The following is a 58823-nucleotide window of genomic DNA, read 5'->3' as shown; positions in this document are numbered from 1 at the left end:
CTTTCCCACCTTCCCCTCACTCCAGAACATCTCCCCGCTACTCAACGGGGAACTTACTGTCAACTGGTCCAGGTGGTTCTCCAACTGGTACAGAGTCCCAGAGCCAACTGGCACTGACCACCCCACCAGCATCTTTTCTCTCCTGGCTGTCGTGATGTGCCTTACGGCACATTTGCTACAACTGTTGCCAGGGCAACAAATGGAAGACCAGCACTGTCCAGCGGTAGGATCAGTCCCTAAGAGTTGTCATTTCTCACAATATGGATGAAACAGATGCTTGGCTCGTAAATTTTTTTTTTCAACCACTTTTCTCTGTTTTTTTGCATAAAGCTGTTCTTTGCAGAAATGAAAACATACATTCAGCTGTTCAGGGAAATTTATCCCAGGAAAAAAGGATTGCAAATGGTCTCAATTTGTTTTGGTTTATTTAAGGATTTAAGAAGAACAATACAAGGCAGCAAATAAAAGAGCTCTCAGGTATATCAAATCCAGGAATACAGAATTGCTAGCATCAGAAAGACCTTCTTCTGTTGCTTGCTGCCATTCTGCAAAGGTTTCAGACACAGGAAGCGATGCGGCCACAGCCTCCCTTCCCAGGTGTCCACTTGGAATTTATAAATGAGACAGCGGTCAAATGACATCAGATGTAATCAGTAAAACGACAATACAGAAACATGTGGTGCAACTCCCAAGCCGATCCTGTTGAAAATCTGGCTTTTGGGTTCAGATGTGCAAATTTGTCAGCTGGCTCAGCAACCAAAACAAACAGTCCATGAGTCGGCAAATTTCCTTTTTGAGGTTTTCATTCCGGGAGCGTTTAAGGTTACAAAAAGAGCTTTGTGCCGTTTATATAAAATCAAATGCACACATGAGATCTGAATAAAACAGAGAGAACAAATTCTATCCAGGGGTTACAAGTTGGCTCAAGGAGTTCTTATTTCCAACCGTTATTAATTATCCAGTGGAACTCAAGGACAGAGGGTGCAAGTTAGACAAAGACATGAGCATGGTTTTAATCAGGAAAGGAGCATTTGTGCCAGAATGAAGTGTTTTTTATTAATTTGGAGATTATGGATGTGGCTCCACATGCAAGCTTAGTACACAGAAGTGGTGCAGTCCCCGTTCCAATGTTTTTTTAGCTGATATGGATGTGAGACAACTATGGTGAGTCATCAGCATTATTGCATCATCTTCCACATGAACATCCTCATACGTTCATGGCCCAGTCTTATCCCAGCTTTGTGCTGATGGAACTCGAGCCCCATCAGGCCCAGGCCATTGCTTCAACAGCTCACAGGCTGGGACTGCCGATGCAAATGGCTGGCAGCTCCACGTGCATTTCAGCTGAGTGCTGAGCCCCCATTGGCACAGGTAAGTTGGCAGAGGGAACATTCTGTGGGAAAATCAGGGCAGAGGCATCAAGAGTGAGTTGGGACAGATAGTAGCAGTGGTGCTGATCTCCTATGCCCCCTGGCCCAGGACTGTCATGTACTCTTGGACCTACTCAGATTTACACCAGCAAAAAAGCTGGTGTGAATCTGGGTGTGCTTATTAGGGACCATAGTGCTGCCAAGTAGGTATTAAAGTTCTTTACTTACCTCTCTGCCACCCTCTGGTCCCCAGCTGGCCCACAGCATGCAGCAGTGGCTGCATCAGTGTTGCTTACACTCTGGGCCAGACTTGGATAAGATTGGCTGTAAGGCTGCAATCCTATATACACTTTCCTGGGAGTAAGTCCCATTGGGCACAAGGAAACTACTTGCATATGATTGCCAAGTCTTGAGAGGGTCTTCTTGCTTGTTCTGCCTTTGAAATGCTCTCTCCAGGGATGCTTGTCTGGCACCAGTTCTCAAGTCTTTTTGGTGCTAGACAACCCGCTTTTTATAAAGGGCTCGATCCTGAACGCGCCTTAGGCCAGTGCAAGACCCTTGTGCCAGCCAAAGAGTATCACAAAAGTGCCATAAGGTACTTCTACAATGACTCAGAAGGAGAGAGGTTGGTGCACAGACATGCACTTGTCTCCGCAGGCCCTCCCAGGCCCTGTAGAGCCGACGGAGCATTAGGTTTGCTTCAGCCTTTCCAGGCCAGCATGATGGTCAGGTGAGGATGGGGGGTGGAACTGAGGCATTCTGGGACAGGAGGAAGGCGGGAAGTGGAAAGTGGGTGGGCAAGTTCACAAGGGTGGGGCCAGGATCTGGCCCTTGTGCCAGATCCGAACCCCAGTCCCAGGCAGCCCAAAGTAGCTCTGAGATGCTCAGATCTGAGTAGTCCCATTGGTGCTGCTGTGGCATTACCAGGGGTAAGGTGAATGAATTCTCTTTGCCCTGGGCTCAGCTGGAACTGGCCCCAACCCTGCATTGGATATGGGGCAGACCAGCTGGCCTCCCCATTCCAGCATGGTTAGGTTTGGGCTTAAAATGTATTAAGTGCACATGGCATATACAGAAAACCACTTTTAACATGACAATTGCAAGAGAAAGGGATGCACTGGCGGGAAGATGAATGGCTTTTTCCTTGTGTCAACATATTGTGATTGTAGTGCTGACGACATGTCTCTGCAACATGTCTGCAACTTGAACAAATGAGTAACAGTTGCACATTTCTTGCACTAAAACAAATTGTCTGAAGAAGTCCTAAGTGCTGAATCAACCAGCAGATACTGTCTGCACTTTTGGGAGAGGGAGGAGTCTACAATTGTGAGGGCATCTTTTTATTTAAAAAAAACTGCAATCTGAAACACTCAAATTATGCCTCCGATTCCATGCTCTGTGCAACATAGGATACAGAGGTACAGTGTGCATGCATAACCCAGCATCCAAATTTCAAAGACGGGCTCTATTGTAATAACTCACGTAGGAATCCCCTCTGAGTCTTTTCAAAAGCGGCATCTCCTTCCTGCTAGCTTTCCTCATTGCAAGACAGTCTTTGTGTCACAAGTGACAGGCAAATCCTTCCTACATCTATCAAGTCAGCTGTGAAATGAAACAGGCAACTAATTACTTCCCTCAATCCATTCTAGTAATCCAACAGGGCCACCTGTCCTTCCTGTTTCACTTCAGAGGGTATTTCAGGGACAGTCTGTCTTTCCTTTGCCTTCCCTGGTTCTCAAGACTTCAGTCATGAACCAACACACCTCCATTGTCTTGAAATGGGAGGTTCACAGTTGTCCGACAGGTGCTTCCAGAAATGAGCAATGAAAGCTTTCTACCTGATCTAATTATGTATCACCCTAAAACTATAAGCTAATGCTTCATGCTAATATTAGCACCAGATGCTGTTCCAGAACCACCACTCAGAGCGCAATACCATAGTCTTTCGAGACTGAACGTTGCCTATACAGTATGAATCTTTGAATATACGGCCTCCCTGACACCACTAGCATTATTGAGTGGAACACTGTGACAAAGGATGCCCATGTTTGAATGGGTTAGGAAGTCTCTATTGAGCACCTTCCACATTTTTTTTTCACTTCAAGCTATATTTTTGCTAGCCCTGATCCAGCCTTGCTGTAGGGTGAGGGCAAGTCTTGCTGAAAGGGGAAGGTGAGAATTTCCCAAATAAACTAAAAAGCAGCAACTGTTACCCTGCACATGCCCAATCTCGTCTGATCTCGGAAGCTAAGCAGGGTCAGGCCTGGTTAGTACTTGGATGGGAGACCGCCGGGGAATACTGGGTGCTGTAGGCTTATACCATAGTCTTTCGAGACTGAAGGTTGCCAACCATTTTATTGCAGTCTAAATGCTGGGAAAATTTGATTTTCCTGCCTTTGAGGGAAGACGCCTGACTCTCCCACAACAAATGAATAAATGGACTGTTTGTTACTCATAATGGATGTCTGGACTGGAAAAACTTTGGGGAAACTGTTTGCTCAATGGCTGAAGCTATTCCTTAAATGAAAAGGCTGAGGTTGCCAATCTTTGCACACTCACTTGGGAGTAAGTCCTATTGAACTCAGGGCCAACGTAGACATGGCTTCATTCATGTCATTGCCCTGGCTTGCTTGCTTTTCTTACCTTGAAACAACATTTGAAGAGAGGGGAATCTGCATTGGGACCATGGTAGATAAGTACCAGGAATTTAACCCTACTTCAGTCCCCATCCAAATTCTCTATCTTTGCCAATTCCCACTTGCGATATTGCCCTAGAAAAAAGCTCAAGATGATACCTGTCACATGCAAGATTCTCACAGCCCAATCCTGAGCTGTCCAGGGCACCCAGACTTGGCAGCACCAAGGACGGCGGCCGCCGAATCCAGAGGCCTCCCGCGCTACCGCAATGGTAGCGCAATGGTACCGCAATGGTAGCGCCTCTGAGTAAGGTAAGTAGCAGGCTATTCACTTTACCGCCAACCAAAGAAAAAGCACTTGTGTAGGGCGTGCAGGCCACCACAAGCGCCCTGGATCCTGCAGGGCACAGCTCCACGGATCCTCCTCCCACCCCAGCACGCTTTCCACCTTCCACCACGCCTTACGGCACGTTTGCAACTGTGGTTGGCGGCACGGCTCCATGCCGCCGACCACAGGATTGGGCTCTCAATCTTCTACCAAATTTGTTTTTTTTAGTCTGCCTTTTAACAGGCAATTAATCAATTACATTGAAATAGATGGAGACATTGTGAAATCTCAAGAATCCCAAAGGAAGGTAATAATTTATTCAAGAAAGAGAAAGCTTACAATTAGATAAACACAAGTTACGTCTCTCTACAAGGAAAGACTATTTTTATATGTATTCATAGAATAAACTTGGGTATATGGGATATTCCCTATTATAGATACAACCTAGCCAAAATGTCTTTGGAAATCAACAAACGTAAAGGGCCCAATCCTATCCAACTTTCCAGCACTGATTTAGCCGTGCCAACAGGGCATGAGTTGCATCTTGCGGTGGTGGGGGGAGGAGTCACAGAGGCCCTCTCAAGATAAGGGAACATTGGTTGCTCTACCTTGGGGCTGCATCGGCACTTAATCAGTGCTAGAAAGTTGGATAGGATTGGGCTGCCTCCGACGCATCCTCGGTATCACCTGGCAGGACAAAGTTCCAAACAACACAGTCCTGGAATGTGCTGGAATCCCCAGCGTGTATACAGTGCTGAAACAGAGACGCCTGCATTGGCATGGTCATGTCTTGAGAATGGATGATGGCTGGATCCCAGAGGATCTCCTCTATGGAGAACTTGTGCAGGGAAAGCGCCCTACGGGTAGACCACAGCTGTGCTACAAGGATATCTGCAAGAAGGATCTGAAAGCCTTAGGAATGAACCTCAATAGATGGGAAACCTTGGCCTCTGAGCATTCTGCTTGGAGGCAGGCTGTGCAGCATGGCCTTTCCCGGTTTGAAGAGACACTTTGCCAGCAGACTGAGGCAAGGAGGCAAAGAAGGAAGGTCCATAGCCAGGGAGACAGACCAGGGACAGGCTGCACTTGCTCCCAGTGTGGAAGGGATTGTCACTCTTGAGTCGGCCTTTTCAGCCACACTAGACGCTGTGCCAGAACCACCATTCAGAGCGCGATACCATAGTCTTTCGAGACTGAAGGTTGCCAGCAAAAGTTTCTTACTGTGGAATATCAAGGTTTAACAGTCACACTGAATTAGTTTAACAGCTGTTTTGATATTCTTAGGTTGCTGCACCTTCATTCGCCTAGGAAGGAAAGCCATCAGAGCTTGTTTTCCATTAAAATCAGGAAATTTTGGCAGGTGCAGGTCAGTATAGAAGGGTTTAAAAAGCTGCACCTGCCAAAATTCCCTCTTCCATACAATGGTTAAAGGTACAGGCACTCTGTCCCACTTTGTATCTGTAACCCTTTTTATGGTTCAGTTCTGTCTGGTTCTTGCACTACTGGAACTCCAGTTCCAGCAGTGCAAGGCACTTTTTGGTGATGCAAAAGCCAGGTCACTTTTGCATGCTTCTGGACCTCTTCCACAAACGGGCAGAGGTGCAGCATGCTTGCTAGTGGCTCTTGGAGGCTCCAAAAGTCTCAATAAGATGGCACTGGGGACAGGAAGGGGGAGATTCGGAGGTGTTCTGGGGCAGGGATGGAGAGTGGGCTGGAAGCAGTGTATCTCAGTGGCAATTGTGCATGCCATATCTTAACCTCCATTTTATAGCTTACCCCACCCCTTTCTCTTCTCAGACATATGCCAACTGGCGTGGGTTCAAGGAGACCCATAGGTGGCCAGGAAGTCTACTTAAAGGTAAGTAAAAAAAGTTTTTTGACTTAGCTCTGGATGATCTTCTGATCTTCCCCACCATTGGATGCAGCATGTGCGCCATCAGCACATCAATGGTGGGGGATATAATTAGGCTGTTAATGTCTTTACTGAGAACCAGAGGCCCTGGCAAGTGCTTGTCTCCTCTGTGAACTGAAATACACCAGAAGCTTTTCAAGGCCTGAGCTGTTCATACAAAGTAGAACCTCCTGAAAGAATTCTCCATTGCAAACAAAGTAAGCACTTGTTCCTTCAGCTCTAGCATTCTCAGCAGCCTAAACCTCTCTAGCTCTTTTAGATGACTCCATGCATTCTTCCTTGTTTCCCCATAAACCTGGAACTCCCTTCCAGCACACTTACACAATAGGAGGATTCAGACATAACGCCAAATCATGGCATTACTACCATTACACAGGCCTACAAAATTGATGGTCAGATAAGTTATTCTTATCTTTATGATGGTTTGATATGAATTTGGGGCGCCACTTCCAAAGTGGCGTCCATTTTGCCCTATCACGTCTAGTTTTGGAGCTATAGTATAGCCTCATTAGTGAATGGTTCAAGCAGCTTCCTTACATGGAAGCCATGGTGTAGGCTTCCTCATGAGGAAGCTGCTTGAACCACTCACTAAAGAGGCTATGCCGTGTCTCCAAAACTAGACATGATAGGGCAAAACAGATGCCATTTTTGGAAACGGCACTCCAAATATACCCAGGAATTGGTGTAACGTTTAAGGAAGCAAAATGTGTGTTGACCTGTGTTATTAGCCTTGGGCTCAAGTGCTCTCCCTTTCAAACAGAAAAGGAAGAAATTCACTGTTTCCATTTCTGTTTTAAAAAACAACCTTCTATTTGTGCCTGGTCTCGTGAACAAGCTATGATATCAAACCAGGATCATGGTAGCCTAATATACCTCAACGGTCTGTTATACAAATAATGGTAAATGTCCTTATGCATACTAATCAGATCTCCTTGGGAAAAGGGTGGGTAACCGATGAAACCAATACACTCACACACACCAGGAAACAAACCTAAACATTATCTCTTTAGAATTTGCAAATGTCAGCAGGTATGCTATCCACCCATCTAGGTTTTTTGTTGCTACCAACCTATATATTAACTTGAAATAACAGCCTTATCTGCCAGACAAGAGATTAACCATCGTGATTTCACCAAAATGTAATTACAGGTCCAGCCTATTTATACACGGATTTAACTCAACACAAATGGCCCCTGCAAATGAGAAGGAATGTGCTGATCCCTGGAGAAGGGGAAAATGCACCCCTTTAAAATCACTTTAAAAAACTGAACAGTCCTTTAACAATAGCCTCCTTAATGAGAGAGAGAGAGGGCAGCTGGCTGACGATCCATCAATCCTTCTCTCCCCTTCCCCCTGAGCACATGAAAGAAAGGTAATCATTTTGCATTGGTGAAGGAAGGGGCTGAGTGAAGCTTTCAAAGGTCTTAGAGGAGGACTGGTTGATGTATTGTGTTCTTAATGACTCTTATCTTAGAGTCAAAAGATCAGCAAGGCTGTTTTTAAATCACAGGAGCAAAGAAACTTTGTTTTTTAAATTGATTTGCTATAGTGCATTTTTTGCCATCCAGGTGAGTGCTTGGAAGGGAACCCATGTGAATAATTAGTCTCAACCTGTATAAACTTAACCTCTGCAAAAAAAATGTCACCTTTGGGTGGAATGTGTTGCTTGTTGATCTGTCACTGGAACATGAGATAAGGGGTGACATCATGATGACTTTAGGATGTGAACAAAGGCTGCCAGTGAAGTCAGCAGGACAAGGTGACTTGCCTATAATAAGATGGTCTGGAATCTGGCAGAACTACAAAGGAGGAAATCTCAGCTCATTGGGTCTTTCAGTGAAGCATGAATTAAGCTGCCCAAGTCCATCATCCAAGCGCAGACAGCTCAGCAGACTTTAAGCAGTACCTGCAAACATCAGCTTGACATCATGACCGTTTCCGTGTTCCTTTTTTGGTAAAGCTATTTTCTTATTCATTGCTGTGGCAAAAAATTCTGAAAATACAGAATGTATAGAGAGCCCTAAGCAGCAGTAGCATAGCTAGAGGGGGGCAAAACAGTAACTACTGCAGGCGTTGCAATGCACAAAGTAAGCACTCCCTTCCATTCACCATTGGAGACATTCTGGGCAGCAACAGCAATGCACATGTGCTCAGTGAACCAAACAACATCTCTTATGCATTGCCACCACTGCCTGGAAAGGCTAGACAGTGAATGAGAGGGGCCACTTACACAGTACATTGCCATGCTTGCAGTACTTGCTGTTTTGCCCCCCTCTAACTCTGCCTCTGGGCTGATCCAAGACATCCCTGCACCTGAGGCTGTACACCTGTCACTACCTCCACTACTCCTACTCCTTGTGTCTGAAAAAAGGGGGAACAGACCAGAAGAGGAAGCATAGAGGAGAGTTCCCCCTCTTCCTTCTCCAATCCAGAGAGCAGGAGGAGAAAGAGGTGGTGGTGGAGGCAGGTGTTTCATCCCCTGCCAGTCCATCACCTGATGCAACTATCTCAGTCGACTTCATAAAAATCTTATGTTGCATAAATATCTCATTTGTACTTTTAAATAAACTATCAGCATTTGAGATAGATAAGGATTGGCTCAACTTTTAACAAGTAGGGCTGGCAGCTGAAATATTCAGTCCTTCAATGAGAGAAACACATTGGCTTGTCTGCTATAGCCTATTTTCTTCAAATCTGCTGGCATTAATATAGATCAACTTTCCTTGCCTTACTGTGCCTGAAAATCAGGGATTCTCACCTAGAATGCCTTTAGCTGATTGCTTGACACGCAACATGTCTCTGCAATATAAGAATTTATCATAGAGAAGTCTCTGCAGTAGAGCAACAAAGAAAGTAGGCCTTTATGTACAAGGTTTGTTTCCCCAGGTCTGGTGCAAAACCTCCTGGTGCTTCTCACACTGCACTAAATGCCTGCTCTTACCTGGCAGTGCATTAGCAGCTGCCTCTGCCACTCTTCTTCCTGTTGGACTTGAAGAGAAACAGAGTGCAAGAGGAAGTGTAGAGGACAGTATTTGTTAGAGCATCTGAGACATTCTAGTCCACAATTCTGCTTCCTCCACACTTCCTGTTCTGTTCCACTGCCCCTGTTCCTTTTCAAAGAGAAGTGGGAAGAACAGTAGCATGGTTAAGGGGGGGCAGGGTGGTACATTGCCCTGGGTACCACGCCTGGGGGGGGACCCACATCCCTAGCAGCAGACCCAAGGTGAAAAAGCAGCCTTCTAAGGCTAGGGGGGACTGCATGCAGCCTTCCCAAGCCTCATAAGGCCTACTGCAGGGACTGCTGTAGCTTTCACTATGACAAAAGTTCTGGATTGCAGAGAATGTCCTTCTCATTTTTGCTTCCTTGCCAGGGGCTGCCTAGTTGAAAATCTGCTGTGCCTGCCACAACTGAGGGAAGATGTGCACAGAGACACCCAGGGCCAGAGCAATCATTAGACCAACTGTGCAGTTGCCTAGGGTGCAGAACTCAGAGGGGTACAGTTTTATACAGATTAGATTTTTTTAACCCAGGTAAAAAATGCGACTGAAAATCTATACAGGTATAACCTAATCATCCATGGATATTTTTTTACCTTTGGTTTTATCTCAATGCAATTAGAAGGGCCCTTTCAATTAAAGGAAAAAAGTTGTTTAACACTAGCCTCCTTACTGTGAGAGAGGGTAGCCAGCTGACAATCCATCAATTGTCCAGGCACTCAGAACAGCTTTACTCCAAGGCAATCGACCAAAAGAAAGATACAGTAATCACTTTGCATTCTTTCTCAGCACTGTGCTCTGGGTGAAGAGAGGGGTTGCTGGCTCTGAGAGGAGCCTTTCTAAGTGCCTGGAGAGAGAATTAGTGATGGATTGTCTGCCTAATGACTCTATCTTTCATCACAAAGGTCAATAAGGCTGTTTTTAAATCCCTAACAAAGGGACAGTGTTTTTTAAATGGATGTGCTTTAATGCAATTTTTGCCATCCACGTGAGTTCTGGGAATGGAACCCTCGCAAATAACGAGACTCAATCTATATTTTTTATTTTTAGATAAATATCACGACATATATAAAATGGTGACAGTGTCTCTTCGTGGCTCTGTTCTCTGACAACAATTCATCTACTATGTCGATATCTCTTCCAAAGAATGGCCAGGGTTACTCCCTCTTAGCTTCTTGGACAAGGCAACAGCCTCCAGGCCACACCTCTTGCCCCCATATGTGTGCTAAATTTGTGTGTTATGACATTTTTTTTGTAAATGAGAAAGATAATCAAAGAAACAAGTTGGTCCTCCTTATTCACAGGTTTGGGACTCATGGATTTGACTTAAGGTGGATTCTGACCTGTGTTTCTGCTCCAATGGATCCAGAACCCCGCATTGGGTCTCCTGGTCGGACATGGGGCCTCTCAACTCTGTGTCGGCAAAATAGCCAGCGCGAACTTGAGTAACCCCACTGTGGGGCTTGAGCCTTTCCCTGGGACAAATGTCCCCTTCCTCCAAGAAGATGCCAGTGGCTGCCCGAAGCCCATAGGATGCAACAATTGCCATTTTGGCACCGCTTCTCCTCTGGACTCCGAGCAGCTCAGGATTGGGCTTTGAGATAGGTGCCTCAGTCAGCCTCATAGATGAGTATCCCTGTGTTTCCCTCACCACATGACAAATCTCCAAACATCTGTAATCTATAGGATCAGTTTTAAGGTATGAGCCTAACATCTCTTTTTTTTTTTTTTTTTTAACAAAAATTAACTCTGGAGGAGATTTCTTCTGCCATGTCTACATCTGTGCACTAGTGGGTGGAGTCTGCACCAATGCACAGCAAAGAACAGTAGTCAAGGATATCCTTGCTACCATCCTTGGAACCAGGTGGCAACTAGAGGATTATCTTTATCTCCATTGGGACTTCCTTCAGTGCATTGTAGCCCAGTTGCCTTTACCTCCCATGAAGTATTGACTTTGTACTGGATTTTTTTTCTGGATATTTACATTTATTTTCTTGAAAGTCATTGAAATTTATTCATCTCAAGAATAATTTTTTTTTAAAAAAACTTAAAAATAGACTGAGACTGGATGGATATGTAGGATTGTTCAAGACTGCCTTTTTCAAAAGTACTATATGTTCCTTACTCCAGCAGTTTGAGAGTGTGAGTGTTGTTCTGTTGCAATTTTAATACTACACATTTTGTTGTACTAGGCACTTTATTGACACCTTCTCTGCAACAGACACTCTATCACACTTGGCACTTTGCTGAATTGAGTAGTTCTGGAGGAATGTTAAAGTTGGATAGTATTAATTGGTATGCCATCTAGGATAGTTCTTGGGGCATTATGGATGAGTACATGGAAGCACAGTAAGGCAGGCTGTAGTTTACCTGCTTAATGTGGACAAAAGAAAAACAAGATCCAAAAAACAAGTATACTTGAGGAAAAAAGACGATCAGGGCTTGATATCAACAATGTTAATCATGGAAAGCTTAAAAAATTTTAACAGGGAAACTGAAATGAGAAGAAAGGGTCAGTAGTGACTCAGTGCTTGCGCAGGGGACCTTTCTTTCTTTTCCTAGGCAAAAATTTAAAAAGAGAAAAAGAGAAACTTTTGGAAGAACAAAAAAAAAAGATAGTGATACAGTTGGAGGAGAGAAGTTAGAAGACCGCTTGAAAATAATAATAATAATACAGGTATTTATATACCGCCTTTCTTGGTCTTTATTCAAGACTTTATTCAAGGCGGTTTACATAGGCAGGCTTATTAAATCCCCGTAGGGATTTTTACAATTTTTGAAAGAATGTTCTATCTTACAAGAACCACAACATTCAGATTTTACTTTCTTGATCTGGTCTCACATTCTGGCCTCCATCCTCCCACGCTCAGAGCAGATGGAATAACTCTGCTCAGCTTGTCAGCTGCTTCAAGGTCGCACAGTGCCGGAGCCTCAAACTGGCGACCTTCGGATGTTATCTTCAGGCAAATGGAGGCTCTACCCTCTAGACCAGACCTCCTGCCCTTTCTATAAGGGATAGAAAACTAGAGGAAATTGACCATTATATTTGGAAAAGCAAGCTATCTCTGCGACAAAAAAAAAAAGATTAAGAAATGTGACGTGTAAAAGTAAGCAAGTGAGGTTGAAAGTGCAGTGTCACAGAAGACACAAATGGGAAGCATAGATAGAGAACAAAACAGACGCAGTACCTAGGAGTTAAAGACAGCCCTCCTCCTGCATCTCTCTCTCTCTTCTCTCTTTGTCTCTCTCTCTCTCTCTCTCCATGGGTTGGTGTTGGGGTATTTGAGAATTTGGTAGGTCTCTGCTGCCAAAGGCAGGAAAAGCCAGAGAGAAAGAGAAGCCATTTTGGAATCCTTCTCACCAGTCTGTAGAGGGGTGTTGGCAGAGAGGGTGGTGATGATCAGAGTGGAGATCATGCAAGTCTGCGGTGGATGTTGTTGGCAGCTGCATCCATGAGATCCTATTAACCCTTCCCAGGCCTGGCACCTCTATTGGATCTGCCAGATTTATGCCAGCTAAATCGCTGGTGTGGATCTGAGTAGACCCGTTGAGGCCCAGAGAGTGATGGAGCAGGTAAGTAAGAAATATTTTTACTTATATCTCTGTTGCTACCTGGGCAGCCGCTGGCCCATCGGATGCAGTGGAGGTGGTTTCAGCGCTGCTACATTGCACAGACCAGTCCTGCATAGGATTGGGTTGGAAAATTGAATGTGGAAGAAATACAGAATGAAAGCAGAATGTGTAATTTGAAGTTTTGGGGTGCAAAGGAAAAAATAGATCAAATAATGGACTATATAGAAGAGTCTTTAAAAGAATTCTTAAGAACTCTTAAGATTAGAAAGAGAAGAAAAAAGGCATAGAAGCTACATCCAGCATTGGAATCTAGAAACAAAAACCCTCCAGAAATACACTGGTGACTTCAGGTAGCTTTAAGGATCAGAAACAGTATACTTCAACCAGCTTTGCAGGGTAGAAAACAATTGCTAGAGGTGAGAAAAGATGACTTCTGAAAGATAAGCATCCTGCTACACTTCAGAGAAGGAGGACACTCAGTTTTCTTTCTGAAAAATATCAGCAAGAAAAGATCTGAAGGGTACCATTTAAGTTCAATGTATTCATTAAATCCAAGTGGATAACTGTAAAGATTCTTCAAGAGGCAGGATCCAAGAGGCAATAATACCCATGGATTATAAGAGGCAATGAGCTCTGATAAACAAAACCAACAATAAAATTAAACAAAACTCAGTTGAACTCATGTTTGTCACTGTTGGCATCAACCCTTTACAATGAAAAAATAAACTCTGTAACTATGCTGGTAGATGCATTGACCTGGTACACTTTTGGTCTTGAAATAAAAACTGGATAAGGGGAGTAGGAAAAGGAAGATTACCTTTTAGAAAGAGATATCAACAATACAGAAATATAGTCCATTCACAACCCAAAACTAGTGAACTATCAGTGGATACTGACTTTTTGGCAATTGTAAATGTGTGATGCAGCGTGTGATGCAGATTGTGTAAAAGTGTAGTGACGGATCAGGGAAGGCCTGCTGACCCAGATGAGCTGGCAGGAGAGGCAGAATGGGGCAGGGGGGGTGGAATGGAACAGCAATGGGGATTTGGAGGAGGGCAGATCGGGTCCAGGAAGGGGGCTTCAGCGGCAATGACGTCCACCAAATCCAAACCCCCTCTCTGGAGAATGGACCCGATTCTCTGACCTAGGTCCACACGTACTTGCACCATTGATTTCACTGGCACAGGTTCAAGTATACCCATTCAGGCCTCAGAGACTTACCCCCAAGTAAGGTAAGAGGAGATCTCTAGAGGAGACCTCCAGAACTTCCCCACCTGTAGAATGCAGCATGCACTTCAGCTGTGCAGCTGCATCAGTGGAGAGGGATAGGATTGGGTCGTAAGAGATATGACAGAAGCAGAATTAACACAGGCCTCTGTTAGAAAAGATCTCATAGGCAAATGGTACAGGATCCTACAAAAACCTGAGCAAAACGAAATCAGAAGGAGATGGGATCTCATTCTCACCTGAGAAATGGGAATGGTTATGGAAAAAGGACATCAAATGCCTATTGAATATTTCTTAGGGAGAATGTTTTTGTAAAATGCAGTTGCATTAGCATTTGACACCTGTATATCTGAAGCATATCCTGGTTTTAGAAGTGGACTACCTCAGAATGCCAGGTGCAGGAAAGTGGCAACAGGATGTAGGTCTCTTGTTGTCTTGAGTGCTCCCAGAGGCATCTGGTGGGCCACTGTGAGATGCAGGAAACTGAACCAGATAGGCCTTTGGACTGATCTAGCAGGGCTTTTCTTATGTTCTTAAGCAAATCTGCAATCTCCAAATGGAGACTTGCTGGAGGTGTCATGCAGGGCATATTCAACATTGTTTGAGAACATCCTGAAGTTAACAGCTTTTGGGAGGTAGTCACTGCAGAAATAAACGAGACCAAAATACTCTGTGTGGGTGTCTTGAAGAGTTGGTACTGGCAGACGATGTAGAATGTTCACTTTGCCTATGACAGCAACTAGAAAATGTGAGGCACACAAATGGAAAACACCTAACCCTTCCTGTGACCTCTGACTGGTTTTGAAGGGTTGGGCTTACTGCCTTTATGGTGGAGTTTTTACATGAAAAGAGCGATGAGAAGCAAAACAGCAGACCACTCTAGAAAAATGGAACTGGTTTATTGTGTCCTGGAATGAGAAACACCAAAATGGGGAACAGACTTTTGCAGATTTTACAAATCATGGAGCAAGAAAAGGGCACAAAAAGAAGCAGTAGTACAGCTAGTTTAGCATATTATATAGAATTTAGCTTCATGAACAATATTATTATTTGTGGATATACATGGTTGAAAGAAAGAAAGAAAGAAACTCACTCACTCACTCCCTCCCTCCTCAGGGCAAACTTAAGGCATGTCTGTTTTTCAGGGTTGCACCACGCAAATCAGGAGGTATGCCCAAGGATCTCATGCAGTCTCTTCCATTGTGCTAGCTGGAGTGCATCTCCTGGGCTGTCTACTTTTTCAGTAGCACCCCTGGAAATGTCACTCTAAAGCAGCCATTTGGAGTGCTTGAGCAGCCCTTCTGCTTCTTGGCTAAGAAACGGTTCTTCCTTTTTATCAGTGAGATCTGAGAACTTCTACAGCAGGGGTGCTCACACTTTTTTGGCTCGAGAGCTACTATGAAACCCAGCAAGGCCCGGAGATCTACCAGAGTTTATTTTACAATGTTTGCGCCATCATAACATATAACATTTATGTGTACAATGTATGTTGGTGTACCTTGTATAACCGCATGAGCCAATATTGCACAACACAACACAATTAACTATAAACATTTTTTGTAATTACTTGAGTTTACTTTGATGACTTGCACTGAAGTGAATAGGCCAAGGATGCATAGTCGGACAGTAGCTGCTGACAGCCAGCCTCAAGCACACTTCCAAATGTTCATCAGTCATGGTGGACCGGTACTTGGACTTAATGATCTTCATGTAGGAAAAGGCTGACTCACATAAATAAGTGGAGCCCTTCCTGCCTCAGTTGCTCTTATATCCCTGAGGGCCCTATTGCCTTCAAGTGGCTGCAGCTGTGCAGCACACTCTGCTGGATGCCCAGGCCTTACCCTTAAAGGGGCCACTGCTGACACCACATCTACCTCCTCACCAGATCTTCCTCGATTCCAATACAAGTGGGGGGGGGGAGCAGATCTGTATACAGACCAGTGCAAAAACAGGGGAAAGGTGTGGGGGAGGAAAGATCTCTATATAGACATCACAGCAAGACCAGTGCAAAACCCCTTGCACACAGAACCAACAGATGGAAGTTGGGGGGGGGCAGATCTCCATACATACCAGTGCAAAAGCAGGGGAAAGGTGTGGGGGAGGGAAGATCTCTGTATAGACATCACAGCAAGACCAGTGCAAAACCCCTTGCGCACAGAACCAAGAGATGGAAGTTGGGGGGGGGGGCAGATCTCCATACATACCAGTGCAAAAACAGGGGAAAGGTAAGTCAGCCCCAGTAGAGTCAATGGGGCTCACTCCCAGGGATGCGTGGATGGCAGAGAAGCCTGCCAGCGGCTCCTCTCCCAGGGAGGAGCCTGCCAGGTGCTTGCTCCCTGGGCTCGCTCCCTGGGCTCACTCCTTGGCTCCCTGGACTCGCTCCCTGGGCTCACTCCCTGGGCTCACAAGCCTGCCAGGGGCTCACTCCTAGGGATGCGTGGACGGGAGAGAAGCCTGCGATCGACTCATTTCGCCTCGAGATCGACTGGTAGCTCGCGATCGACATATTGGGCACCCCTGTTCTACAGTATTTGAAATCTGTAAGACTCTCTTTCAGGTATTTGAAAACTGCTTCCATGTCCCTTACCCGTGTCTTCTATCTGGAAGACTGAGCTCTGGTAGGCAGAGCTGGCCTGAGCAGAGCCAGACAGTTCCATCAAGACCCCTGCCACAAAGCCCTGTCTCCATTTTCATTGTACCCAGCCTAACGCTCCTTGTGGCAGAGCCAGATTGTTTAATATTTCAGCTAGATGTTTAATATTTAAACAGCATGCTGCTTTTTTGGGAATGCTGAGGCAGCATCAGTGCAAAGAGGGACATGTTCTCAGGCTCCCTGATGCCTTTTTCTTTTCCCTTGGTGAATCCAAATGCAAGAACCCACATACACAGGGCCTGATCAAAGGTTGCAGTTATGAAAATGTCCCTAGAGAATTACAAGAAAGGGAGATGGGGGTCCAAGACTCCTGGGCTGTATCTCCACTTTAGGAGGAAATGCAATGTCTCACAAATGCCACTGCAACCGCTTATTTTGCATAGTACACAAAACTGCTATATGTATATACACTTAAAACTAATATTGTCCAGAACGAGCATTCAAATTCAAAATGGCTGGCTTCTGTTTTTCATGCGTGTTATATAGTGGGTCCATGCAAATAAAGGAAGGCATAGAGATAACAGCTCAGTATGTTTATTCCATCTTCAGAACAGGACCTGGCAATGAATCTGACACAAGGCAAACACCCCTGGCTTTTATACCCTTTAGCTCCGCCCAGACTCCCCATGATTGGTGCAGTTGAAACATTAACTAGAGGGCCAATCAGATTCTGATCCATCACCCGACTGGCCAGCAATAAGTCTGGGCCAATCAGTTATGCAGGATTTCAATCCTGCATAACTAGCATACATAACAGTGCGATTATCACTTTTGTGTCCAGCTCTGAAGAGCTCAGGATAGCATTCATACGGTTATTACACTTTGTCGACACAACAACCCTAGGTTGAGAGGTAGTGATTGTTCCACAGCTACCCAGTGAGCTTCGCAACATGGCCTTCCCACACCATGTCTACCATCTGTTAATTCCACCCTGCATTTTGGTCTTCCTATGTACACAAACAGCAGACAAGGCTCAGAGATACATTTAGGGATGTGTGAAAACTTCCTACTTTGCTGGGGAAAGGGATCGATTCCCAGTTGCAAGTACATACAATTGTTTTAAGGAGAGCTAGAGTTGCTGTACTGACTACTCAGACAGAACTATGGAAGCTTCAGTAGCACTGAGGAGGAGCTGAGGCTTGGCAGCTATGTCAGATCAAGGATGGCCTGGAGGGGAGCCAAACACATCTTCAGACTATCAATCTCTTACTTTGTCTTTTTAGATGCAGCAGAGTTGGAATTGTCACCTCTCTCTTACAAAGCGTATAAAAACCTATTGCTCAGTTGTTTGCATATAAATTAAAAACTGCCATTTCCTAGTGATGGATCTGAGACGAAGGAAAGTGACAACATAAATAGTCAGAAGCATTCACAGCCAGTCAAATTATACCTACATTATAATGAACTATAAATGATATCCACTGATTTTTTTTTTAATGTGGAGATGACAGTTGCTATGCCATCAGTTTGAACAAGAGCAGATTCCTGATGTCATAAAACATAACCATGTACATAAAAATATATTAGTGCTCCATTATAATATTCATTGTGTTTGGATTATGGGCCCTGGGTGTTACAAACATGCTGCAAGACATATCAACAGCATCCAGAGAGGAGGATCCACTGAGCCTCAATGCTGAACCTCAGCACCATGTGGAGGGCCAGCCAGCGCTCCTGCTGTGCCAGCTGGCAGTGAGTATTTTGGGGGCAGGGGGAGGCGGGAAGTGGGCAGAGAAGGGCAGGGAGAGGAACCAGCCCGGAAGAGGGATGGGACCTTCAGAGCTTTGCTCTACCATGTCCTATCCTCCATGTCAGTTTACAAAGCCTGACTTGGAGGCTCTCAAGTCTGTAGAAAAATAGCCAGTGCAGACTTGAGAAGCCTCACTGCAGGGCCTGGGGCTTTCCCCAAGGGAAGGGGGCAAAAGTCCCCTTCCCATAAGGAGACCTCCAGCAGCCTTGGCAGTGCTGCTGGATGCAGTAGTAGCCATTTTGGTGCCATTACACCTGGAGGAGCTGCTAGGGATAGGATTGGGCTGTTAAACAGTACTGCTTTTGACTGGCTGTCTTGTCCTACCACATGTTCATTTCCAAACTGTATGCTTTCTCCTTCTGGACATTTATACCCTCATCCCTTGGGAATGAATTAGCCTGAACCAGATACTGAACCAGCCTGAATTAGCCTGAACCAGGATAGCCCAAGTCCTGTTGGTTTTCCCCCTAGAATCAGTTTAAAAGCTGCTCTGCAACCTTTTTGAAGTACCAACAGTCTGGTTCCATTTCAAGTTTCTTACATTCTTATAGAAACAGGAATTGCAAGATGAGCCTATACTTCGAAACCTTAAGGAGCTGAGCCAATTACAGTAGTGAGTCTCCTCCTTTCTTTTATTAAAATTCCTTCTCATTCATTTATCGGTTTTTATTTAAACCCACAATCATGACTCAGGGTCATGATTGCAGGCAATAGCTCCAACAAGCTAAAGTGTGTATTTGCGCAGGGAAGAGGATGAAAGAATTAATTGGTACTGTGATCCAAATGATGACTTGATTAGAGGTTATAAGTTGAAACCAGACACTTAGGCGAAAATTGGCACAGGAAGTGCCTAGCACAACCTCCCCTGCTGGCTACTTTCTCCCCTCCCAATCTGTTCACACCTCTGTCTTCCTCTGCCAAAGAGGAATAATCACATTTTAGAGTTAAAGGAGAACTTATAGTCCCTCTATTCTAGTCTAACCCCACTACCCTGCTTGATGCAGGAAGACTCACATTAACAGGTGATTCTCCAGCCTCTGCCTGAAAATTGCAAGTGAGGAAGAGCCTGCCCACCCACCTGCTGAGTTACTGATGCCATTGTCACACTGCTCTTATCATTAAATTATGTCCTCTAATGTTCAGTGGAAATCTACCCTCCTGTAACTGAAGCCCATTTGGATTAACAGGCAACAAGTTTTTGGTCTCTTTTATGTGACCTAAAGATACCTAAAGAATGTATCACATCCCCCCCCACCCCAGTCTACTCTTCTCCAAGCTAAAACACCCAGTTTCTTTCCTTGCAGAGTTTGTTTTCCAGGCTCTTGACCATCTTCAATGCCTTCCTCTGAAATCATTCAAACTTGTTTACACTGTTCTCAGCGCTGAACACTGTACTCCAGATGACTTCAGACTAGTGTGGAGTAAACTGGAGCGATTACTTTTTCTGACTGGAAAATGATGGTTCTGTAATGCAGCCAAAAATCCTATTGGCCTTCTTTGCAGCTGCATCACTGCTAACTCAGTTCAGTTTTGAGACTGTAATCTCAAAATCCTGTTCGCCCATACTATTGCCAAGTCAGCAATCCCCAAACTTATACCTCTGCATTTGATTTGTGAGTGGGGGGGCTAAGTACAGTACTTTGTACTTTGAATTACATTTTGTGAATTTCAGCCCTGTATGCCATTCCATCAAAGTTATTTTGAATTTTATTCCTGTCTCCTGGGGTGTCAGCTATACAGTACCACCCAACTCTGTGTCATCTTCAAATTTGATAAGGATCCCCTCCATCCCTTCATCTGTCATTAATTAAAATGTTAAGGTGTACGTGGCCCAGAACAGAACCTTGAGGCACCCACTCAGAAACTTCCAGTTTGATAAGGAGCCATGCATTAGCACTCTCACAGCCCAATCCTATTCCCCACAAGTGTACATGTTGCAGCTATGCTGATGCAGCACAAATAGCATCCAATGGGAGGGACCAGAGATAAGTACAAATTTTTTTAGTTACCTCTGGGTAGATCTTCTGGCTGCCTATGGGTCTCCTCAGACCAATGCCAGCTATGTAGCTGGTGTATATCTGAAGAGAGAAAGGGGATAGGTGAGTTGAAAAATGGGGGATAGGATCTGGCATGTACATTTGCCTCCAAGACCCACCAGCCCAGTACACCCCGTGACCTACCTCTCCCCACCCACAAACAGGTCATTCTGGCAACTTACCTGGGGCAGTGGGGACCAGGCTCTTTGGTGGTGGATGTGCAGGGCTGTTACCAAAAAGGGCTGTTTTGTATAGGGGAATATTTACACTGCCCTTATTGGAAACTGCAGGACCATAGGCTGGATAACAAGACGGCATAATACAGAGAAATTCCCTTTAGGTTAATGAGCAGACTGAGAGAAAGATAACTTTCAATAAAAGATTATATTTTTATTACAAAGGCACACCAGTAAACATAATGCACATGGAAAAATGGTAAGTATATGTCTACTTCAATCCTAGCTTTCATGGTAGTTGCGTTGTCTTGCCACAGCTCCTCCCCACTGGGCCTTGTGCCCACTTAAGGCTAATTAGCTTTCCTTGTTAAACTCACAAGTGCAGCAGGCAAAAGTCAGAGTCCAGTCCCAGTCCAATAAGTGCAGATTGCCAAAGCAGAGTCCAGAAATGATATGCCAGGTCACAGTCCAAGGTCAAACTCCAGTCAGGTCAGGTCTCCTCTGGATCAGGTAGTGTCTCCCTCTGGGTCAGGGTAACCTTTAGTCCTTCTGAAGCTGCCTTTTATCCTTGGATGTCTCATAATCCAAAATGCAGCTCAGCTGTGAGCTACCTTGCTAGCCCCTTGTTAAGTCCAAATTAGGCTCAGCTGAGCCATCTTTTAGTCCATGTCCATTCAAAGTCCCATCAAGGTCAAATGAAGCTCAGGTGTCCATCAGAGTACCATTGGCCTTGATTGATTACAGCTGTGGAGCCAGCCCTGCCCTTTCCAGAGCTGTCAACCAGCTGCCAAAACATGGAATCGCTGTCAACACCACATCATCCACCTGATGATCTTCTGATCTTCCATTACATGCGTGTGGAGTGTATTTGGTGCATCCGAGGAAATTAGAAAAAGGGAAGGTTTGTAGGGAAGGATTTTAGGGGTCCCTGTCTGCCAAACCCAGTTGCTAACTAAAGATGGGGAGAGAAGGGGAGAAAAAAAGGGGGGAGGAAGAAAGGAAAAAGTCCCAGACGCGAGATAGTTACCTGACTTGTAGAGCAGTTGGATGGGGGGGGGGAGAGTCCTGTGTGCAAGACCCTCTGCCTTGGAGGGAGAGCCAGAGAGAGCGAGCATGTGGCGAAGCCCTCTCTTAAAAGGATTTTTTTTTTGTGACAGAGATGAGCTGGGCGCTGAGCTGGGGGAAACTGCCACCCAGCAGGGTGTTTGGGGTCAGGATGTCTCTTATCAGCAAAATTCAATGTGTCTAATGGCTGGCTTCCTAGCTATGGGAACTTACACAATAATAAGAATACAGCAACCCAGGAAGGCAATTCAAATTTGCATAGAGTACTTAAGCAGTGATTGAGTTACAACAATAAAACAATAGGAAACACTTAAGCAATGATTTACTATGCCAGCTTAGAGAGGTGGAGGTTGTGTAATCCATGAGTTTGTAGCTTGACCAGGGTTTTTTGGGAGTTTGGCCTGTGAGAAGTTTGGCCTGTAACCAGATATAAAATCACAACTAAGGAAAAAGGGGATTTTCACATAACAGGGCTGCCAACCCGTTCTGTCAGCAGCTCCAAAAGGCCCAGCAGTGGCAAGCCATTTGCAGTGGCTACTTCCACTGCCGTAACTAGCCCATAGGATTGGGCCTTCAGAAAACAATTTTCCAATTCATTGTGAATTAACCTGAGGTATTATCATCAGATCCACAACTGATCAGTTTGCTGACCAAAATATCATAGGAAACTTGTTCTGCTGTAATAAAGACAAATTATGTCCACAGCTTTCCCACAATCCACTGAACCACTGTTCCTGCTAAAGTCATGATAAAGTCATGCCAGCTTTTACTAATCAGTGCCTTGTTATCAACATGCTGTACAGATTTATAATTTGTTCTAGTATCTTCCATGGTACCAAAGTCAGACTGACCAATTTTTAGTTTCCAAGAGCCTCCTTTTTTTACTCTTTTTGAATATTGGGACATTAACCCTTCTCCAGTCTTATAGCTCCTCAGCCATTATTCAGGATTTCCAAAAATGATGGATGGATGTTCCGTGAGTACATCTGCAAATTCTTCTAGTGCCATAGGAATGTTGATAGCTGGCATCTCTTAAAGATTAGAATGATTGTGATTAGGGGTGAGGGGTATTTGTACTTGATCTGGAACTTCATAATCTGTCTTTCTAGAATGGCTCACCACAGAGCAATCTCCTGCAAAAGAAGAGAAAAATCTTCCATTTTGTTCCTTGATCAAAGATGCTGGCTTTTCTTTTCTGCCATGGGTCTGACATCTCATGGCTATCCATGGGAACAAGCAAGATGTCTGGGAGAAAAAAAGAAAGTTATAATTAATTTTTGAAGAGAGTAATAATTCTGTATAATGAGATGTGATAGTATTTAATTAGGATAGTGAATTAGTATGTCTAGTTTGCACCAGCCGGAGGTGTAGCATGTCAATATGCACACACCCCAGAAATTGTAAGGCTCCCAAGGTTATAGGATTTAAAGTTTGTTTCTTTCTTGTAAACAGACTCCCTGGAATCCACCTCATTCTGATTCCAGCTCTGATTAACTCTATGACTTGATGTTAACTCTTTTTACAGAAGTGATTTCGTTTGCTGCATGCTGTGTGCATGCATTCACAAAGCAGTTAGCATAGCAGAAGGAATGAGAGGATGGATCCAAAGAGGCTCACAATAAAAAAAAAGAAACAAAGAGGAGACAGTAGCAACAGCTCCTGGAAGGGATGCTGTGCTGGATTGAATGACTAGGAATGTTTGCACCCCCTTCTAGATATGAGAGCCACCGCTTTAAAACGTGCTTCTTTGCCCATTTGGCAGGGGTCAATATGACCCCAAAGTTCAAACTATCACAGTGAGGTTTAACTAACCCAATCAAATTGGCATGTTGAGAATGTCAGCTGGGCAGCTCTTTGCACATCATCATGTGCTAAAGCAGAAATTTCTTTATCTGTTACAATTTAATTCTGCTCCTCCTTCTAAGAAGCAGACATGATTCTTTCAGCACGACCCCTTTTATCCTCACAATGACCCCGTGAGACCAGTTAGACTGAGAGATTGTGATTGGCCCAAGGTCACTCAGTGAACTTCATTGACTGATTGGAGGGTTGAACTGAAATTGGGTCAGCAATGTTGCTGCTGTGTGATAAACAGCTGCAATTCTCAAGATCCGTATGTTTGAAATTGACACTGGCAGATAATAAACAAAACACACATGATATTCAGCCTGTTTCAACTGTTGTTCTCCTTGTGTTCTTAACTTTCCCTCCTGAATTAGCCACACCTAGCCCACAAGTTCCATAGGTCAAGCGCCGCAACAGAGAAGGCCCTGTCATAGGTCACTACCAAGTGTGCCTCCAAAGGGGACAGCACCCACAACAGAGCCCCCTTAACGACTACACAGTACAGGAGGATTCATATGGGGAAAGATGCTCCTAAATGGTTACAGGATTTTTTGAATTGTGCCTGGAAATGTACAGGCAGCCAGTGAAGATGGTATAATCGGACTGTAACACACAGTCATAATCTCTGGCTCCAATCGAGAACCTGGCAGCTGCATCTTTTGAAGATTACTCAAAAACTTTGATTGGTACACAGTGTGGTGGCTAGTTTACTGGTTGGTACTAACCAGCACTGCAGGGGATTGATCTCACTAGTATTAGCCTCTTCACTGATCTGTTATTTGTTTCCAGGAGTAATTCAAGGTGCTGGTTTTAACTTTTAAAGACCTTTATAATTATGGGAACTGGGTATCTGAAGAATCGCCTGCTCTCATATGAACTTGCTTGATGATTAAGATTAGAGGTTCTTCTCCTGGTGCCCTACTTTCAGAGGTGAGGGAAATGCAGTGTTGGTGCCAGGGTTCTGGGGGTTCTGGGGCAAAAAAAACCCTTGGGTCCCCATGGTAGGTTCACACCTGCCTCTGATAGCACACTGGGCACCGTGACAGTCACCAATACTCAGGGTTGGCCCAACCAGGTGGCCAAGTGCCCATAGCCTGACCTGGTCAACCCCTGATACCACTCCAGGTGAGTGGCAAACACAGAGTGTGCCTTTTCAGTGGGGTGGGGGCTAATGGAATCTGGCACCTTCCTTGTGAAACCTAAGGCACCAAGGGAAGACCTTGCTTTATGCCTGATCTTTTTACGGTCAGTGATATTGACTGCATCTGCTGAGAAGCCATGCTGTCCACTGTTTTATTATTTTTTACAACATAATGCAGCTTTCCTTTTTCTGCCCTACTACCATTCGAATTGCACTTTTAGCAGCAAATTTATTTTTAAGGTGTTTTTGTTTTCTTTGGTTGTGTGCCACCTTGGAAAGGTATTAAATTTAAAAGCAGGATATAAATCTTTGAAATCTGAGAGTGTGGGTAGCAGCTCAGTAGTAGAGCAGGTGCTTTACCTGCAGAAGTTCCTTCATTCCATCCCTGACATCTCCAAGCAGGGCAGGGAAAGAACCCTACCTGAAGTCCTGGAGAGCTGCTTCCAGTCTGTGCCCATGGAGCTAATGGACCAATGGCTTGACTCATTAATTGGTGGTTTCCTATGTACCTAAATAGGTACAGTAGTGAATAAAATAAACTGTTTACATAAGAAAACCCCTGCTGAAATGGGTTTCTGGAGATCTGGGGCATAAAAGTCCACTGACACCCCCCCCCCGGAAGCCCCTCCCCACCTGACTCTGAAGGCGCATTGGGTGCTGCTACTGCCTTAAAACCTCAGAGAGATTCAGGGCTTGTTCTAATTTTCATTTTGTGTTTTGGTATGAAACCACAGTACAAAATGCACATGCATCTCATCAACTAAGAACAAGTGCACACATGTTTAAACCTTTGCTTTTCTCAGTGCAGTATGTTGCGGTGACGGGGAGAGATTTTGGGAGTCGTAAGAGTAGGCGATGTAAAATGAGAATCAGCCCAAAAAGAGGGGGGGGAGGGTTTACAAACCTGGGAAGGCATGATCCTGAGCTTTTGGTTTCTGGTTGCACTGGACCACTTCCGAAGTATCAGTCCTTGCCACCACTCTCCCTGAAACAGTCTTGCTCTCCTGTGAGCTTCACAGTGCTCCTTTCTTTTTCCCTATGTGTTTCCCTTAAGGAAAATCTCAGGGTAAGATTCAATAGGAAAGAGGCTTCCCAGAGCCACTTTGAACAGGGCCATTGCAGAAGGACCACATCACCAGGCAGACAACATTCCTTGTATTCTTTGCCCGGTTTCCCCTAGAACAATAGGTCTTATGCAGCCCACCTGCTGGAATGAGCATGATCTAGCCATTGAGCATCTAAACCCAACTGACCAGGTCAAAGGGTAAATATGGGTATGGGAGGGGGGTCATAACATCCAATAGGCTGGGACAATGACATCACTGAACCTCAGTTTCTTAAGGTCAAGCCCAGGGATGCTTGTGTATGCTCCACATTGACTCCTTCAGAAAATCCATCTGTGTGTGGTCAAGTTCTCACCTGCCGTCCTGGAGATCAGAAAGGAACACCTCAAGCTGAAACCAGAGTTAGGCAATGGTGAAATTTAGGGAATTATTTTGCTTTCAGGTTGCTTAATCTCCTGTTTGTATTTTACCCAGGATCACCTGGGAACTGTCAACACCCAAGCCATTTCCCAAACCTTCTCATTTTGTCCTTTCCTTGTTATATTAGCCAATCCCTTCCTTGCATTTTTAATAAATGCTTTTTACATTTTAAATCTTAATTTGCCTGTGTTTAGTTGAACTTGCTCAGAGCGTTGCTCTAGTCCTCCTCAACCATGGACTACACAAAATTAGATAGGCTTATAGAGAATTCTCTAAGTAACAAGGATGGTGTGTCTCTTCTTGGTGTTGTAGTGGAAGCAGAGTCTAGCAATTTTAGCCTGGCCTACTGGCAGATTGGGGGAAAGAAGGGAGCCACTGACAACAGGACCCCTTTCCCCACTTATCACTCCAACTCCCCAGAAGCATTCACACCACAATTTCAAAATATTCATAGTTTTTGCACTGCGTTGGTTTCCAGATGTGAGTCAAGATGCTCTTGTGCTGGAGCCTGGAGGTGATTCTGTGGCTGATATAAGCACAGCTGCACTTGCAGCTCAGCTCACTGTTGCTTTGCAAACGAACTGGTCTGGTTTTCCAGTTGGCACAATAACATCTCAGAGAAAGCAGCATCCATATTGGTTGGGGAGCAAATGGGGTCATGGTAGAAGCACACAGTGTACAAACAGTGTCACATGGAAGGGCAGATGGAAACAGGAAGGAGGAGAGATTAGCATGGTGTGTTAACAGGTCCTCCACTGTTATTTATGTGTGTGCCTCCTGGACCTTTCTATCTAACCTGCGGTTCAGTGATGCAGAGAGAAAAGAGGGAGGGAAGGATAACAAGGAATAAATGAGTGCAGAACCAGTTACACTGACCTAGGCTTCAGGGGACTGTTGATTGGCAAGGAATTAACCACAAAATAAGGGCATGAGATGGACAAGAGAATGGTGGCACAGTGCAAGTGCTCTGGAGGGAATTCTAAATGGTCAAGAGAACACTCAATGTGGTAGAGGCAGCAAGTTTGCCACATGGCCAGAATTCAGTGCTTCAGTCTCCACTGTATTACTGCTCCACACAGACAACTTAAAATAAGAGAGTATCCATCTATGGGCTCAAATATTGACTGCCCGAATGAGCTAACTTGACAGTGTTTCCTGCTTTCCATCTTCCAAGTAGCAATTCATAACCTCTTGCTTTGTCCCAGGGTCAGGAAAACAGGTGAAAGACAGGACCCCATGAATGTACTGGAGTGACTGAATCTTGCCCTTGCAGTGGTCTGTGCTGAACCGTGTGACTCAGGCTCAGGGCGACAGGGCTGGCTGGCAACTTCTACATCAGCATGTGCAGGGAGAGCGAGGGGAAAACCACTGCGTCAGCTGCCTCTTTGTTGCTGGCCTTTTCCAGACTTGGCAGTTGGACTTTGTTGGCGCGGTTCCTTACCCAGAACAGTGAACAGCCTCTCTTTCCTGTTGCCGACACCTCCCATTCACAGAGTCCTCCTCAGTTGCCTTGCACTCCTGCCTTCCCAACTGTGGATGGGTTTGGCAGGAGAGCTGTCTCGATGGCTGGCCTTTAGTCAAGGAAGGGTAGCAGGCTTCCCTTGACATCAATCCTTCCCTGTTAAACCTTTCAATCCCTGATTAAAGAAAAGGGAAGTGGGGAGGGGGGTGGAATGACTGTGGTGTGGGAATTGGGGATGAGAAGGAGAGAGGTAAAAGCCAGGCCCAGCTGCTGGGAATACGATCCTACTCCTAAGCCTCCCTCCCTCTTCTTCCGCCTGCCTGGAGATGAACTGTTTGGGACTCAGCTGCCAGTTTTCTGTGAGAAAGGTCCCTGAGCCTGTGACTTGAACAACTGGGCCAAGAGGCAGCTGCTGTCTTCCCCCAGTCTCTCTATTTCCCTTCTCTAACCCTTGTACAGTTTTCCAGGTTGATGGGAGGGCAGGGCAGTGTCAAAGGGATTTCTCGTCTGCCACAGACAAGACACTGAAGGATACCATTGAAGGCATGGAAAACAGAAACAACCTTGATAGCAAAGTTGTCACAATATTGAAGTTCATTTCGAAATGGCAGTAGAAGATTTTAACATGGACAGCAGTCTTACAGGCCAAACAGCAATAAATGTCAGCATGGAAATATAACCTACTTCTGTGATGGCGAACCTTTTGGGATTGGTGTGTCAACAAAATGCCTAACGTGACTCTGTTGGCATGTCACACACGCGCACCCCCTCCCGGAACAAAAAAGAATTATATACATGTGCATTTATTTTTTTAATACAGGCAAGTCATGTGTGGTGCTATGTATAGTCAGTTCTCTTTATATGCGAATTTGCTATCTGTGAATTCACTTATCCACGGGGGTGGGGGCAGAATTGCTACGTTCTCTCATTATCTGTGCTTCTGTTCTCATTATCTGCTATGCAGAGACTTCCAGAGGCTGCAGGGACCTTCAGTATGGTACCTATGACCACAGCAGACCGGAAGCTTTCACTGGTCATTTTAAAGGGGTCTGCGCTGATTGCAGGTGCCATTCTGAAGGTCCCTGCAGCCTCTGGAAGGTCTCTGCAGCATTCAGAGATATTTTGGCACTTCTTGCTGCACACTCTGCTGGGTTCCTGAAGGTCTCTGCTGGATTCTTCTGATGGTATTCCTTCCCCTTCAGGGTACCCCTTGTACCACTGATTATGGTACAAGCTATGGTTCATTATATGCGAATTTGCTATCCACTACGGTTTTCAGGAATCTAGCCCTAGCAGATAACAAGAACTGACTGTATTATATAAAGAAACATCAAATAATTACAAAAATGAAATATGAGTAAAACAAACTCAATTGTTTTCAAGTCTTGGTCAAATGCTGGCGTGTCAACCAAAATGTTGTGATGTAATAGGTTTGCCATTGCTGGCCTACTCCATAGTGCAGTGGCTGAGCACATGTTTTGTTCGTCTAAGGTCATAGGTTCAATTCTTGGTATCAACAGGTAAGCCCTGTTTGATCCCTGGAGAACTGCTACCAGCCAGTATCAACAGCACTGACCTAGATGGCTCAGTGGTTTGATCCATAAGAACATAAGAACATAAGAACAGCCCCACTGGATCAGGCCATAGGCCCATCTAGTCCAGCTTCCTGTATCTCACAGCGGCCCACCAAATGCCCCAGGGAGCACACCAGGTAACAAGAGACCTCATCCTGGTGCTCTCCCCTACATCTGGCATTCTGACTTAACCCATTTCTAAAATCAGGAGGTTGCGCATACACATCATGGCTTGTACCCCATAATGGATTTTTCCTCCAGAAACTCGTCCAATCCCCTTTTAAAGGCGTCTAGGCTAGACGCCAGCACCACATCCTGTGGCAAGGAGTTCCACAGACCGACCACGCGCTGAGTAAAGAAATATTTTCTTTTGTCTGTCCTAACCCGCCCAACACTCAATTTTAGTGGATGTCCCCTGGTTCTGGTATTATGTGAGAGTGTAAAGAGCATCTCCCTATCCACTCTCTCCATCCCCTGCATAATTTTGTATGTCTCAATCATGTCCCCCCTCAAGCGTCGCTTTTCTAGGCTGAAGAGGCCCAAACGCCGTAGCCTTTCCTCATAAGGAAGGTGCCCCAGCCCCGTAATCATCTTAGTCGCTCTCTTTTGCACCTTTTCCATTTCCACTATGTCTTTTTTGAGATGCGGCGACCAGAACTGGACACAATACTCCAGGTGTGGCCTTACCATAGATTTGTACAACGGCATTATAATACTAACCGTTTTGTTCTCAATACCCTTCCTAATGATCCCAAGCATAGAATTGGCCTTCTTCACTGCCGCCGCACATTGGGTCGACACTTTCATCGACCTGTCCACCACCACCCCAAGATCTCTCTCCTGATCTGTCACAGACAGCTCAGAACCCATCAGCCTATATCTAAAGTTTTGATTTTTTGCCCCAATGTGCATGACTTTACACTTACTGACATTGAAGCGCATCTGCCATTTTGCTGCCCATTCTGCCAGTCTGGAGAGATCCTTCTGGAGCTCCTCACAATCACTTCTGGTCTTTACCACTCGGAAAAGTTTGGTGTCGTCTGCAAACTTTGCCACTTCACTGCTCAACCCTGTCTCCAGGTCATTTATGAAGAGGTTGAAAAGCACCGGTCCCAGGACAGATCCTTGGGGCACACCGCTTTTCACCTCTCTCCATTGTGAAAATTGCCCATTGACACCCACTCTCTGCTTCCTGGCCTCCAACCAGTTCTCAATCCACGAGAGGACCTGTCCTCTAATTCCCTGACTGTGGAGTTTTTTCAGTAGCCTTTGGTGAGGGACCGTGTCAAACGCCTTCTGAAAGTCCAGATATATAATGTCCACGGGTTCTCCCGCATCCACATGCCTGTTGACCTTTTCAAAGAATTCTATAAGGTTTGTGAGGCAAGACTTACCCTTACAGAAGCCATGCTGACTCTCCCTCAGCAAGGCCTGTTCGTCTGTGTTTTGAGATCCTATCTTTGATGAGGCATTCCACCATCTTACCCGGTATAGATGTTAGGCTGACCGGCCTATAGTTTCCCGGGTCCCCCCTCTTTCCCTTTTTAAAAATAGGCGTGACATTTGCTATCCTCCAATCTTCTGGCACCGTGGCCGTTTTGAGGGACAAGTTGCATACCTTAGTCAAGAGATCTGCAACTTCATTCTTCAATTCCTTAATAACCCTTGGGTGTATGCCATCAGGGCCCGGTGACTTATTGATCTTTAATTTATCAATGAGGTCTGAAACATCTTCTCTATTTAACCTCTATCCAGCATAAGGCAACTTGCAACGGCCTTCAGATAATCTGGAACAACTGATTTGGGGGTTCCTCATTATATTAAATGGTCTACTTTGTCCCTCGAGCTGGGTGTGCATCTCCCTTCAACATGGGCTTGGAAAGTCACTTTTAAATTTTGGTTACGTCTTTTTTTTAAGACTGTCTCTGATTCCCTTCTTGTCCATTTTCTGAAGGATCCTTTTCAATCTGCCTGGTATGAGTACTGTGTGTCCAAATTAGCCTCTATAGGCATTCTTTTGATTCGCTTATGAATTGTAATTTTGATCAGGCCTTATCCCTCATTTATGACAGTCTTTGGGAATCTGAACATCTATGGTTATCTTCTCATTTGAACCGGGTGTGCTCCCCAATTTATTATGGAATTGTCCCTTCATTTGCCAATGGTCATTCTTATTTTCAGTTCCTCACGAATCCCTTAGAGAGGAGGGCTTTTATGCTAGCACAGTTAAACATCTTTCCCTCTGCAGTGCTGACTGGTCGATACTCTAGGGTACCTTTTGACCAAAGGCGTTGCAACCATTGCGGCATAGAACCTGATTCTGTTACTCATTTTCTTTGTGTTTGTCCCGTGTTCAGTAAGCTTCGCCGCGTAATTTTGGGTCCTGTTATTTCTAGTTATTCTGGTCCCCCTAACCTTCTTGCAGTGTTTCTTTTAAACAATTTTTCGCAAGAAATTACGCTTCTTGTAGCTAAGTTTCTTGCAGATGTGTTTATTTCCAATAGTTAAAATAGTCCCGATCGGGGTTTTAGTGTGTGTAATCTTATGGTTTTAATTTGTGGGTCATATCTGTGATTGTATTTATTTATTCTGTGTGATGCCATTAAAGGTTGTTGATTGATTGAGAACAACTGATTAAGGGGAGCAATTCAGTGGCCACTTCATTGGAGTAAGTAGCATTCCTAATTTGTCAGGGACTCAATAAAAAAGAATCGACAAAAATTCATTGTAGGGGCTGCAAGTGAGGGTCTGGCCAAGCTCTCTTAAGAGGTTTTCAGAAAGAGTCAAAACAGTGACCTTTTATTCTTGGCTTCTTGGACTCCAGAGCCTTGTACTGCCTTGAGGACAGACTGAAGGCCTCCCTCCTGCTCCTTTAAAACTGCAATCAAGTTGGAACAGAACACTAAACACCAGCCCAGTCTAATCATGTTTACTCAAAGTTCTATTGATTTCCATGCTGATTCATTTGGAAGTCTATCCATAGATTTGGGATTCCAGTACTTATAACTGAATATGGCTGGGATCAAACTGCAAGCGTCTCACATTCTTCCATTAAAAAAAAAAATGTTGTCCAGCATTTCTCAATATCAAGTTCATATTGTCTTTTGTGCTTTTTTAAAAGGCTGCAATCCTACGCACATTAACTAGGGAATAATCTCAGCTGAACTCAATGACACTTTTGCCTGAGGAAACAAGAGCGGTCTTCATGCTGAGCACTAGATTTTATGTACTTTTGTTCTGCTCTAAATGCTAAGCACAGTCAAATGATGTCCAGTCTCTTGCAAATTTGCTCTTGCTTAATACACTGGCAATTGAACTGAGCTCTTTTGCACTGAATTATGGCTTGATCTAATAACATTCAGCTCTTGCAAGACCTTATTTTAATTGCTAACTATACTTTTTAGGGAAACTCGATTACATTATGTGTATTTTGTAGTACTCTGTTAAAAACAGAACACCAGCAAACCAGAAAATGAGAGGTAAATCTATTGCCCCATGTGGAAAAAGGGAATCATTCTTTTACACAGTCAAAACAGGGTTCACCAGACCCATCCAATTCAGAGGTAGGGTGACAGACACTGCCCCCTCCATTCTGCCACTCGAGGCAACTGCTTCAGTCTCATGAATTACCCACCTCTGCTGCTTCTCTTCCTTCTGCTGCTTGGTGTCCTAGACACTCTAAATTAGGGATGTCAAACATAAGGCCCATGGGCTGGGTGCAGCCCCAGAAGCCATTTATCCACCCCCAGTTATAATTGGGCTCTCCCAGCATGATAATTGGCCTCTCTCATATCTTGAAATTATGAACAAGATTTGCATGTTTTCTCTTTTGTGATTTGCAGCTAATGAGTTTCTAGGTGAAGTGCAGGTGCCATGAATCCTATTGGGCCCACTACGTGAAATGAGTTTGACACTCCTGCTCTAGATGGCCACTCTCCTCTCAACACTTCTGCTTCTCCCTTTTTCCTTTTCAAATCCAGGGAATGGAAAGAGGAGTGATGGAGCACTACTGGGTAAGGGGAGAGGCTGTCTATGCAGCAGCAAAGTGCTGCAGAAGGTGAGGAGTGTGTCTGACATGCTTGCAGTACCTCAAGCACTGCAAGATCATGGGCTGTCCCTGAAAACAGTCTCCCCTGAACCACCCTTATCACGCATGGGTCTGCTGATAAATTCAAGCACCCACCCAATACTGCATTTGGTTCGTGGGTGAACTGACTCTTCTTCCTTCCCTTTGTGCAGGTTTCACATCTCAGCATCCCTTGTGGCAGATTGTAATGTAATTTCTTGCTTCCTCCAAGGGTCAGAAATACTTTTCTCCTGTCACTCTTTGATGTTATGTTGCAGTAGCTCCCTGATAACTTGGGACAATATCATTAATATGCTGGGACACTGTGTTCCTTTTCTGCCTTTCCCACATTCTTAACTCTTGGAAAGGAAATTGACACAGCTAGTAATAGAGCAAACATTTTCTTACTCACTTTCCACCTTTAGGTGGGTGTCACTGATTCTTTCTGGGGCTGGCAAGACTCCACCTCCATTTTGCACATTTTCATGCTATGATGTGGCTTTCATTCTTAATGTGTTTGTTCCCACTTACAGCATGATGGCAAAAGATGTTCAGGAAAAGTTGTTCACATCTAATATTCTCAAGCACTGCTGTATGCTTGAGAACTTTTTTCAATGATCGCTCTTGCGAGCATGTCACCTTATAGACCGGGAGACAAAGCTCACTAATTTCAGAGATCTCAGGATGAGGTCTTGCCCACCACAGTTAAAAAGACTTTTCACAAGGGAAGTATCCAGAGATGTAGTCTTAACTTGTAATCATTGTCAGGTTAGCTAGTTGCATATGTGGCACAAACAAGAAACAGCCAGGCTGCAGTAAATCACTGGGGAGCAGCTCCAAGACAAGGCTGCAGGAAAAAGAATCTTGCCTGTTGTTGTGAGATAAAGCTATCCTCCATCTATACAGAAACCCTGAATATGAAAGGGTTAAAAACTATAAAGTGACAGGCTTCTTGAATATTTGTATGAAGCATTGATCCAACTTAGCTTTTGGCCAATATTAAAATTTCAGCTAAGATTGTTATATGCATAGGGTTGCCAGCTTCTTCTAAGGGCCCAATCCTTTCCAACTTTCCAGCACTGGTGCAGTCACAATGCAGCCCTGAGGTAAGGGAACAACTGTTCCCATGCCTTGAGGAGGACTCTGTGACTGCCTCCCCACCACAAGAAGCAGTGCACACCCCATTGGCACTGGAAAATATGAGTTCTTCCACTGAGACTCTCCTATCTGCTGTTACACTGAAAGTGTCCCCCGTCTTCACTGCCACATTTGGCACTGCCAGAATTTGCCTAATGGTGAATCTCCTTCAGAACATAGAAGACTCAGAGCTCATACACAAGGTCCCAGGTTCAATCCCCTGCATCTCCAGTTAGGGCAGAGACACATTTCTGCCAAGAGAACTGCTGACAGTCAGTTTTGACAATACTGAACCACTAGTCAGACTCAGTAGGAGACAGCCTTCTATGTGCCCAAACTCTTTGCAGTACCCTTTTGATACTTGGGGAGAAACCCAAATCTCTACTAGGAAGCAAGAACAAGCCTGGGAAGGAATTTCAGTAATGGAAGGAAGGTCAATTCAGTCAGTCGACCTGGAGTGGGGTATTTGTGAACTGGTTACTAGGACTCACTTGAGAGTCACAAAGGAGAAGCAGGGGACCAGGGCCTCAGGAGGGGGAAATGGCTCTTGTGGATTTGGGGGGGGCAAGGAATAAGTACAAGTGACAACACCAAGCCAGTTGGTATGGATAAGTAGCTACCAAAGAGTAGCTACTAATGAGTAGCTATGATGTGTATGTGCAACCTCCTGATTTTAGAAATGGGCTATGTCAGAATGCCAGGTGCAAGGGAGGGCGCCAGGATGCAGGTCTCTTGTTATCTGGTGGGCCGCTGTGGGATACAGGAAGCTGGACTAGAAGGGCCTATGGCCTGATCCAGTGGGGCTGTTCTTATGTTAATAGGTCAGCAATTTTCAATGTATTCGTCTCATGGCACACTGTAGTCTTCTCTATGGTCTTTGCCTCTTGTGATGTCTGATGTCACTTCTGACTTCCGAGAGATTCATTCAGGTTCTGTGGCAACTGTCTGTAGTAATGAATTGCCGGTCCCTCTTCTTCTGCCAGCAGAGTAAATTGTTATTACAGACAGTTGCCCTAGAAAGAGCTGCAGAACCTAGAAGAGTTTTTCAGTGATTTTCAACACTGTGCTCCAAATTCCCACAGCACACCTGCGGATGTTTCACAGCACACCAGTTGAAAATTGCTCGTCTAGGCTCTCCAGAATCTGGTGCACAATGTAAAGGAAAGAAAGCTCTTTAATATTCTGTTCACTCTGCTGGAGTGCCTACAGCTTGCCCATATGCAGACCTTCTCAATTCAGACTCTCACAAAGCAGTGAAGGAATTCAAAAGCAAGCAGCTAGCACTTAAAGCTATACACAAAATCTGGATCATGTGACTGCAGTGCAGGTCTTAACACGCACTCTCAAATTTCCATTTTATTTTGCAAGATTTTCCCAAGATTTTTTTTTAAACCAGTCTCATGGCTGGGTCAGAATTCTAGAAGTCCCAGTTTCAAAGGCAGCAGGGCTGCTGTGAAACAAGCCTCCAACTTAACAAGCCAGTTAGTGGAAATACTTAAATCGATCTAATCTCCTTGGAATCAAAGGGACTTCTAACAACTTTCATCTAAGTACTCCACGTCTAACTGGTTTGCAGATCACAATGATAGTAGTTAAGGAAGAAGTGAGCTACAATCCTTTGCTTTTCTGGAACTTTTCCAGTATCTTCCTGAAGAAGTCAAAGAAAGTCAAATGTTTTACTACCACCTTTATCCTCTAACATTGTAACATTTTACTGACCAGCAAATTCTGCAGCCAGAAGGGCATCTGTCCTTCCTATCACTACCTTCATACCCTGTTTTCCTGGCAGTTTTGCTGAAAGATGGGCTGAAACATTGCTACCTGTTCTGAAACTGCACACTCCAACATGTTGAATTAGGACTGGGGAGACTCAGGCTGCAATCCTAACCACACTTTCCTGAGAGTAAGCCCCACTGAACAAAATAGGACTTACTTCTTAGACCTGGTTAGGATTGTGCCCTCAGATTCAAATTATCATGCGAGCATGTAGTTCATTGGATCAGTCACTTGGTCTCACCCTAAACAAGCCCACTGGGTTGTTGTGAGTATAAAATTTGCGTGTGGGTGGGGTCACACCCACCCACTGTGTGGGGTCACACAGTGTGCTCACTGAAGGACAGGATAAAAAATATAGCAAGTATAGTTGCATCTCAGCAATGCACAGACAACTTATTATGGAGGCAAATACCTCCCCTCGCCCTACTTTGGGTGTTCTTTGGTGGGGAGAAAACAGCTCCTGCATCATGCTCCCATGGCAGTTAGCAATGGGATTCAGAACACCTTTAACCCATTTTTTGCCCAGCCCACAGGGGTACGCATTTGATCCCTGTTGCATATATGCAACGTTGGGCAGAAATGGCTTAAACACACCTGAAGTCTGGCATATGTTTGGGGATAAACTGTCACCATGCAAGGCTTGGCCTTCAGGCTCCAGCACCGCCAAGTTTCAAGCTCACTGCATTCAGAATATTTGGTCACCCTGTTTTAGGAATAGGCCTTGTCCATGGCTCAGACTCAGTTCTCAGATCCAGCTGAACACTTTCTTTCCACCAGCCCCAGGCCCTCATTCCACCATCTACTTCCAGTTCCCACCATGCAGTGGCCAAGTACTTTTCATCTGGTCCCAGAACTGCCAGCAGCTAATCAGTAAAAGATGTTGCCTTGATGCCTCCCATTTCATCCTGGTGGCCAAACAGAGGGGAATGTACTGACCAGACCAGACCAGGTTGCAGCTTTATTGAGAATTCATGTTCTGGCAGCCGCTAGCTGATTCCGGGGTTTTGAATCCAGATAGTGTATTGCATGAAACAGAAATGAATGGGTTGGGGTAGAGGAGAAACAGTATCTGTATTCAATATTCCAATGAAGAAAACAAATAATTTACAGGGAAAGCAGAGGTGAAGGAAGTCTTCATTCACTCACCCTGGCTGATCCCACTCTGAGACATATATCTTTTCAGCACAGGTGGTGGGGTGTGAGACAACCAAGGGTTCTGTCAGACCATGCCATAGTTGTGGCACAGATGTTCAGCAGTGTCTCTGTGTCACTTCAAGTATTAACAGAGCCCTGAAGAGTTCACAGTTCACTTTCCCCTCATGATAGTGGGGACTGGAGTCAGGGACCTGATAGTGGGCATAAGGTCTGATGTATGTGTAGTGCTCATACTTTGCCTGACATATCTAGATAAAGACCCCTGTCTGGAACCCTGGAGAACCACAGCCAGTTAGACCAGGGGTGTCCAAACATTTTGGAAGGAGGGCCACATCATCTCTCTGACACTGTGTCAGGGGCCAGGAAAGAAAGAATTAATTTACAATGTAATATTTGAATAAATTTACATAAATGAATATATTAGAGATGGCACTTATATGAATGAATGGCCAGCCTTTCCTTCGCTACCACTGCTGCATCACAGATATGAATCAGGAAGTAGTGGAGGGAGCCCTTGTCTCACAGCTCAGATGAGAGGTTGAACAGTTGTCCTCATGCTGAGAGCAGTTGCTTCAGGCCAGCACGGGTTCCAGCAAGTCTCTGGAGGGCCAGAGGCTCATTGGAGACTGGTGGCTCCCCAAGGGCATGACGGGAAGCCTCCGAGGGCCGCAAGTGGCCCCTGGGCCGGGGTTTGGGCACCCCTGAGTTAGACAATACTGAACTAGGTGGACCAATAGTCTGATTCAATAAAAGGCAGCTTTATGTGTTTATCATGCTTGTACTGACATGTATCTGACTGTCCATCTTCAGCCTAGCATTCCAGGGTTAGAAGAATTGCCTGAAGGCCAATGATGAAAGAATGTTTTGCTGGTTCTAACTGAAAGAAGTTTGAAAACTCAGGGCTATAGTTTTATGTATCTGAGGGCTACTACTGATCCCTAGAATTGATTGTCATGATATTAAGAAACATGAGGCATTTGCTTATTTTGAAAATAAAAATCATCACCCTTTATTGTCTTGTCTCACTAGAAATGAAAATAAGTTCTGGTCAAGCATCTCAAGATACAGAATAACTAAAACTTTAAAAAGCATTTTGTAGGCTCCCTTTGATCCCTAGCACTCTACATGCATGGTTTCTTGCAGGAAATCCTATAAATTTTTACTCAGAAATAAGCTCCACTGTTCACAAAGGAACCTGATCCTAGATAAGGGTCTATAGGCTTGCAGCCTTATGGCCCAGTCCTATCCAATTTTCCAGCACTGGTGCAGCCGCAGTGCAGGCCTGAGGCAAGGGAACAAATGTTCCCTTACCTTGAGGAGGCCTCCATAACTGGCCCTCCACTGCAGGATGCAGTGTATGCCCCATTAGTACAGCTGCAGAAGCACTGAAACGTTGGATAGGATTTGGGCCTTCGTCATTCAAACAGGGGTAGAAATTAGTCCCCTTCCCAAAAGCAGTAAGAATACCAATTTTTCACAAGATTTAGGAAGGGAGCCCTTTAAATACTTCATGGCTCTTCAAACCAAATCCTAGTTGAAGAATATCCAAGCACACAGTTGCAAAAGACTCGCATAAAAGTTTTATGAATTTTTTCGGCACTGAGGGGGCCCTAAGATCTTGTTTTTTGACCTTGGGTTAAGCAACCAGATCAACAGAGGAAACTTTGGAAGAATTCAGAAACCGTAAATATACTCAGTTTATTAAAAAGCCATTTTTGCCTGGCCCACAGGTGTACACATTTGATCCCTGTTGCGTACATGCAACGTTGGGCAGAAATGGTTTAATGAGACTGAAAAGCTAAAGAATGGCACTCAATTTTCATCTCCCTATGTATTTTGCGAAAACCATTTCCCACTCACAGTGGACCAAAAATATTCAAGCACAAAAGAACATTTATAATAATGAAATACCCTTTAAAAAGCTGACATCAATCTTGGATTTCCTGCCGGCCATCCCAGTAGTGAGATTGCACACTGAGTATCTTACATTGATAATGAAATAATTTATTGTCCTTAATTAATCCTTGATTTAACCTCTAAGTTTGGATGAAAAGGGCCTTTCCCATGTCTCCAAAGCTGATTGCTCCTCGAAGCCACCCTCCCAGTTTTATAAATTTTTTTTCAGTCTTCTGAAATCTGCACTATTCTGTGACAAACCTTGCTTAATTGCAAATTCAGATTCTGGAAAAGGAAAAAACATAGGTGAAAAGGCTGAATAAAACATTTCATTTCCAGGAGGAATTGAGAGGCAAAATGGTGGAAAATTGCAGTAGTTTAAAAGAAAATACAGTGGTACCTTGCATAACGAATGCCCCGCGCAGTGAAAAACTCGCAGAACGAAAGCGTTTTGCGAAGTTTGGTAACTCGCACAATGAACTTTTATGACCCGTGCTTCGCAAGACGAATTTTTGTTTTGTTTTGGTTTGACTTAAGGGGGGATCTTCATGCCAGTTTATGAACCTGTTCACCCTAGTAAGGGGGGGATCTTCATGCCAGTTTATGAACCCGTTCACCCTAGTAAGAGGGGGATCTTCATGCCAGTTTATGATCCCATTCACCCTAGTAAGGGGCGGATCTTCATGTCAGTTTATGATCCCGTTCACCCTAGTAAGGGGCGGATCTTCATGTCAGTTTATGATCCCGTTCACCCTAGTAAGGGGCAGATCTTCATGTCAGTTTATGATCCCGTTCACCCTAGTAAGGGGCAGATCTTCATGTCAGTTTATGATCCCATTCACCCTAGTAAGGGGCGGATCTTCATGTCAGTTTATGATCCCGTTCACCCTAGTAAGGGGCGAATCTTTATGTAAGTCCCATTGTGCTTGCTCCCAGGAAAGTTTGCACAGGATTACAGCCTTCAAACTCCCCACTCAGCATCCCCCCATCGCTCATTCACCCTCTCACTGCCCCATTTCCTTCACGTTTCCCCCCATGATCACGGCAAAAGCAAGCAATTGAGTGCAGCTGCTCTGTCCTCCCCAGCTTAGAGCACAATCCTGTGTGTGTCTCCTCAGAAGTAAGTCCCATTGTGCTTACTCCCAGGAAAGTGTGCACAGGATTACAGCCTTCAAGCTCCCCACTCAGCATCCCCCCCCCCGTTTTTGAAATCCTCTGTATAGTATGTATGCCTTTAAAGAGCACTTAATAAACACTTTGTAAACCAAATTTGACTTTGTTCTGACTTTTCTTGCCCATAGGAACGCATTAATTAAATTTCAATGCATTCCTATGGGAAAACGCGCTTCGCAAAACGAAAAACTCGCATAACGAAAGGACTCGCGGAACGGATTAATTTTGTTATGCGAGACACCACTGTACAATTTCCCTACAGAAAAGGGAGAAAAGCTACTTGCCACTAGCCAGTATCTGAATTGTAACAAAATCCTTATTTTATTATCTGTTAATGAAACGTCCTGCTTAACGTCACTTCTGGCCCTCAGCAGGCTCCATGGATGCTATTCGATCCACTGTATGAAACGAGTTTGAGACCCTTGGCCTAAAGCTTCAAAGCCCTACCTAATCAGGTACCCAAATGACTGCCTCCTCCCTGTATGACAGCTGAGGTTATTTTCTTCAGGGGTTCCTGCCCTTCAAGGTCGGGCAGGTAGCTAGCAGAGAGATTACTGTCTCATGATTATATAATTTTCTCTTAAGAGAAAATTATATAATCTATAAACATACAGGTGCCAGGGAAACCCTGCCCAGTTAACAAGATCTTGTTGGGTAGTTTGTTTCACTGTCTTTGGTTGTGGTTATCTGTTTAAGATCTGTAGTGGCCAGTACTACTTTTGTTCTGTTTTCCTGTCTGAGCTCAGGGTTTTGTTTAGATTTGTATTGTTTATATTATTTTTAGGATTTTTAACCTCATGAGCCACTATGTGTACCACCCTGTGATAAAACAGCGACACAAAAAAACATTTTAAAATAATAAATAAATATGTTTGAATGAACTGGCTTCTGTAGTCACCAGCTCTTGAGATGAAGCAGAATTAAACTGATAGGGAGGCAGTGGAGGAACTGTTAGGATGCAAAATGACAGGAAATGACTCTCCTGTAGACATTCCATTTGAAAAAACTAGTGACAATCTAATGTAGGCTGACCTCTTGTGGACAATAAAGAACATCACACATAATATACAAACTTTGAGGATTTTCTTTAAGTAAAACGGGACAATATCCAACACAATGTCAAGTAAACCATAATTCCTGCACTCTAGAATGCATGGGTTATTCTGAACAGAATTCAAGATGGAGGTTCCTATTCCCAGCGTGAGGTCACACCAAATCACAACCAATATTATGAACCTGGATTCAGTCTCTGAAACATCCCGAGAGGGCTGAGAAGACTGAAGAAATACACTCTGCTCTCACTTCAGAGCCTTGCCTTCCGTGCATTTGTCAGTTTTCAAAAAGCAGCATTTCCTACAATAGATGGATCTACAAGAATCTCATACTGGCTCTCTCTTTCTCAACTCTGCTTTCCCTGACCCTGATACACCAGATGCATTATTTCCTAAAAATGCACGACTTAATTGAAGGGGGGTGAACAAGAAAAAAATTGAGCCAAATTTAACTGAAATGTTTGATTGGTTTGGAAAGGGTCCCCACCCCCCATAAAGCTGCATCACTTTCCTTAATGGCAGCTTTTAAACAACCCTTTTGTAATACCCTGAGTAGTGTGGTTTTTCCTTCATAAGATCCACATTAGGAGCCACATTAGGCTAGAACAGTAAAGCCCAGAGCTAGTAAGAAGCAGGCACATAAGGCAGAATTGGCAGGGAAGAAATTTCAGGTTGGTCTCTTTTATGCTCATCATTTAATCTCATCCCACAGCCAAGACTTGCTGTCACAACTAAGCCTGGTTATGCAAGTCTAAGCCTTACTGACCCCCCACCCCACCCCCACCCCAGTGCAACCTGCAATTCCCTCTTGCTGTTTCAGTTCTGGGATAGGGAAGGAAAGCAGAGCTCACAACTTCTCAAAGTCAACCAGTGGTTTCATACTACAATTGCTCACAAGAGAGTCTAGATGGCAAGTGGGACACCATGATGGGAATATATAACCGCACTAGCTGACAAACCTTTATTTTGTTCACCTATCAGTTTGAGAATCACAAACAAAATCTTGTCTGCCCCACTGTTCCTCGGGGGCATTTTCCACTGTTTGTAGCACCTGAGAAGAGAGAGAAAACGAGGCCCAAGCCAAGGTTATGCTGAAGACCACAAAAGTCCAGATTATTGGTTGACAGTAGAGGGTATTGAGATTCCTATGTCTGACTACATATCTCTTAAATACCTGTAACACTTGATCCTGAAGGAAAACCACTGACAACACAGCAAGTCAATCTGCTGCCCAGGTCCTTTGCTCAGAGTCAGATTATTGCTGTTGCAGTCAGGGGAAGACAGTGATTTTGCTGGCTTTCTGAACAACAGGGACAAATCTCTTCCTCATGATTTGTTGAGACCATCAGGGGCAGCCCCTGGGGCAGAGGCTGTGTTGGGTGACTGCGATCGCTGCTTCTTTGCAGCCCCACCAGCACCTGCAGGAGCTTTCTTGAGAGGTGCCTCATTATCGTCTTTTACCTTCTTCAGTTTGACTTTGTTTTTGATGGGGGCAGAGAAGGTGAGGGATGTTTTGTTGAATTCCAGAGGGAAGATTCCCACATCTCCATCAAAGCGATTCTTGGAGACCTGCAAATAGCGCTTGCCTGGGCCTGTCACCAGCTTCCTGTCCTGCAGAATCAGCACATTGTCAGCTTCCTGGCTGGCCTGTAAAAGAGACATGAAAGAAATATCCTTTGTCTAGACTAGAGCAAGGATGTACAGCACTGAGTGCCTTGGCAATATCATATATTTACATGGCAATATCAAGAGCAGTCAGAGGGCTGCAGTTAGACTCATCACGCAAGAAATGTCAACAAAACTTGCATTGAAAGCAGTGGTTGCAGGATGATTCTGCCATGATGCTGCCACACTTTCCCTGGGCTTGCTGCTTTTGATAGTCTTAGTATTTTACTCCAAATGCAATTCCTGGTATTTTGAGACACATGGCAATTTCTCCAGCTCACTAGTTACTCTTCCAACCACCAAGGTTAAGAATCATGATCATAACCCAACACAATCAAAATATTGACACTACTCTTTCAAATCGAACAGACACAACCCAGCCAAAGTTAAACACTTTAAAAAACCTGTAAATTTCAGTGGGAGAGAATTAAGTATATGCCCAACTAAGACAGTTGACCAAAATCATTCTAGTTTCATCACTAGATGCTATTAGGCACACTGACTAAAACTTCTAGCAGGTATTAATTTGTGATGTAGTTACGCAGGACTTTTGAAATTCATTCCACTTTTAAGAGTCAATAAATAGTCAGAAAGAATCAGAACGCTGAAGTATTACCTGCTGTGAACAGGTAACTCCAACAGCCCAAGGCTGATGAAAAAGAAAAATCCTGAAGCTCTAAGTTAGCTGGCAAATATAATGCTCCACAAACCAAAGCTTAATCACTTTCCCACAAAAGCCTTACCAAGAAGTTCTCACCTTTGCAGAGCCAAAAATTGAAGCTGTTTGCAGCTCCCGCTCTTCGTCTTCCTTCCGAGGATGAATGACCAGAGTCACATGACAGTTGTTGTCTGTAGCAAACTTCCGGAAAGCACCCACAATATAATCTTGGACAGCAAGCCTGGAATTGCAATATAGTAGAGTACACACAACTTGGTGCAAAGCTCATGGTTGACTGCACTTGCCTGGCTTTCTGCTTGAATACATTCATACTAAACTGGCAACTGGTTTACTTAGGGCCAGTACACACATAATCCTTCCAGTTGGTTTCTTAACCATGCGTGATTGAGAGAGAACCATGAGATTGCACCCTCTTGGAACCAGCATTCTTGCTTAAGCAGGATTTGAATCCCTGCTAACTGGTTAAGAGGCACTTTTTCAAGTGGGTGCTCCTCTTTTATTTAGCAGGGGGAGAGTAACTGGCCCTCCTCACCCCAGCAGTGTCTTTTCTAGTGGCTGTCTGCTGGTGTTGCATCTTTTTAGATTGTGAGCCCTTTTGGGACAGGGAGCCATTAGATATTTGATTTTCTCTGTAAACCACTTTGTGAACTTTTGTTGAAAAGTGGTATATAAATACTGTTGTTGTTGTTGAATCTAGCTTGGAACCTAGTAATGCAGGAACCTGGTTAGCCTTAACTGCTCCTAATGTCACTGTCAGTACAATCCTTAACTATGGTTAAGGCAGGAATTCACATTCTGCAAGAGAAAAGGTAGGGAAAGGAACCATGTGATCCTGTAGGTTGCCTCCAATTGCTTAACCATGGTAAACAAATGAGAAGCATTATGTCATCACTTATCCTAAACATTGTTAGAACTGGGTTGTAACCACAGTGGTTACAGGTCACAGTAACAAGGAAATTGACACTGAGTAGACAAAACAGGAGGAACACAGTGCAGCACAGTGATTCAAGGTCAAAGAAAGGATGAAGCAAGAGGTTATACCTGTCCACAGTGAGCTGCTCCTGGCCCATCATGAACTGGAGATTATCAATAACCACGTGGCTGATGTCATACATGTATACAGCGTGCCGCATGGTGTCTATCACTGTCCTACATGGGAGAAGAGATTACCACAGTTACACAGATATAGAAGACAACTTCCATCATGAGTCTCAGTTTAGGATGATGGAAATAAGATCTGGAAATGTTAGGTTCTGCCCCAAAATTTCCACACTTTGCATGGAACACAGAAACAATAAAATACTGATGTAACTTGAATATCATCATCCAAATGGTTCATTGACATAAATGTATTTTTGAGCCACTGCGGGCTGCCAGGTTGCACTCAGGATGCCGCAGTAGTCATTTTGGCGCTGCAGCAGCCCCATGCTCTGGCAACTCAGGATTGGGTTGCCTATCCTACGTATCCGACAGCAAGGAAACCATAAAGCATTGCACAACACAATACAAAGTGTGGTTACTCCACACTTTGGAAACCAACTGTGCCCCTCTGCAACATACTATTCATAGTCTTACTATATTACTGCTTTTCAGCCAACACACTCCAAATAGCTTACAATTCAAAATACAGGTGCAGCCTATTTATCCACGGATTTTTTTAATCTCAAAGCAAATGGAGTGGGGGTACTGAAAGTTACACACACCTTTGCCTCCTTTGCCCTGCGCTGGCCTCCGTTTCCAGGCAGCCCAAAACACTGCAAAAAGGCTCTGCCTCGCCCAGGCAGGGAACAGCCCTGGAGCCATGGAAGAGGTTCCCCTTTTGAAGGAACAGTAACATTCCTGGAGCCCCTGAGCCAGCAAAAAGGTTGAAGGGGGGGGGCAGAAAACCCTGTGTAACCAGAACCCGTGCAGCAAGGTGGAGCTTGAGCTCACTGGGCAGGTGTGGTAGCAACAGAGGGGATTGCTTTAAAAAAATCAGGGAGTGTTTGCCGAATTCCCCCCCCCCCATGATGCAGGCAAGCAAGCAAGCCTTCCCACCAAGCAAAATATGAGATATAGTTTACAATCCTCTCCACACTTTCCTGGGAGTGACTACAATGGGGCTTACTTCTGAGTAGAAACACATAGGGCTGAAAAGCTCAGTATACCACCTGTGAAAGAAGCAGGACAGCTGGCAACGGGGAGGGCTCAGGAGGCGGAGGCAAGAGGGAATTGCTTAAAAAAACCCAGGGAGTGTTTGCCAAATTCCCCCCCCCCCCATGACGCAGGCTCTCCTGCTCCAGCAAGCCTTGGAGAGACAGGTGAGGGTGAGCAGAGAGCCGGACTACAAAAGTCCCAGAATGCTCCAGGGCAGAGGAGCTTCCATAATGATGGCCAGGGAGGGCTGCAGGAGCAGCAGCTAAGAGGAGGAGGAGAACCTGCAGCGCTGTTGGGAGGCCACCTGGGACACAGAGGACGAGGCTTCCCAAGCAAGCTCACCATTCCAACTGTGAAAGAAGCAGAACAGCTGGCAACAGGAGGGCTGAGTAGGGAGGGGATTGAGAACAGCTGCCTTAGTTTCCTTCCATCCGGAAGTGTCAGGATGCAGCGAATTTGCTTAACTCTATGGCATTTAGCACAACGTGTTTTTTGTTAATCGTGCCAAGTCACGGAACGGAACTAACACAGATAAATAGGCTCCACCTGTAAAAGCTTAAATTAAAATCTAACAGACATAATGCAGAAAAAAATAGATGGGAAGAGAAAAATAAACAAATGCAATTGCCATCTCTAACATTATATACAGGTTAAATAATGACCAGAAAGAATGGCCAGTGTAGGAGACTCTTCTGGGAGAAGAGACAAATAGCAGTTGATTCCAGTCAGACTGTTGAAGGGAGGCCTTGCTATTTCGCCCTAAAGCAACTAGATTTTGTCAGTCCCCTTAAGCTTCATGGAAGAACCATGCAACACACTAGCTACTTCAAGCTACTTCTCAGTTTTTGAAACAGAATTTCCAAAGGTTGTCAATGACAGTATTACCCTGGAGTTGCCCTGTGACTTTTCCAGCATGCTGTCTTTATGTAGGCGCAGATGGAACACTAATTTGATAACCTGGGAGACAATGCATTGGCCAAGTCAGCAAAGGATTCCTGGGGTCCGATTTTAGTACTGTACTAGTGCTGACTCATGTGGCAGGTCTTCCACTTCCCTTATGCTCAGATTTGTACCACATTTACATGCAATTTATTTCCATGAATTTCAGAGAACCTCCCTTCCAAGTGAAAATGATAAGAATGGCAATCTTAGCATCAAAATCAATTAAGAACCACCCCACATCAACCACATTAGCATCAGAGACATTAATAGAAAGCATGCAGGAAGGGAGTTGCCTTCCCAAACTTTACTTGATATTCTGATGTCCGTGGAAAGTCATGAAGTACAGAGGAAGATCCTCAAACTTGTCTGCCCACTCATCAAACTTTTCCAGTTGCTCTTCCAGCCTCCCCATTGCAAACTGGGTAAGCATGATCTTGGCCAAACGCACATTGTTGATCTCAAAGCTGCCCCACAAGGTATTCACCCCCTGCATGCAGAGATCCAGGGCGTGTTCACTGATGAAGGTTGTCTTTCCACTGCCAGTTGGTCCTAGTGCAGAGAGAAAAGAGCAAAATTTGTAGAAACAGACAGGTCTTTCCAACCTACATGAGTGAGGGTTTAACCTTGAGTTTACAGGCAAACTGATCTGTCTTTTTAAGCATGCATAGAAAGTAGAAACTGCACACTTTACATACCCTAAAGAATCTCGCTGGCCAAATGACACATGCTTAGTTAGCTCCACAGCACTGAATCTTTCCCATTCATGGAAAAAGATCTTGGGATGGAAAATTGGTCGGTGGCTACAACAAGGAATACAAAAAACTAAAAAACCAGTTTAGCCACTCCTAACTAGTAGAATCAGAATCAAGTTTATTGGCATAAGCCATGGTGTAAGCTTCCTCATGAGGAAGCTGCTTGAACCATTCACTAATGAGGTTATACTATATCTCCAAAACTAGACGTGATAGGCATCCAAAAACGGATGCCATTTTTGGAATCGGCACCCCAAATATACCCAGGAATTGGCGCAACATTTAAGGAAGCAAAATGTGTGTTGGCCTATGTTAGAGGGACAACAATGGTCTTGGAGTGAATCCTGAGATATCTCCTGGCCGTAACCCTTGAGGCAATTACGTTGAACCTTACCACAGTTAAAGCACACCTCTCTCTAGGGTCTGACATCGAAGACAAGTAGGTTGCCATTTTCCAAACTGGTATGGGATGGAATGATCTAAGGGACAGCAGACCTTTGTGACCAGTGCAGAAAGACTTTGCAATGTGATATCCAGCAATCTATCTACAATCCTCCAATAAGTCTCAGAGTATCTAGTAGTTCAAAAAACCATAACTTATAGAGGCCTTGTGAGTGGGTCATTAGAATGTGCTAACAACATATTGCAAGAGGCTGTACAGAAGGAGGACTTTCAGGTAACAGGTTGGGTCTGACAAAACTAGGATGAAGAAGAATTACACACTCACTCACAGGGAAAAGGGAGAGGGGAAAACACCACATAACCTGTCACCTGTGAAGACAGTGAGCTCCCCTTTGCGATGGCCCTTGAGAAGTCTGTTCAGTTCAGGGAAACGAGCCCATTTGACCCCAGCCACCTGCTCAACATTGACCAGCTCTCCAAACACTTCTTCCCTCAGCTGACGAAATGAAATGATGGACTTGTGACCCGCAGGAAGGGCAGAACGTAGAATCTTGGTGAGGTTCATACCACGGGCAAAAGCTTCCAAGGGGCAGAGTTGTTGGTCACTAGGTTGCACCAAAGAACAACGCTTAGGGTTCAGTTTGCGGGCAAAGAGTTTGGCAGCCTCCCAGGAGCGGAGATCCTCCCCTAACCACAGGGTGATGCGCTTGAACTGTTCTAAGTAGGGAAGAAGGGCTGGGGGGAGGCAGGAAATCCCACGAGGCAGGGCTAGAGTGGGCAGCCCAGTCATCTGATGCAGCACCAAAGTATCCACCTCACGGCCAGTCAGTACAAGTTCCGTATCTCGGCGGCCGATCAGTGGCAACCCAAAGAGATTGTGGTAAGCGCTCGGGCGGGGTAAGGTGTTCTCCACGTAGTGCGTTGTCTCTCCTTGGCGCTCAACCTTCAAGAGCTTTAACCCTTTTAGGCTGGTGCCACGGGGGCTGAACCACGGGAAGACTAAGGCTTGGACCGTCCGCAGATAGCGCACACCAAAGCGTTTAAGAGTGACGTCCGACACACTGGAAAGGCCAAACCTCGCCTTGGCTTCCCGCGTCTCCTGCTCATCCAGCAGCTCCCAGAGGGGCAGCGCTCGCTCCCAGATGTGCCTGGCGTCCTCGTCCGCTTGAGTCCTTTGCGCCTCCGTCTCCTGCAGGCCACCCACCGTCATCCCTGTGTGCCGCAGTTCCACGCTGGCCTGGAAATCCTGCCAGCTGCCCTCAGCGAGTGAGGCCGTGCAGACGAAGCGGCCGGTGGTCTTGTCGATGAAGAGGCTGTAGCTGTGGCGGAGCTCCTGCTTCTCCTCCACAAAGATGCTGGGCGCGTGAAGGCAACTGTAGCCGTCATGGAAGGGAACGCCCTGCGCCCGCAGGTACTGGCGGATCTCGGTGGTTGAGGTGGGGGGGACGGGCCCCTCTGGGGACGGCAGGGTCTCCTTCTTGTAGTGCCTGCAGCAGCGCCTGCCCGTGAGGATCCCCCTGCCCCCAGAGGGCCTGTGCCTCGAAAGGGGACTCAGGGAGCGGGCGGGAAGCCACATCCCTTCCACAGCAGAGGCAGAAGACTGCCTGCTTAGGGCCAGGCTCCCTCCTCTGCCCCAGCCCTGACAGTGCCCAGCCACATGGCCTTCACCCAGGCCACCCCACGTGCCACCCTGCCAGGCATCTCCTGCTCCCCCAAGCACCCGAGGGACCACCTCAGCTCCCCCCCACCCTGAGCTCCACCTCCCCCCCCTGCTCCTGCTCCTCCGTCCTCCACCCCAACCGCCTCCCCTCCACTCAGGTGCCCCCCGCCACAGGCACAGTCCTGCCCCCTCCAGCCACAGGCTCAGGCCTCCCTCCCGTTGCTACGCAACCCGACAGCTCTGCCCCCCCCCACTGCGCGTGCCTCAGCAGCACCCGCACCATCCCCTCACACGCAGCCACCGTGACCGCGCCATTGCCCCAAGCCCGGAACCCAAACAACAACGTCACTTCCGGGAGTGGCTGGCGCCGGGAAAGCCCGCCCGGAAACTCATTTTCCCCCTCCCACAACCATAGAGCCACGGATCCTAGAGTGGCACTGCTTGGCGGAGGTCCATTTTAAGTCGCCAAAGGGTTGCTAGTGGCTGCAAGCCTAGCCACACTTACCTGGGAGTAAGCCCCATTGACTACAGTGGAGTTACTTCTGAGTAACCATGCAGAGGACGGGGCTCTCAGGACCTCCTGGCTGCCTCTATTGCCTCTTATACACATGACAGACAAGCAGGAAGACCCGCCCTCAGACCATGGAATGGCTACTCTAGCCGAGTGGTGGGACTTCCTCCCGACTCTGTGTCCACTTCCTGCCTCACTTCTGGCTCGCCTCCCGTGGCCGCCGCGCGGGCGTTGGAGGCGAGCATGACCGGCCGGGGCACCCCGAGCCGCTTCCTGACCAGCGTCCTGCGGAACGGGCTGGGCCGCTACGTCTGCCAGCTGCAGCGCCTCACGCTCGTCCTCAGCCGGGACTCGGCCAGTTCGCGCGGCGCCAGGTGGGCGAGCGCCCCTCTTCCCCCCAGAGCGCTGCAGGCTGAGCTGCGACCTTCGCCACACTTATCCCGGAGGAAGCCCATTGACTATAATGGGGCTTGCTTCTGAGTAGGCAGGCAGAGGGTTGGACTCTGAGGGGGTCATTCGGCCTTCAGAGGACACACTGTATACCGCACTGGAAAATGGTGTTTCTCAAGCAGTGTTGCAGGTGCCACCAGTGGTGCCTGAAGTGGTATCTGGTGAACCCTGCAACCTGGCAAGGAGACCAGGAACATGACACAGCAGGCAGCAGCAGGAGGCTTGGCTCAGTGGGCAGAGCTGCAAAGCCTGCTTTTCCGTGCTCCAAAAGCCCTCCGCCCACCTGGAGCCTCTTCCTGGTGTTTGTGGCGCTGCATCTGGCCTCCCAAACCAGAAGTAATTGGCAATGATGTCATCTCCAGTCACTTCTGGTGGTACTTGGAAAAGGTGGACCATGTGAAATGGAAAGTGGAGGACAAATCTTGAGAAACGCTGGTCTAGACCAAGCCTGCCCATGTGAACTGCCTTGAATGCTGACCCAAAAACAAAGACAATATATAAATAGCTATGCACCTATGCCTAGAATTGCCTCTCCTGTGTTGTTGCCCGGATTGGGCACTGAAAATAGGTGTCAGAGCTAAATCCTGTTTCCCATTCAGCCCCTGACTTCATCTCAATCCACAGGGGCAGACTATGCGGTCTCTCCCCCCCTTGCAAAAGTCTCTTCTCTTCCTGCCCCACATGAGTGACCCCTTAATCTTTAATCCTTGCACTCTGATTTTAACACTGATGTCAATCAGTGAGGCCTCTACACTTGGTCTCTCTATCCCTTGTAATGTGACTTTGTGCTGAACTCGCTTTAGCCTTATACTGCTTGATCCATTCTGCGGCTTCTCCAGTATATTACCCACAATGATTCCCTTTCCTCGTTCTCTATGTCTAGTTGTTTACCTATTTAGGGTGCAATCCTAACCAACTTTCCAGCACTAAGGTAAGGGTAATGCAACTCCGAGGTAAGGGATCAAACATCCCTTTAGCTTGAGGAGGCCTTCGTGAGTGCCACCCATGCAGGATGCAACACATGCCCCACTGGCACAGCTATGTCAGTGCTGGAAAGATGGTAAGGATTTGTGCCTTAACCCATTATACGTTGCATCTGATCTTATGGGTGTTTACTTGGAAGTGAACGCCATTGACTTTTGAATTCTGTTGAATGTTTCATAAAACATAATTCCAAATATATTTGAACTGGATCTACTTTTTCTCTTTCTCATTTCTTCTATTCCCAGGTTTCAACAAATAAATGCACCTTTTCTCCCTGATGCTCAAACTGTAATTTGTAACACTTTTGTGTCTTTCCTCATATCATGTGTTCTAACCTAGCCTGAGCTTGGAAAAAACAATAACTGACAACTGATCACTTATGTTTATGACAATACTTTTGGCCCAATCCTATTGGTGCCTAGTACTGTCAGAATGAGCATTCCAGTGGCATAGGTGCTTTCTGGCTGTCACAAAAGGCAACATGCTGGAGCTTGTGGGCTGGCTGCCACTGCAAGCAGCGGCTCTGCACACCAGAGGCCTCTGTATGCCTGCTGGCATTAAGGAGTGGAAGGGAGGCAGGAGAGGGTGAGTGGAAGGGTGTCAACAGGAATAGGAGGAGGTGAATCGGGACTGGGAAAAGGACTAGTTTGGTGTTAGTGGTGTCTGCCGAATCCAAACCCCCTTCCTAAACTCAATCCACCTTCATGGGTCCATGCGGACTTGTGCTAGCAGTATTGCTGGTGCAGATCCAAGTTGACCCACCCAGCTGGCAAGGGCTTATCCTGGCGCAAGGGAACAAAAGTTTCCTTATCCCAAGGAGGCCTCTGAAAGCTGAAATATCCCCACTGGATATGGCGGGTGGTACTACATTGCCACATTGAGAGGTAGTTAGGATTGGGCTGTTTGTTTTCTCCTTCATCACGTAGGGAGGAATGCAGCACATATTCCTTAGTCTGTGGACAAAAGAGATACTGTGAGGGCCTGAGTTTGAAGTTCTGAGATCAGGAAAAAATGTTTATAAATGGTCCTGTATTGTATCGCAGTTTGTTAATAGCTATTAACTACTAGGCTAATAGCACAATCTTATGCATGTTTTCTCAGAAATAGGTTGCATTGAGTTCAGTGGGACTTGTTGTCAGGTGTGTATAGGATTAGAATTTAAACCAATTTGGGGCCCAGTCCTATTCAACTTCCCAGTGCTGATGCAGCTCCGAGGTAAGGGAATCAATGTCCCCTTACCTTGTGGAGATCTCCGTGATTGCCTCCCCAATGCAGAATGCAGCACGCTCCCCACTAGCACAGGTTCATCAGTGCTGGAAATTTGGATAGGATTTGGCCCTCAGGCTGTATGGAACTTTAGCTGTTTTATAGCACAAAATTGGTTACTTTTTAATAACATGAAGTATGTTGTGGTGAGTCTTGTGGAAGGAACATATGGAAAGTGACTATGTATATAAAATATTTTGTAGAAGATAATCCCCAGTAAGGTGGGTGGAAATCTTCTTTGCTCTGGTGTGTATAAAATCATGCCCCAAAGCAATAAACTGGTGATGTTGAGATTTCTTGTGTCTCTAAGATGAGCTATGATTCACTTGCTTATCCAGAGCTATTTGGTTGTGTTTATAGAAAGTAAAGCTTCTGTCCTTTCAGGTACCTCTGTAATGCCCTTTTTATTCCTGCATTCTGGCAAATGATTGGAACCTCCCATGGAAGGCTCATCCGATCCTCCCCCTCTTGACATTTAGATGTAGGGAAAACCATCTTATTCTGATGAGTCTTGAATTGCTATCCCCGAGTTGGTGGGTTTGTTGAAACTGGTATGCTTGCTGCTGTGTGTTTCTTCTATTTGTTAAATTGCTCTGGTCTTTTTATTGTATTGCTTAATGTTTATTTAGTTCTTGTTTTGCTCTTTTGTACAGTATGCAGAAGGGCCTTTAGGTAGAAAAATGACTTAGAAATATATTATATCTTTTTGAGACATCTCTTACCATGATATGGGCTAATCCAGTGGTTCTCAAACTCTCAGGGAGAGTTTGAGCTGTTGTAAGTCTTGACGGGGGGAGGGCAGTGACATGATTTCCAGGATTGCATCACACAAAGGGAGGGTCTGAGAAGCCTCGTGTGGGGCTCTGCAAAGCTCACTGCAGCATGGAATGAGTGAAAAACGTGATAGCAACCCACTTCCAGGTTGTGGTCGTGATCATGTTTTTTATTGTTTCCAAGCTGTGGGGAGCCCTGAAGAGCCCCCCACAGGAGACAAGGCTTGATAGAGAAAAGCCTCCTCTGCGCCTGCTGCAACATGATCCCCAGGATCATGCCTCCACCCTGCCTCCATCCCTTCCCCCTGCCTCCACCCCTTAAGGTCACAGAACACAGCGTTCTCAGGCTGAGGCGTCACAACACCCCAATTTGAGAACCACTGGGCTAATCTGTTGGGTGTTCAAGGCTGGGAGGTTGGAGCCTTAGCCGAACAGTATGTCTTGCTATCCTCCAGTATGTCTTGCTATCCACTTTATACACAGCGTGACTTAAAAGGGGAAAATCTGCCTGCCATGCAGTTATGTAACTAAAATACTGTATATAAATGTAACTAAAGTAGTTAGCTGAGACCACTGAAGTTAAATGACTTCTTATAACTAAATAAAATGCCACTGTTATAATCGGTGATGAAGAACTTAACTGTTACATAGCATCTGTAGTTAAACCACTTTTTTGTTCTCTTACATCCTAGCATATTAAGGCCTTGCTAAAAGAAAGAAATGCATGTCCTAACCACTGTTTAGCTTTTATTCAGTATTATTCAACACCTCATTCAAAGAATAAGTGGAAATGGGGAGAGAATAGGTAATTTCTGCTGCTTTCAAAAAATATTGGTATATCTACTGTAGAGCTTTTTTATATATAATCCTCAAAGAGTTAATTTAAAAATAAGTACAATGTTCATAAAATGGTAGTGCTTTGTTCTGAATCTACTGCTGATTAGGGTGATTCAAGTTTTTTGTACTGAGTGAAAACAAAGTTGAGGTTCAGTATAAGTAAGCGCAAAATAATGCACAGTAGGGCAAAATAAAATTTCAGACTTGCTGATGGGCTCTGAACTGACACTAACCAGTAGATAGGATTATGGAGGATAGCTCAATGAAATTGCCAACTCAGTGGCCATAATTGGATGTAAGGCATTGCAGTTTATTAAGAAGGTGCATTGTCAAGACAGGCTCTTACGAAACAGTATCCTGCATCATATGGACTGTTGTCTACAACAGCTACAAGCTGATAGTTGACAAGAGCCCAGGTAACACAGCATATTTTATCCCTTATTAGTTCCTCTGCTTAGAGCCCTCTTTCAATTATTCAGTATTGTTTTTAAATGTTCCAGCAAGGCTCTTTTGTTTTGTTCTAGAGAATATGTTGAAGAAAAAGTGGTGGACTTTGCCAGGCAGAACCCTGGAATTGTGGTGTATGTGACCCCAAAGAAATGCAGGATTCCCACAGTAGTTGCTGAGTACTGTGAGTATGGGAAGTGCTATGTCACGATAGAACCAGATAATTGCTGGCATCTGCAGTGTCACTATTGATTATTAGAAACAAATTTAATAAGCAAGTGGATTTTTTTTTCAATAGGCTTATAGCAGAACAAGGTCCTTCCTGCTCTTGTAAGGCAGTTGCAACAGCTTTGCACTCTGTGTTGGAAGAATTGCATAGGGAGCTCTAAGCCAGCTCATAGTTGATAGCATTAAGGAGTAAGAGCTGTGCAGGTGTGGGAAATTAGTTTGAAGATTTTAACTCAGAAGCCTGTTCTGCCTATGACTTGTGGGACTTGCAACTAGATAATTATACATAGGATTGCAGCCTAAGTACAGTCAGCCTGCATCTTGCACAGGGGTTGAGTTCCAGAGTCAGCACTTAAAGCTAAAATTGCAAATACTGAAAAATGCCTTGAAAATCCCTGACTTCTGGAAAATGCATATTATCTCTTTAAAGAAGTCAAGACACAGGTTGGAACTGAAACTTAAAGTAGCTTCTTTCTCCTGCTTTCTTTCGTTACCTGATGTTGAAATTGTGCAAGTGTATCACATGCAAGATGTGGGCAGACTGTAGTTGAAACTTCTGGGAAGTGTAGTATGTGTCAGTCCAGGGAACGTTATCCCACCAGATAGAATGAGAGCAGTTCCAGATTTCATCCACCTTATTCTCTTATCTTTTTGCAGTGAACGGGGCTGTGAAGGAAGAGGATTTGAACAGCAAAACAGCAGATGAGATTTCAGCTGTCATCCAGAAACTGGCCAACCAGTCTGGCCTAGAAATGATTCGTATACGTAAACCCTTCCATACAGATAATCCCAGTATCCAAGGCCAGTGGCACCCTTTCACGAACAAGCCCAGTGTGCTCAATGTGCAAATCTTGGATCAGCAGCATCTCCAGGCCCCACAAAAATAAATCTATATTGGTGCAAAAATTATGTGGTGTTGATGAATTGGGAGTTGGGGCAAGAGCAGATACCCTCATTGCTGTTTGGAAAGCAATTGGAGGTGACAGGGATTTAATTCAGGTAACATCCGGTTCCCTACGAAAAGGGGCCCTGCAGGGCTAGGACCAGTGTTCTTTGTCTGCAAGCTAGTATCTGATGTCAGATGTCTTGCTTCTTGGTTGGTGGCTTTATCTATTGTCACAGACCAAACTAATTCTGAGCAACACCTAGGGCAAGGTTGGTTCCTGTTCCTAAAGTGAGTGGGTATGAGAATGGCAAGACAATGAGCTTCTATTTTGGTAACTTTCCCTGCTGTGCTTTGCGCTTAATACTATATGCTGAACCAGAAACGGGAAATAAGTGGAATTGAACTACTGAGGAATTCAGACAGGTTACTTGGTATGCATAGGGTGATACAGCAACTTACATCACTTTGCTCTTTCAGCTGTTTCCAATAACCACATTTCAAATTTTGTCCATGTGCTTTCCTCTTTTGTCTGATTTCACCTCACTTTTCCTTATTATCGTCAATGTTCTTATGCTTATTTTTCTTTTATTTCTATTTATTTAGTTTTTGCACACATTAGCTTGTGTTATATAGTTATTTACATTTTTTGCTTGCCAAAAATCAATTTGCAAGCTAAAGAAGACTGTGCTTTGACATTGATCCATTTTTTACTTTCCTCCATGCTCTGCTCCCTAGCCAAATGAAAGTGCAAGTCTTGCTGTGGTTATGAATACAGTAAAGCAGGAAAAGATAGTAGCATATACCTGCTGTCTTTGAAAGAAGAGCAGCCAGCATTTCCTACTCATTTACTTTCACCCATCATGAATACCTTTCTCTTGGTTATTATCCAGGCCACATAAAAGGGGTGCGTAGCACATTCCGGAGTCTCCAAACCCCAGTCCACAGGCCACATCTGGCCTTCAATACCATGTTAAGATACATGATGTGGCCCTTTGGGGTCAAAATGTTTCGAATCCCCTGCACTATATGGTGGTTATGGCAAGTCTGACCCCCTCCCCCATGCCTTTGGAGCGAGTATCTGTGCAACTCAAAAGTCTAGTGAAAGAGCTAAGAGATAGATGTCTGCTGCTGGACTGAGAAGCTTTTCAGTGGTTTTGGGAACTCAACAAGTGAAACATTAAGGAAGGATTCATGTGCTTCTGAAATACAGTATTGCCACCTTTGGGCCAGAATCCAGGATATTGGGGCTCACCAATAATCAGCATAGGGAAAAAATGGAATTCTCTATCCTGGTAATAGCAGGGCAGGGATTCAGGAGGCAAACTTATAACAAGCTTCTTGCCCTCCTCGTCCATGGGGTTTTATCAAAATAACAGTTATTTGCTTGGATTTGTATAACTGGAGATGCCAGAAGTAAAAACGCAGGTAGATTGTGTAGAGAAAACATGTAACCCAGAGGTACGATTTGGCTAGAACATTAGGTCTGAACTCACTAAGTGCTTGTGAGCAATCAAGCTATCCCAAACACATTTTGACCTTGGTTCCAGCCAGAAGAGATCTGCCTGAAGTTGCAATAACACCTAGAACATACTCTATATCATATGCATTCCACAACTGCTTCCTACATATGTGTCTCTCATCTTTCCTCCCTCCCCCTTGCTTCAAATACAAGTTAAAGGCAACTTTTCCTCCCTGCTGAGAGAATGTTGTCGCTTAATGGGAAGCACTAGGCAATCTAAATCAATTAAACAATACTGGCAGCAAAGGAAAAAACTACATCAATGCAGGTTGGCACAAGCGGGTCCTCACCTGGCCCCTGTGAGAAGTTGTTTCGTAGATGTGTCTGTGTTGGCCAGATTTTTGGCACATACGACAAGACATCACTTGGTGAAAAAGAATGAGAATATGAACTTGTGAAACTGTCTTGGTATACGGAGTCAGACCACAGGTCTAGGTGCCTAGTACTGTCTTTTGCAGGGGTATCAAACATAAGGCCCACAGGCCAAATGCACCCCCCAGAAGCAATTTTTCTGGCCCCCCATTATAATTGGGGTGCCCCAGCTTGGGCTATCTCATATCTTGAAAATAGGAACAAGATTTGCATGTTTTCTCTTCTGTCATTTGCAGCTAATGCATTTCTATGTGAGAACAAAGTGCTTATTTCTGGCCAACATCTGCTTAATGATGTCACTTCTGGCCCTCAGCAGGAGCCATGAATGCAAACTTTAGCCCTCTGTATGAAACAGAGTTTGACATCCTTGGTCTATTCTATTGCATGGCAGGGGCTCTCTAGACACTCTAGCCTGGTACCTAAGATCTTGTTAACTGGAGAAGTTTGAGCCTGGGGCTTCCTGCATGCACACTACCAAAGAGAGTCTACCTTTCCCCAGTAGAGCTGAAAGCTACGAGGGTCGACCAGAAAGTAATGCACCACATTTTTTTTCTCAGCCTACAGTAATGGTACGAATGCGAAACTTTAGATATACATTATTTGAATTTTCAGGAGTGCGCACACAAATTTTTGGTTTCTTCAGACAGCGTAGCTGCAGCAGTGTTTCGAAATGGCATCTGTAAGTGATGTACGTTACAAGCAGCGTGTCGTCATTGAATTTCTCACTGCGGAGAAAGAAACTGTTGGGAACATTCACAAACATTTGTGTACAGTTTATGGAGAATCTGCAGTCGACAGAAGTACAGTTAGTCGCTGGGCACAGAGGGTGA

General features: G+C 45.1%; 2 protein-coding genes across 2 annotated transcripts; one reads left to right on the top strand and one right to left on the bottom strand.

Annotated features, from left to right (window-relative positions):
- Positions 1-38373: 38373 nt before the first annotated feature.
- On the bottom strand, positions 38374-49734 carry TWNK (twinkle mtDNA helicase). Its single transcript, XM_066622219.1, has 5 exons — positions 48430-49734; positions 47215-47455; positions 44870-44977; positions 43907-44048; positions 38374-43131 (listed from the first exon to the last, which is right to left on the bottom strand). The coding sequence occupies exons 1-5, from the start codon at positions 49634-49636 to the stop codon at positions 42811-42813; spliced, it is 2019 nt and encodes a 672-aa protein (XP_066478316.1). The 5' UTR covers positions 49637-49734; the 3' UTR covers positions 38374-42810.
- A 681-nt stretch (positions 49735-50415) lies between these two features.
- MRPL43 (mitochondrial ribosomal protein L43) lies at positions 50416-56122 on the top strand. The gene is made up of 3 exons (XM_066621758.1): positions 50416-50605; positions 55066-55172; positions 55874-56122. Exons 1-3 carry the CDS (start codon positions 50475-50477, stop codon positions 56101-56103), a joined length of 468 nt encoding a protein of 155 aa, XP_066477855.1. The 5' UTR covers positions 50416-50474; the 3' UTR covers positions 56104-56122.
- The last annotated feature ends 2701 nt before the right edge of the window (positions 56123-58823 follow it).

This window comes from Tiliqua scincoides, chromosome 3, assembly GCF_035046505.1.
Source record: "Tiliqua scincoides isolate rTilSci1 chromosome 3, rTilSci1.hap2, whole genome shotgun sequence".
Classification (NCBI taxonomy): Eukaryota; Metazoa; Chordata; class Lepidosauria; order Squamata; family Scincidae; genus Tiliqua; species Tiliqua scincoides.
This window is presented reverse-complemented; position numbering and strand designations above follow the sequence as displayed.

What these genes read in the sequence shown, in the direction of transcription:
- TWNK (XM_066622219.1), bottom strand. Translation starts at nt 49,636, where the DNA reads ATGTGGCTTCCCGCCCGCTCCCTGAGTCCCCTTTCGAGGCACAGGCCC. An exon ending in GAGCAGCTCACTGTGGACAG is followed by an intron (nt 44,049 to 44,869) that starts GTATAACCTCTT and finishes TTGCAATTCCAG; the next exon opens with GCTTGCTGTCCAAGATTATA. An exon ending in CAATTTTTGGCTCTGCAAAG is followed by an intron (nt 43,132 to 43,906) that starts GTGAGAACTTCT and finishes TCTCTTTTACAG; the next exon opens with GCCAGCCAGGAAGCTGACAA.
- MRPL43 (XM_066621758.1), top strand. Translation starts at nt 50,475, where the DNA reads ATGACCGGCCGGGGCACCCCGAGCCGCTTCCTGACCAGCGTCCTGCGG. An exon ending in GCCAGTTCGCGCGGCGCCAG is followed by an intron (nt 50,606 to 55,065) that starts GTGGGCGAGCGC and finishes GTTTTGTTCTAG; the next exon opens with AGAATATGTTGAAGAAAAAG. An exon ending in CACAGTAGTTGCTGAGTACT is followed by an intron (nt 55,173 to 55,873) that starts GTGAGTATGGGA and finishes ATCTTTTTGCAG; the next exon opens with TGAACGGGGCTGTGAAGGAA.